This window comes from Camellia sinensis, chromosome 9, assembly GCF_055761805.1.
Source record: "Camellia sinensis isolate YWXY chromosome 9, ASM5576180v1, whole genome shotgun sequence".
In the NCBI taxonomy this organism is placed as follows: domain Eukaryota; kingdom Viridiplantae; phylum Streptophyta; class Magnoliopsida; order Ericales; family Theaceae; genus Camellia; species Camellia sinensis.
Genome location: NC_138969.1, coordinates 57,634,414 through 57,706,502, shown reverse-complemented (window position 1 = coordinate 57,706,502; position 72,089 = coordinate 57,634,414). Strand labels below are relative to the sequence as shown.

The window sequence follows — 72,089 nt, the reverse complement described above, 5'->3', positions numbered from 1 at the left end:
ATACACAAAGGACTTAATCTAGAACTCTCCCAAATGAACCCTACATACAATATCGTTTTCCGGTTAGAATGCGATACAGTGACAATACATGTTCTATGCAAGATAAACAACTGAGATACAATGTTAATTGAAGGCTTGTTCTATGCATGAAACGAGATGCACATTCTATGCATGTTTGGAATGATGCGAGATACGCATGCAACATATGTGAAATGCATATTCCATGCGGCAATACATGTGAGATGCATTTTCTATGCAAGGAAGAGAAATGCATGTTTTATGCAAGAAAGGGAAGCGTAATTTGAAAAAAAAAATGAATTCAATAGCAACTTTTGATTTACCTCTCAGAAGAGTTACAATATGACAATATGTTTAAAAAGGATACACCTCGTTCATGTTGACAAGCGACGAACATCGTGCACCGAAAGCACAGTTTTGAGCTTTCGTAGAGATAATCTGAACCTAACAGTAAACTTTCCTTGCAACCCTTGGGAAACAAAGACACGAAACAACATCAAAACTCAGAGGGAGGTCATCGACCATTGGCTGGCCATAAGTGGAGAATGCCGCCCCCCTGCCGGCCATGGAAGAACCTAGCTAGCCACCAATTAGGCTTGCTGGCCCCTTACCGGCCAACGATGGTAGCTCGAGAGTTTTTCAGTTTTTTCACCCTCGGGTCTTTAAGTATAGGCCATGACTCTTCATTTCCTCACAGCCTCACATCCGAAATTGCTCTCTTTCCCTCTATAGGTACTTTTTTTCTCTAGATCCGAGCTTTTTACACATTTTCCAATGCCCCACGCAAACTTTATTCGCTAAACCTTCTTAGTTCTCTTCACTTTGAACCGATTAGAATTTGATTTTGATGCTTCTTTTCTCATTTTCACCCTTCTAGGCTTGTTCCCCTTGAGTTTCTCTCGAGTTCTATGCACTTTTCTTGACTTTGACTTTTTCTTCCATTTTCTTTCTCCTAGGGTTGACTTTTTCAAGTATACCCTATTTTCTCCATTTTTCTTCATTTTCACCCATTTTTCAGATGGCGGATGGTTCACCACACGACGGGGCCCCTCTAGAGATTTCCCTCGTACTTTCACCTGTTCCCGAGGCGAATGAGACAGTCGTTACTGAAGTGGCTTGAGGAATTGAGGCTGACCTTGAGGCAAAGTTCGAGCCAGAGCCATTACCAGTGAGAGTGCGGCAATTTGATCCAGAGAGGTACCATCCCTGAACACACATCTTGCCAACTGGTGGCATTAGGCTCTTCAGCGAATTCGTTCTGGACATACCAGAGGACCTCCTACTGAAGGAGCTGACTTCTCACCTTTCATCCATCGTAGTTGAGGCACGAACTCTGTTTTCATGCATTCCTGTCTGTCTTCACTTTCATTTCTTACACTGCATTTTCTGACTGTACTTTCATCATTGCTATATCTGATTCATCTGTTCTTTGCTACACGGTGAGTCTCGTGCTTTTAGAGGGTACAGAGCTACTACCGTACGAGACTGGTACGACGAGCTCCCCGTAAGAGTTCGCGACATTGTAGACAAGAAAGGCTTCGGCCTATTCTGCTCCTGCTTGACACGGGTTATTGCGAGTTGCCTCTTTCTGGGTGCACTTGTGAAGAGGTGGTGGGACACCACCAACTCCTTCTACTTTTCTAGTGCCAGGGAGATGACGATGACTCTCTATGACTTCGCCATGATCACGAGCTTAAGAGTAGGGGGCAATCCGATCCCTTTCGATTCAGACATGGGAGAGTGAGAGGCAGCTTGGGTTGAGCTACGGGAAGCGGGTCCACTCATATACCAGACAGGCTTGGTCAGATATACCTAGTTCATCGAGCAGCTCAGAGGGAGCGAGCCCAAGACCATAGAGGAGATGAAGCAGTATGCTAGAGGCTTTCTGATGTTCATCTTCGGTACCACCTTGTTCTCGAACAGGTGGAACACCGTAGACTTATATCTACTGAGCGCCTTGGTGACCCTTTCTCGGGTGCGCTTCTATGACTGGGGTGGTGCCAGTCTTGCCACCCTATATGGATACATGAGCTTGACCTCCCGACTGAGAGGAGACTTGATTAGAGGTTACTGGCAAGCCTGGAACGTAAACATCTCAGTTCTCTCTTTGTACTTTACATTTTCTACTTTACATCTATTCAACATCTGTGCTTTCTGTTTTGCACTTTCTGTATCTGTTCATACATTGTGCTTTCTGCTCTGCACTTTCTTTATCTGTTCATACATTCCTTCTTTCTGCTTTGTACTTTCTGTATCTATTCATACATTGTTGATCAGATATCACTGCAGTTTCTTTGCAGCTATGGATGTACGCTTATTTTTCGACTTTGGCTCCAGAGCCCGTAGAGGAGCTCCCACTGGCAGTCCCATACTCACGGAGGTATGACCTCCGGCTCCAGTGTAGGACTCGCAAGACCTTCACGTTCTTCCGCCATTACTTCGACATTGTGGCTGCTCATGTGGTAACCCAAAACACAGTCATTTTTTCTTTACAACTGTTTTGATTCACATTTAGCAACTGACAACAACTAATAATCTGTACAACTTCTACTTGCAGATTATGTGGAAGCCATGGGCCATGATACTGCCCAGGATTCGGGACCAGTATGCCCGGGCCTGAGCCACCTCCCGCTTTTGTATCCTACTCAAGGGCCCAGTCTGCTGGGCCTGGTTTTTAAGCGAGTGGTTCATACGTCAGACTGTAGGCCTGTCGGACCCTATCATTCCAATGGCGCCGCTAGAGTCCATGCGATCAGTAGATAGCCTATCCATTGATGAGGTCACTCAGTTTATGGTAGGCCAGGATACTGATTACTTCCGAGCAGAGGACGACTATGCGACCTTCATCCAGACATATCTCATGCCACCTTTGACTAGCGCTCGTGGAGGTGAGGAGGCGAGAGTTCCTGCTATGAGAGAGGCGCCTGGAGTGACCAGGGCGACCAGGGCCCATGCTTCCTAGGCAAGGTAGAGGATAGGCTGGCTAGAGCTTCCCACTGCGCTGACATGCTGGCGGCATACTGGGGATGCTTACCAAGTCCCGATTGAGCCCGCAACGGCTAGACACGAGTTTGTCAGGGTTAGAGGCCCGACTAAGGTATGGAGCACACTTTACCACTTGCACTCCACATTTCATTCCAAATATATTCACTGCGAACACTAATCATCCAAATACATTTGCAGGCATCCATCGAGTACACATGGAGCATTCTTGAGCTGATAGCCTCCTTGATAAGTATGATACAGAGGAGGGAGATGTTGCTTGTTCTCCACGGCATCCCGATAAATTTTTAGTTTACACTTCATGTTATCTAATTTCCACTGATGCATTGTCATTTCAATTGTAGTTTGTTCTAAATTGCACTAATACACTGCATTGGCACACTGCACTCACACACTATACTTACACACTATATCTTACTTCTGTATACACTCATTCTGCATTGCACACTCACATCTGATACATACACTACATATTATGCTTGCATCTGATACATACACTGAAACTGATATGTGACAACTGTCTTTTTCAAACCCCAGCTATGACGACTGCTCCAATGCCAGCGGCGGCAGTACCTCCTCCAACAGCAGGGAGGGGAGGTAGAGACAGGAGTTCCTGAGTCCAGAGCAGCCCTCTTGAGCCCATCTTGAGAGACGATGATGTTGAGACCAGTGGCTCAGGAGAGGCAGCGAGTCAGCACTCTGAGTCATCTTAGAGTAGAGATGATGACGTTGGCTTGGGTTCTGAGAGCGGAGGTGATGATGCTGAGGAGGGTTTTGAAGCAGAGAGCAGAGGTGATGCCGGCTCTAGTTCCAGCTCAGAGGCAAATTTAGACAGCAGAGCCGACGGAGATAGTGCCCCAGAGTCTTCCTTGTTTGAGGCTACTGGCGCTAATTTTTGTACTTTTTTGCTTAGTTTCTTTTTTTGTTTGGTAGCATTTGCACATGTATAGCTCTAGATAGGTTTTATTTTGCTTTAAAACTTGTACTCCTCTTTAAAAAAATGCCATGATCGGAATAAAACCTCGCAGTTTTTATGAAAAGTGTGTTATTATTTTTGCATCATAAACACCATATTAGCATGAAATTGACATGGAATTGAAATGGCCAATAGCACTTGATGGAAACAAAATCCTTAATCAGGTAATGAACTGACCAGCAAACAAAATACAAAATGCAATACATAACTCGATAAACAAAATAACAACAACTCAAAAAACAAAACAACTCAAATGCAACTCAATAAACTTATTTAAACCAAGAAGACTCAAAACAAGATCTTAAAACACATAAAGAGCAGAACAAAACACATGTTTTCAACATTGTTTAGCACAAAGATGGACAGCAGGCCTGAGAAAAAGGCTGCCAGCCAGAAGAGGAGTTTGTTAGCCATGTGCTGGCCACAAGAGATGGCCTGTCGGCCACCAATGTGGCTTGCCAGCCACCTGCCAGTCATCAATGTACAGAACCTCCAGATTGTTGACAGCTGGTTTCCACTCACTGCCTTATCTTCTACAAAGGATTGGACTTCGTGAATTCTTTATTTCAGCTGCAAATTCTTCACAAATGGAGCCATTTTTTGCCAAAAGACTCTTGGATTAGATAGAAACTTTAGACGGCTCAAAAAAAAGTAAATTTTTTGGATTTCAGCATAAATGCACTTTTTTCATTGAGCCAAACTCCGCTTTGTTTTCCGTTCCTTCATGCCGAGACGAGATGCTGGAACCTGATTACATATATCTTTAGCTTCGAGGGACAAGAAATGTGCCCGACAATTGAAGAATTTCAGGCGTTAATGGAATCCCAACGCAATGAGAAAATCATGCCTCAGCCCCATTTTGGCCACGCTCAAGCTTTTGGGACGGATGTGTGGGCATACCCTGCACGGGGCTCAATCTCTGGCCCACAATGGAGAGTTAGACATTCCCAGTCTGATTCATCGATTTTTCGATGTTGGTGACCTCACCGACCATCTTTGGCGGGTTTTCAGCAACATGCACTTTGCTTATGTATGTTGGCTCATTTCCTTCTTGTCCCTAGTTTTGGTGGGTCTAGCATTCACCTTATTGATGTGGCCCTGGGCTTAAAAGAAGGCAAGAGTTGTAGTGGTTTGGCGCTGGCCGAGACTTTGAAAGGCTTAAACGCCTTCTATCGGCGAGAGACTACCAAATTCGCAGGGAGCCCACTACTTCTTCAGGTAATGTTTCCCACCATTTCTCATATGTGTTTCTCACATCTCTCGACACTCATACTCTATTTTTTTTTTCTTTTAAAACCCATTTCTCACTTTTCTCGCAATATGCATCTCTCTATTCTTTAATCTCTCTTTTCTTTCATCCCTTCCCAAGTGTGGCTTATGGATAAGCTGAAGGTAGTGGACTCTTACCCTGAATACTAAGCTCGAGGATATTTTTTCCGCCACCAACTAGTGGATTTCCCGAATGAGGGGTGGTGGTGTGAATGGATGTGTAACAGGTCTACTGCTGACATTGTCTGGCACTATCCCTAACTTAATCTGACCGAGATGAGTTACAGCATGGCTCAGCAACCTGGCATTCAGCTGATTGGCCTTACACATTGTGTATTCTACTTTCCTTTCTGGTTTAGACGTCAGTTTGGACATGATCAAATCTGTCCGGAGAAGGGGGTAGAGTACCCAGTTTCATTCCCCTTCTGAGGTTCACACTTGGCTAGGTACCTTACTACTTGGAGGACAAGAGAACTTTTGGCCCCTGCCCCTAGTTTCAGTTGTGCCCTTTCTAGCGAATGTTTGGCTTGGCTTGAGAACGAGGCACAAACCGAGGCCACTTTGGCTTCAGAAGCTTCCACAGGCACGAGTGGAGAATGTAGAAGCACCTGATTCATCTATGCTCCTAGTTTATTGCTTTGACCTTTCTTTTCAAGTTTTTTCAATGTAATACAAGCAACTTTGATTTGTATTACAGAGTTGGAGAACTTTGTATTGAAATCAATGAAATTAAAGTTGTGAGCACTGAAAATTTTCCCATTTGGTCCAAAAATGGTCTAAGTTGTAAAAGGTAAAATTTGAACAAAATCAACTTTCATTAAAACTTTCCAAAACCATTTTTGAAAAGGATCACCACTTGACACGCACGAAATCAATCCACAAGATGTACAACCCTGGATCCAAAGATCACAAATTGCCCCTTGATTAAATACCACTGCTTAGCATTGTAACCAGTTCTTCTCTCAGAGTAGAGATCATAACCAAACCATCAGGTAAAGAACAGACAAAGATGACCTGATTAGACACATGGACAGGACAGTTGATTTAGAGGTGTTTACAGTCGACCTTCAGGATGAAGTTGTCTACGTATCCCGAAGATGGAAATCAGGCCTTACGTAGTTCAGTTCAGGTTCACTTGAGTATTATCTCTCTCCTTTTGTGCTCTAACTTTTGCCAAAGCCGCCTTTTAGGGTTTTCAACCTTGCGAGCTCAATTTTTCTTCATTTCTAATTTTTCATGCTCTAACTTTTGCCTAGGTCGCCATTCTGGGTTTTCGGCCTAGTGAGCCTCTCAGGGATAATATTTCTTGAACTTGTCCATGTTGATTGGTTGAGAAACTTCTAGGCCATCTAGGTCTATGAGAATAATAGCTTCACCCGACCAGATATTTTGATGATGTAAGAACTAGTCCAATTGGGTCTGAACTTGCCCCTAGGGTCATTAGGGTCATGGATGGAAGCTCGGTTGTCTTTCAGCACGAAATCCCCATTTTCGAGATTCCGAGACTTAACTTTCTTGTTAAAAGCCCTAGCAATCCTGCGTTGATAGCCCCTGAATGTGATACAATGCTTTCAGCCTTCTCTCATTGAACAACATCAACTCCTCAAACTTGCTCGGTTGCCAGTCCGCCTTTTCTATCTACCACTCAGCCATAACTCGCAGGGACGAGACTTCTATTTCGATTGGCAGAACAACTTCCATCTCATAGACAAGAGAATAACGAGTTGCCTCTGTAGATGTTTGGATTGAAGTTCTATAGCCACAGAGTGTGAATGGGAATTTATCTGGCCAGTCCATGTAGGTCTCAACCATCTTCTGCACAATATTTTCGATATTCTTGTTGGTGGCCTCAACAGCTCTGTTGGTTTATAGTCGGTACGTAGATGACTTATGAAAAGTCACATTGTATTTCTCCAACAAGTCTATAACATCTTTTTTGAAGTGGGAGCCATTATCTGATATGATCTCATTTGGGACTCCATATGACAAATGATGTTGTTCCGGATGAACTTAGCCACATATGCTGCTTTCAATACTGCATAGGATTTAGCTTCCACTTATTTCGTGAAATAATCAATTGCCACCAGAATGTATTCATGCCCATTCGACCCTTTTGGTGTGACCGCCCCAATGACATCAATGCCTCAGACTAAAAAGGGCCATGGTGAAGTCATGTTGTATAGCTTTTATGGTGGGATGTTCATGCGATTAGCATGAATTTGGCATTTTTGGCATCGCTGGACAAAACCAATACAATCCTTTTCCATAGTAGACCAGTAGTAACCTTGCCTGAGAATCTTCCGGGCTAACATTACTTCGTTCATGTGCGTTCCACACTCCCCTCCATGGATTGCCTCCATCTGGCGCTTTGACTTCTCTTGTTCGACACACAACTTGTGCATTCCCAGATAATCTCTCTTTTACAGTTTACCTCTGTAAATGATAATTTGGACGGCCATTCACCGTATGCCCCTTTTGTCCTTGGCGTATGCCCCTGGTGGATAAATCTCGTTTTCTAAGAAGTTCTAGACATCGGGTTTTGATCTTGCGCTTCGTCTATTACGGTGATAGTCTCATAGACTGGTATGTATCTCTGTTCAATGATGATCGGACACATCTGGACTCCAAGCGAGATGTCTATCATGGATGATAAAGTTGATAAGCGTTAGCAAACCTGTTGTTCTCTCTTAGTAGATGCGTGAAAATTAACTTTTCAAACCTAGGAATCAGAACATATAAGGTCTGGCGATAAACCTTCATTTTTTCTTCTTTGACATTCTAGTCTCCATTTGCTTGGGAAACAACTAAGTTCGAGTCCCTGATAACGTCCAATTTTTTTGCCCCTAGTTCTAGGGTGGCTTCAAAACCAGCGATACACACTTCATATTCCGCTTCGTTATTGGACACCTTGAACCGGAGTTTGAAGGCTAAAGGTACATGGGAATTATTGGGTACTATCAACAACACATCTATACCATAACCATATTGATTGGATGCTCCGTCAAAGTACATTGTCCGAGTCTCCTCCTCTATTTGCAAAATGGTTTCATCTGGGAATAGGTATTCCACCGCTTCATCCCCTTCTACCGGGTGATCTGCCAGGAACACCACTACAGCTCTTCCCTTGACCGACTTACGAGTGGCATACTTGAGATCAAATTCGGAAAAGAGAAGCAACCAACGGGCTAGCCTACCCGTAAGCGTTGGTTTCTTGAAGAGATATTTGACGGGATCTAATCTTGAAACCAAAATTACGGAGTGAGCTAACAAGTAGTGCCTCAACTTCCTGGTAGCCCATACCAAGGCTAGACAAGCTTTCTCCAACAGAGTATAGCTGGTCTCATAATCCAGCATTTTCTTGCTTAAATGGTATCTGGCTTTCTCCACCCTATCCTCAGATTCTTGAGCAAGCATGCATCCCATCGTTATGGCTGTTACTGACAGATACAGAATCAAAGGCTTCCCCGGCTCTAGCGGCGACAACACAGGTGACTTTTGAAGGTACTGCTTAATCTGCTCAATAGCAAATTGACATCAATCATCCCATCAAAACTTTTTTCCTTTCTTTAGGAGACCAAATATTGGTTCACAAGTCAAGATTAATTTGGAAATAAACCGTGCTATGAATTGCACTTTACCTAGAAAGCCTCCCACCTCGTTTTCAGTCCTTAGTGGTGGCATTTCTAGCATGACCTTGATTTTGGAAGGATCTACCTCGATGCCCTCTGTGTGATCAAAAAGCCCAATATTTTCCCTACTGTTACACCGAAAGTACACTTTTGCGGATTCAACCTTAGTTTGTATTCTCTGATCCATTGAAAGAATTTCTTCAAGGCGGTGTAGTGGCCTTCTTTTTCTTTAGATTTGACAATCATGTCATCACGTACACCTCGACCTCTTTGTGGATCATATCATGCAAAATAGTGGTTGCAGCCCATTGAAAGATAGCCCCAGCATTCTTCAGTCCAAACGGCATTATCTTGTAGTAGTAAGTTTCCCACGGTGTAGTGAAGGCGGTTTTCTCTCTGTCCTCAAGGACCATCAGAATCTGGTTATACCCGAAAAATTCATCTATGAAGAAGAGCAATGCATGGCTTGTGGTGAAGTCTACCAACTTATCAATATGTGGCAGGGGAAAATCATCCTTCGGACTTGCCTTATTCAGATCCCTAAAGTCGATGCAGACTCTGATTCTGTCATCCGTCTTTGGGACTAGAACAATATTGGCCAATTACGTTGGATACTCAGACACAAGAAAGAACCCCGCCTCAATCTGTTTGGTAACTTCTTCCTTAATTTTCAAAGCTCAATCCGGACGTATTTTGTGCAACTTCTGCTTGACGGGTCAGGCCTCGGGGTTAAGAGGGATCCGATCCTGTACAATCTCAGGATCGATTCCAAGCATGTCATTGTAGGACCACGCGAAAATATTTTTGAAATCTTTTAATAAAGCAACTAAGCGCTTGCACTCCTCCGAAGACAACGTGAACCCGATTTGGGCCAGACACGGATCCTTCTCAGTACCCACATTAATAGCAATGATTTCATTAGCAAGGGGTTTTGCAAACCTCTCATTATTTCGATTAATCAAATTTTTCAAAATGAAAGGAATTCCTTCCTCTTCATTTTCATTAAAATTTTGAAAATCTTGGTCAATGTAATAAATAAGTGGCATAGAGAAATACTCAGAATCAATAGTGGTATTCTCATTCACAAAGTCCAGCTCATCTAGCTCTCTTCGTTACAACCGACTCCAAAGAAAAAGAAAAGGAAGACCTGGACAAGACCTTGGCATTTGGGTTATCACCCCCAAGAATACCAGACTCAGACTCAAAAGAACCGGAATCTGATTCTTACCCCACAGACTCTGTGGAATTAGATTCTGGTTCACTACCCGACTCAGAATTAGAGAGGTAGCCCTCCTCTAGCTGCCAAAGGAGAAATGGTGCTTTAGATGCATCCAAAATGCTGCTAGATAGGTTCACACCTAGTTGGTCTCCGATCACGAAGATGGTAAGGTTATCCCCCAAGCTCTCTGAGTCAGCTGGAGGATCTGAAAGGAGACATGCTAGTGTTGCCCCTACCCTGAGCTCGCTTTTGTCCAAGTTATTTTCCATGCTCTTTTCAGCTTCAGCAGTTGGTTCGGCCTTTTCCTCAGCATCACTGTCTTGCAACTGCAAGTCGAAGAAGATTTTGAAGCCAAGTATATGTTGATTTGCAGAATTTAACCAGGGCTTAGGAAAGCCGCAAAATGGAAAGTCTTCACCCTCTTGAACAAAGTGGCCATTCAGCGTTCCTCAGATCAGCCTGTGAATGAGCTCATAGTGCTTCCCGGCTTTCTTGGCTCTAGCTCTGCTTGTCATCTCTTCCCTTTTCTGGACCCAATCCTCTTTGGTAGGCGTATAGCCAAGACCAAAGACATGTGGATTATGCAGCACATCGGCCAGTGCTGTGACGCCTTTCCAGCCGCTTCTTCCTAGTCCCATTCCTGGTACGTGTTGGATTTTGTTCATGAAATAAATTGATTAGGCACTGATATACATGCCCTCATTAGCTGCCAAGACATTCTGCACCACTTGGGCCTAGGCCAGAGTAAACCTTGAAAGGAATACATCCTCCTCGCCATGAATGATCTCCAGTATTGGTGTAGTTACCTCTAGCGGAGAATGTATGGACGAATTCCAGAATACAATAGCCACTCCCATCCCATGAGGGTATTTCGGCATTTGGTGGAGGGTAGAAAAGACTGCTTTCACAAGGGACAGCCAGGGCCTTTCTAGTAGTAAATTGAAAGTGGTCGGCACATCCAGGACATAGAACTCAATATCCTGCTACGCTAGGCCCACCTGAACTCGAATTTGTACCGTGCCCATAACCTCCCTAGTTGTATTGTCATATGTCCGGATTACATGGGCTGTGGGAACGAAGTCTACTGGTTTCAGGCAGATGGCATAAGTTGTACGAGATAGACAGGCATTGATAACTGAACCAGTGTCGATCAACACCACTGGTACCCATTTGTCTCTACACTCGACAAATATGTACAGAGATTTGTTGTGTGCTGAGGCTTCGGGCGACAGTTCTTTCTCAAAAAAGGTTAGGGTTGGGCTGGTACCACTTGGGAAAACTAATCCCATAAGCTATTTAGGGGTGGTGTCAAGGGACAGCTTGGCTTTGTGCATTGTTGAGAGCATAGCCTGCTGATGCACTCGGGAGGCCATAAGAAGACCCAGATTGAAATGTCAGCTTGGGTTTTCTTTAGTTACTTCAACACTGCCTCTTCCTCTAATTGCTTCTCTTTTTGTCTTTCAACCTTTCTATCTTTCCCAGAGGCCTCAGCTTGGTCTAAATGTGAGGGCTTGAAATACTGCCCACCCCTCGTCATGTGGTCAATCTCTTCAGCGTACCATGTGTTATCTGGTAGGGCCTCATCCCAGTCCTCGTCGGTGTGAGCCAGAAGTAGATTGTCATCCTCCCACCATACACCTCTGGCAGCTGACAAACAATTGTCCGGCTCTGTTCTGATCACTCTCACGTCATGAGCATCCCCCGTGGGGTGTTGAACCACCATAGCTTTCTGTTTGTCTTCAATCCTTTCTTGTGCAAACTGCTTCAACGCAACTTCTTGTTCTATATCCACTGTACTCGCAGTGCCCAGTTCTTGAGCTGAAATTTTCACACCAGTGCTCTCTACCAATTTCTCATTTTCATCGGCCATTCTGGCCGTTGCAGCAATTCTTGCTTCATTTCTTCTAGTTTTGTTTCAGTTCCTTCCTCCCTGTTAGGTTCATCGCTTAACCACCCAGAGTTGTCCATTGACCCATTCAAATTGAACCAGTCAATTTGCACGTCCCCTTGATCTTGTTCATCGAAGAACTGTAGGTTGTCTAAGTCCTCCTCTAGTTTTGCCAAATCGTCTAATCCTTGACTGGGACCCTCCTCTCTAACCACATTGATCTCTATCACAGTTGGCAACACCAATTTCGGTTTGGCTTGATCGATCGGCACAATGTAGCAGGACGGATCATACTCTCCCTTAGTCAAATCCTCAGAGCACTCAGGTAGCAGACTCGTACTCTCCTCTCAGGCTAGCCTTCCTTCTCCTACCACTATCACCACCACGGGTTTAGGTTGAAGTACGGACGTGTCCATCATGCACAAGTCTATGCTTTTAGGGATAAACACCGTTGGTCTAGGTAGGTGGGAAAGGGTGATATATATGCTAGGGTCGTAAGGGATGGCTAGTGTATGGATTAGGTTTAGATTATGAGGTGGGGGAACCTGGTTATGGGCCGGGAGAGGATTGGTAGTTACATTTAGCTTTTGAGGTGTGCGATCACTTTGTTGTCAATGAGGTCTTGAATCTCATGATGCAACCTGAAGCATTGGTCTATGTCGTGACCGTGCTGCTAGTGAAATGCATAGTACTTGGCTAGGTTATGTTTTGGTGGAAGAGGATCAGGTAATGGGCGAGGCTCTAACGGCTTGAGGTGCCCCTTTTTGATCAACACTCTTGGGGCTTGGGATAAAGGCATGTAGATTGGGGTAAAGGTCCTCTGGGATCGGGCCTGGTTGTTTGAAGTTTGCGGATCTTTATTGGCAAAAGGATTGGCGGTCTTGGTTGCGGTGGTGACAACACTCACATTAGACAGCCGCGTAGCTATGCTTCCCCAAGTGTTTGCATTGGAATTACGCACAAAAGGCCTTTTGTCATGCTCTTTCTCATCAGTTATCAACCCCTATTTGATGCGTCCTCAATCTAAACTCTCATCTCGTAGAACTCGGTAAATGTGAACAAATGTAGGATAATCATTTTCTGCAACAGCTTCCCATGCAGATTATGGACTACCATCATTATTTGATCTCTCTCTAAAGGTTGTATAGTCATCATTGAAGCTTTGGCCCTTCACCTTGTCACGAATTTTGAACAGCCCTCCTTTGGCTCCTGGCACGTTGCTTCAAGATCACGGGTTGTGATCTCGATTTTGGTGTTGTAGGAGTACTGTGCAATAAAAGCCTCAGTCATTTCCTCCAAACTCTACTTCACAGAATCCTCCAACTTTGCATACTATATAGCGGCTTACCAGACAGGGTCCGACCAAAGAGTGAGAGCTTCTGCAATCTGGCCAGGTCCATCGACCGCAGAATGTCTGAAAACAACCGAATATGACCCATGAGGTCTTCGAAACCATCGAATCTATTGATATGTGGCATTTTGAACCGGTTTGGCAATGTCATTGCAGAGTTGGTATACCCATCTTCTATGTCGGGAATAGAGTTCACGCCCTACGCTCTTTTGAAGACCTCCTCCAACTTGTTGACTTTAAGCACGGTGGGGTCAACCTCAAATTCGAATGGAGCCTCAGTTTGATACACAGGTGTTTTGGAGGCTTGTGATGGGATCGGCTCCATCGGGTTGACTTGATTGTCAGCTTGGGCATTAGCAGTATGGACTGTGGCTTTGAGTGCTGGGATACTCGTAAGAGGCGTGTGAGAAGCGGAAGTCGTTACCGGCTGTGGCTGTTGTTGTTGCAGCCTATTGATGACCTCAGCCTAGTGTGCTGTGACCTCGACCTGACGAGCAGCGTCTTGCTGCATGGTTTCAACTGTTTGCTGAAGGTGGTGGATCAGGTCCCCTATGCTGATTGGGGGATATTGTGCCATCAGAATGGGCGAATGATCTCATACTGGACTGGATGTAGAAAACTGAGCCTAACTAGATGCAGGTGATTACTGAACTGGTGAATTATGTCTAACTCTTCTCCGTCTGGTAACCAGGGGGAGCGAAGCAAACACAGGTTGTCCCCTAACAAGATCTCCAAATCGGTAAAGCCTCCTAACACAGGTCCAGAACGCTTGGGGGATATCTGAACTGTCCAAAGCAATGATGTTATACTACCTAGCAAAAAGAAATAAAGTAAAAAGAAAGCAGTAATTAGAAACCGCACAGCACCTCAGCTCAAATGTTAACAACACACATATGTAATCAAAGCTGTAGGACTGCACTCAACATTGAATTTTTCCCCCAAAACTGATACCTAACTTGCAACTGATACGCACGTTCTTGTACAGTTTTACTATAAAGCACATACAGTTAAGTGGGAGCCAAAACATCCCTATGAGGGGGTAAGGTTACCCTATCCTAGTTTCGTCAGGAACTAGGGTTCACTATTCAAACAAAGCGATTTCACACAATCCTGCATTTTGGGTAAGCATCCTGTCCTAGTTTGGAATAGTCTCTACGACTTTTGATATGCAATTAGCCAAATGGTCAGAAGGGTACCTCGATAAGACTACCTAATACACGTCTCCACCTAACACTGAGAAGTGAAAAGGAGGATCAGACAGTATAACAGTAAACCAGATCCAAGGGTTGTGTTCTCATCATGGCAGAGCCCGTGACCAGTCAGCCTTTCGGCAAGCTTTTGGCCGAGCCTCTAGCAGACCGTCCAAGAATAGCAGATGGCAAACACAGTGACTTAAACGCACCAATGCAAATGCAATGTAAAGAAACATATAAGTGTAGATAAAATTTCATATCATGAGTTCGAGTTAAGTTCTCTAACGTCCCTAGCAGAGTCGCCAGAAACTGTAGCTCGCCTTTTTTGCACCCCTTTTCCGAAGTTCGAAAATATAGGCCCTACAGTTCAGACTCCTGCAGTTTTAAATCTAATCTCACAAGTGCAATGTGAAATTGATAAACACCAAAGAGTTCAAATCCAACAAATCTTTTGGAAAATCGATTTTGAATCAAATTGTCAAAATTGGACTACTTTGTTAGATACAGAGTCGCCATCTAAATATTTTTGAAAAATTTAGAAAACCCATGACTCGTGCCAAAGGCCACGTGTCCATCATCACCAAGATTGTCTCGGCTCGGGAACTTAGGTATAAGAGAAGAAGGTCATGAATTGAGTACCACCACTCGCCAGATCAAAGATCGACCTCTACTAATCATGATATGATTTTTATTTACATTATATGCTCTTGTTCCAGTTATTAGGCTAGCATTACTATGTGATGCGCGCACACACAAGTGTAGACTAACTTTGCAAGAATTGGAACATTTCGAGTCATGTTTGTTTTGAAAATCATTTCGAAATATGTACCACTTGAGAAAGTGATCGCATATGAACATTACTCAAATTATTCCAATTCAAGCAAATAGCCTTCATCCACATGCATACAAGCAGTTATAGCATTTAAGTATTTAGCCTCATGGCAAGCATGCTAAACATGGCAACACTAACATACTATACAATATGCTAAAGTGAATAAGGACTCACTTAGTACTCGAAGCCAAAAAAAAGAACAAATTAGAAAAAAATGCATGATTCCTAACTATGCAATATGACTAATGCAACACATATAATATGCAATCTAAATAGGCTCAGCTACTTAATATGCCATGTGAATCAATTTGATAGCATGCGGTCTAAGTACATATTCAAAGAAATATTAAAACGACAGTGCAGTTAGAATGATGAACCGAGACTCGGTGCATGCAATACAAATGGATGCAAATATAGAGAATGCGAATTGAAACGTGATGTCCCTAATCTAAACATCATAAGCTAGTAAATAAAAGGGAGAAAGACGTGGGGTTGGAAGACATACACATTATTACAACATTTCGCTCTCATGAAGGAGAGGCCAAATGAACTAAGCTAATTAACTACCTAATTAAAGCTAAGCTACTTATTACAAAACAAATTAAATTAGCTAAACTACTTAACTAATTATTACAAACCGAATCAATTAACTCACTATTCTAGCTAATCAAATTACAACACTTTACAAAATTAACTAGGTACAACTAATTAATTACAACAAATAGCTAAGCTAAGTATTTAAACTTAAAACAAGATCGGAGTGCAAGGAATGATCATGCATGTGTTTGGTTTCCACCTGAAAAGCCACTATTTTGCTTTTAGAGAGCCTCTGTTGTACAATAGAACTCTAACACTGTTGCCCACTTTGCTCTGCCTTACCAACATACTGCTCAAATTTGCATCAGTGGCGGGCTAGTCAAGGATGAGGGTTGCCGGCCACTAGTGATGGCTGGCCGGCCATCAAAGGTGGTCTGTTGGCCTCTTGCCAGCCACTGCTGCACAGATTCATCTTGCTACAACAGAGGACAAACAGAGCATATATAGGGCATTTCAAAGGTTTGTTTGCACAACTCACTACTCTTTTTCATGAACAAATCAAAGAAGTAGTGAACTTAAACCACCAACTCCAGCAATTTCATTGCATGATGGCATATGAACCAATGTGTGCAATTTTAATGCATGCAAAACAAGACACAAACCTCCTACCTTTCATGAATGATCAAGAGAAGTGGTGACCTTGGAACCTTGAATCATTTCATCACTAGCAAGTATGAAATGGTTCAAGTTTCCATGTGTTCAATTAATGTCCAATTGAGCACGACCAAATTATTATCTCGTACCATTTAATTCCGAGTTACTCCATTTTAGTTTACCAACCATTCTTTAATTCAATTTAGTCCAATGGTAAATTAAGATCCTCTAATGAAAAGAGGGTTCAAACACAAGTTGCTTTTGGTATGAAAGAAGCGTCATATCGTTGGTAATGAACCCCCCAAGGGATTAAACCATTAAGTATGAAACTTTAATTTCATACTTGGGCAAACAAGTGACTTGAAACCACTTTCAAAGAAAAATAAAAAAAAATCCAAGAATGGAGAGAGGTTGCGAAGATTATTAGTGCTGAAATGAAGTATGAAAAACCAAAAATAAGTGCTATCAACTCAAACAAGTGATGTCTAAGACCTAAAACATCAAGCTTATTAGGACTATTACACTAGAAGCATGCAAAACAAAGCACAAATGCAAACAACAACCCAAAATAGTGTTAAAATAGTCTAAAATAAGTCCTAAAATATGCTGAAATTGAGCTTAAAAAGTCTACATTAAAATGCTAAAACATGGCACCAACTAGGCTAGTAAGCAAGACACAATGAGGGGAGGCTAACCCCTCTAAATTTAGACTTGAAAACATGATTTTGGCTATTGAAAAAGCTCTGAAAATCAGTGTTTAAAAGCTTGAAAAAAGATAGTAAAATGGTGGGAAACACAAGGGCAAAGGCCTCCAAGACAAGGCACAAAGAATGGCTATCAACCCCTCAACCTTTAATGGCCTTAAACCCAAGCTTCAACCCAAAAAAAATAAATAAATAAAATAAAACAGAGTTTTGACAGCCCAAAACAGTAGGAATAATAGCAAATAAAACAAATCTACAAGCAAAGTCTTATATCTCTTGAAGAGAATAAGCTATTCCAAGCAACAAAACCAAGTAAACACACCCTCTAGAGCTCAAACCAAGCTCAAAAGTACCTCATCTCAAAGGTGAGAAGATTTGGCTAAGGGCGTGTAGGTAAAGGTTAAGGAATTGTAGGGCAAAATGTAGAAATTTGCTAAAGAAAGAGAGAGGAAAATTTTTGAGCTCAAAAATTTCTAACTTTAAAACATGAGAGAGGGGTCTCCTATATATAGAAAACATGAAATTCCCTCAAGGAGATTTAACCCTACACGTGGGGATAGATGCATGTATCTGTGCAAACAGCTGGCACAACTGGTATAAAATATTTACAAAATACACTGGTGGCTAGCTGGCCATCACTGGTGGCCAGCAAGCCACATCAGTGGCCAACGACCTCTAAAAGTGGCTGGTAGGCCACGAAACGCTGCAGGCATGAAGAACCAATGCTTGGTCCAAAAAATGAGGCAACAAGGGTTTAGGGTTTGAAAGGCTCAAAGTTGTGGCATTCCACTGAGGACTTTGAGCACTTGGCGAACAAATACGTTCATTATCGGGAGTTCATGCAAGGACTTCCAAGTCGTAAGGACCATAAAAAATGGGGTGTCTACAGGGGTGCTACCCCTCAACCTCGCTTGGGTGCTATCCTGTACCTGCCATGGGGCGTTGCCCCCTGGACTCCCGCAAGCTAACTGGGCAGCTAGATCCTCGACATAGTCAGCGAAGTGGCAAATATGAAACAATTATCATCACAAACTTCTCTGCAAGACACAATTCGGGGTTGGATTCGTTTCTAAATACTCATAGTCTCACTAAAATAAATGAACAAATAAAATTATAACTGAAAGGAGTTTTGTCAAATAGAATTGCTAATTACAAAAACCTAACAACATAAATTCTACTTGCATAGCAAATGATCAATTTTATTAATAAGTAAATCATTGAGTAAATTAGCAATTTTTAATGATACGAAAAATATTTTTTAGGTAACCATTTTGTTAATAAATAAATCATTAAGTCAATTAAAAGTTTTTAATGATATGAGATTTTTTTTTAATAAACAATTTTGATAATTTACTATTGTATAGAAGATTTGGGTTTTTTTTTCCTTAAATATTGTGTTAAATGAAAATTTATAACAAATAGTAGTTGTAATTTCTAGTATTATAAGAGCAATTCATATTTTAAACAAACCTTATGGGAGTATTTATAATTTGTTAAAAAAATAAAATATTTATGTTTCATAATTGACCAAGAATGTTTGTGTAATTTCGAAAAAAGCCTGTTTCATGATTGACCAATAATGTTTGCGTAATTACGAAAAATCTTCAATCAACATATAGGCCGTCATTAGTAAATTATTCCAAATGAAAGGGTAAAATCAAAAAGAAAAGACGAACATCAAACAGCTAAACGGTTCTTATATATATATATATATAATATTTGTACAAACAAAAATGAGTAAATATTACTTTGCTTATTGAATTACTACTCAAAATTCAATTCAACTTAAGTTCTTTTAATAGTATCAATTTTACATCTAAATTGTTAGATTTAGAATTAATTTTATCTCCGTCATTAGCTTCGATTTATAATGAAATGAAAATTGATGACATGGTACTGAAATTCCATTTTGCCCTCTAAACTATCTCTAAAATATTAATTAGACTCCCGAACTTCATTTTATTCAGGAATCTAATTTATATTTTAAAAAAGTTTGCGGTAAAATTAAGTTTCAAATGAAATTTGGACACCACATCATCAACTACTATTTGATTATAGACGGTAATTGACGATGAGGATAAAATTGTTGCAAAATCGAATAGTTTACTTATAAAATTAATATCATTAAAAGAATAAGGGTTAAATTAATTTTTGAGTGATAATTTAAGAGATAAAATGATATTTTCTCAACAAAAATTGTTCATCCTCTCATGCATTGTGAATCATATTTTAAGAATTATTATACTCTCATCCATCGTGAATCATGTTCTAATTTGAACTTATGGGAAAAAAAAAATATATATATATATCAATAAATTGAACATCCTAAAATCTTTGACATTATATTTGGATCATGAATTTAAAAATAAAAAGAAAAAAAAGTACAAATATAATATGAATGAAATATAATTATATCTCACTCACCTTTTTTATTTTACTTTTAAATTTTCACTAAAATTTATAATTCAAAAACAAACTATATGTCCTTATAGTTGCTTTGCCGTCCTACTTTGATAGGAAAGCCATAATAAAAATGATGCCCATTTTTTACGGTGTTTGACTAAACCAAACAATCTTAATTAGAGTCTAAAAGGTTGTTGAAATCAAAATTTTAAAATTAGGTCGAAAATCATAAGGTTTTATTTTTTATATAAAATAAAATGAGAAATTATCAATAATAATAATTTATGTTAAATAAATTTAAAATCATTAAAAAAAATCTTAATGTAAGCCGAATTGCTTAATTAAAATTGTAAGATTGTAACTAATAACCATGTTAGCCTCAAAATGATTCAACAATCATGATTTCTGCAATATTAAACTTTATTAAGTAAATTGAATTCGTGGTTTTCTAATTAGTTTGTCTAAGAAAACTTGGACACGAAAAGGCAACAAGTGATTGTTGTTACTTGTGATTATTCAATTGTCAATCCTCATTTAATTTGTACTAATTTATCATCATTCAAATAACATTAAAAATTTTACTTTGACAAATAGTAGAGTCTGTCATTCTTATTGACGTGGTCATAGGACAACATTTTCTTGATCAGCGTGGTGTGAACAAAGCATTAATAATGTTTAGATTCAAAACTGTCTTTACCAAGTCAAGGTGATTGAGGTTTGCTTGTTCATTCACTAACCTATTTCAATTATCAATAATGCTAGGTAGCTCAAAATTTTGTGGCTCAAATGGCTTAAATCACTCAAAACGACGTCGTTTTGACAGATTTTGAGTGTAAAACGACGTCGTTTTGACAAATTTGAGCCATTTGAACCACAAAATTTTGAGCTACCAAACATTTTCCTTCAATTATTTACTACTTTATAGATAGTACTTTATTCATTACATAATCTATTTTTAATTGATGGCGTGTCTTCCCTAACTAGCCACATAATTTATAATTAGGAATATGCGGTCCAGTATTATAATATCTTAAAAACTTGACCGTGTTGTTCACTCTTTCTTACTTTCTTTCTTTTTTTTAATCCTCAAAAAAGTTTTTATTGATGAAACCAATAATAAAGTACAGAATTGGAAACACCAGGATGAAAAGGTATGTTTTTTTCCTGTAGACAAGTTAATTAATCAAAGACTATTAACAATAAATCATATCGAACTTAAATAATTGCATCAAATTTGAGAGAATTTGAAGAGCATGTAAGACTCGTTATGGATTCAGTTGCGATGATGCGAACAGTTTATATCCTCAATAGATATCATTCGCAAAAATAATTAAATCTATTCAATAATTATAATTTTTCTATTTTAACTACATTTGTTTCTAGGAAAAAAAAAATGGACGACATATGTTTTTTCAAATAGACCATTCAATTTTGTAGAGACAAATATTATGATAATAGAATAAATCTAATTCTTTTTCATAAATAATATACACGAACTGTTCTATAAAATAAACAATTCAAATTATTGAAACTAGACCTAAGGTGAAGTCCACGTGCCACTAAAGTTCTCTCAAGCTCATATTTGAATTTGAAAGAAATTCAATCCTAACTATATCTGGGGACATATTTTTTGGGTAGTCCACATAGCTGAGGTGCCACGCGGGCGGACCATAGTGCCGAGATATAGTGCGATAATACCGAAATTTGAGATATTTGGATAAAGGATTAGAATCCTAGATGACATCAAGCTACCTATTTGGATAGAGATGGGACTCTTGAGGAAGTTTATCTTAATCTGAATAGTATAAGTTGTGATAGATGTTATCATTGTAAATGATAAAGTCCCATGAAGTGAGACTTCTAGGAGAAGTTGGACACTTACCATTATAAAAGTGAGGCACCCTCATGGGTCTAAGGGATGCTTTTATTTATGATGCTTTGACTTATGCATTGAGTACTTATTTGATATCTTTGAGAGATAAGTTGACTAACTTGATCGTCGGAGTGCCCTCGGGTGGACGAACTACCGTCGTATTCTCATCTTCTTGTTGGCAGGTGATTGGCTTAATCTATTCTGCTACGTGCTCTCTAGCTAAGTTTCCTGTTTGGTTGTGTGGTCAAAAATCAACACCCACAATTTGGTGCCGTTTTTGGAAACTTAGTTAGAATAGATGGCCATCATCGTGTAAGATCAACGTATCGGGGATGACGAGTTCAACAAAGATCGAGAATGCATCAACATTGCGGGAATGAAGACCCTTCCAGAAGGGATGAATGCAAAGATAAGGGGATATGAGCGCTCCTGAGAAGATGAAGATGGCCTTCAAGTAGAAAAGACATTGGCCTAGGTAGAGTAGATCCAAGATGGAAGAGCATGGCCTAAGTAGAGCAGATCCCAGATGGAAAAACATAGCCTAGGTGAAGCAGATCCAAGATGGAAGAGCAAGACGTAGGTAGAGAAAATCCCAGATGGAAGAGCATGGCCTAGGTGAAGCAGATCTAAGATGGAAGAGCAAGGCCTAGGTAGAGCAGATCCAAGATGGAAGAGCATGGCCTAGGTGAAGTAAATCACAGATTCCAGAGAACAAGATCTCGGCCTAGATAATTAGGTCTGAAAAGACAAGAGCTCAGCCTAAGTGAGCAAATTCCAGATCCCAAATGATTAGCTCCAAGAAAACAAGAGCTCAGCTAAGTGAGTAGATCCCAGATCCCAGAAAAAAAGATCTCGGCCTAGATGAATAGGTTTGAGAACACAAGAGCTCAACCTAAGTGAGCAGATCCCAGATCCAGAAGATAAGATCTCGGCCTAGATAATTAGGTTCAAGAAGACAAGACCTCAACCGTGAGCAAATCCCAATTCCCAAAAGACAAGATTTCAGCCTAGATGAATAGGTCGGAGAACACAAGAGTTCAACCTAAGTGAGCAGATCCCATATATTAGAAGACAAGATCTTAGCCTAGATGATTAGGTCCGAGAAGACAAGAGCTCAACCTTAGTGAGCAGATTCCCGATCCCAGAAGACAAGATCTCGACCTAGATGATTAGATTTGAGAAGACAAGTGCTCAACCTAAGTGAGTAGATCCTAGTTCCCAAAAGACAAGATCTCGGCCTAGATGAATAGGTTGGAGAACACAAGAGCTCAACCTAAGTGAGCAGATCCCAGATCCAGAACACATGATCTCGGCCTAGATGACTAGGTCCGAGAAGACAAGAGCTTAGCCTAAGTGAGCAGATCCTAGATCTCAGAAGACCAGTTCTCGGCCTGGATGAGTAGGTCGGAGAAGACAAAAGCTTAACCTAAAGTGAGCAGATCTCAGATCTAGAAGACAAGATCTCGACCTAGATGATTAGGTCCGAGAAGACAAGAGCTCAGCCTAAATGAGCAGATCCCAGATCCAAAAGGCAAGATTTCAGCCTAGATGATTAGGTCGGAAAAGACAAAAGCTCAGCCTAAGTGAGCAGATCCTAGATCCAAAAAGACAAGATCTCGGCCTAAATAATTAAGTCCAAGAAGACAAGAGCCCAGCCTAAGTAAGCAGATCCTAGATTCCAGAAGACAAAATCTCAGTCTAGATGAGTAGGTTTGAGAAGATAAGATCTCAGCCTAAGTGAGTAGATCCTAGATCCTAGAAGACAAGATCTTGGCCTAGATGAGTAGGTCTAAGAAGACAGGAGTTCAACCTAGGATAACAATTTTGAAAAGATCAAAACTTACCAGAGTCGAACATAGTTGAACTAAGTTTGCGATATTTCGGTATGAAACATGACAAATAACTTAGACTTGCCATGATGGTAGAGTTGAACTAAGTTTGCGATGTTTCGGCTTGAAACATGACGAATAACTTAGACTTGCTATGATAGTAAAGTTGAACTAAGTCTGCGATGTTTCAATATGAAACATAATAATTAACTTAGACTTACCATGGTGGTAGAGTTGAACAAAGTTTGCTATGTTTTGGTATGAAACACGACAAATAACTTAACTTGTCACAATGATATAGTTGAACTAAATTTGCAATGTTTCGGCATGAAACATGACGAATAACTTAGACTTGCCACGATAGTGAAGTTGAATTAAGTTTGCGATGTTTCGGCATAAAACTTGACGATTAACTTAGACTTGCCATGATGGCAGAGTTGAACTAAGTCTGCGATATTTCAGCATGAAACATAACGATTAGCTTAGACTTGCCATGACAGTAGAGTCAGCAATGTTTCAACATGAAACACGATGATTAACTTAGACATGTCATGACGGCATAGTTGAACTAAGTCTGTAATGTTTCAGCATGAAACATGATGATTAATTTAGACTTGCCATGACGATAGAGTTGAATTAAGTTTGCGATGTTTTGTCATGAAACAAGGCAAAGCTGGCCATGCCTTGGTCAATTTGTAAAAAAAATTGAGGTAGTTAGTACTCTTGGTGCACTAAGGTTAAGACTAAAGTGCTTCGTTTAGGCGAGCCAAACATAATGATCTCGGTTAAGATGACGAGCTTGGTTGAGATGTTGATCTTGGTTGACATGATGATCTTGGTTGAGATGTTGATCTTCGTTGAGATAATGATTTCAGTTGAGATGTTGATCTTGGTTGACATGATGATCTCGGTTGAGATATTGATCTTGGTTAAGATGATGATTTCAGTTGAGATGTTGGTCTTGTTTGACATGATGATCTCAGTTGACATTTGTTCTTGGTTCCTGATGAGTTGATACTAGGATTTTGATGTTCTTGAACTAGCAAGTCATGATGTCTGCTAGTAGTGCGATCTTTGTCGAGATGTTGGACTTGGATGAGATAGAACATGATGGTTCTTGGTTCTTGATTCTTCATTTTTGACGAGTGGACATTTGAGTCCTTGTTTCTTTACATTGGTGAGTCACGATTTTGGTAGAAAAGTATATCTAGTATGTTGTTTAGCCGACATGTTGAAAGATGCAACGATGTAGGTTCCATCACCCCAGGTTGTCGAGGTAATAGAACCTAGGGGGCAGTTGTTGAGACATATTTTTCGTGTAGTCCACGTAGCCGAGGTTGTTAGCTGAGGTACCACATGGGCATACCATGGTGCCAAGATATGGTGCGGTAATACCGAAATTCGAGATATTGGGATAAAGGACTAGAGTCCTAGATGACATCAAGCTACCTATTTGGATAGAGATGAGACTCTTCAGAAAGTTCATCTTAATCTGAATAGTGTGAGTTATGATAGATATTATCCTTGTAAAGGATAAAGTCCCATGAAGTGAGACTTCTAGGAGAAGTTGGATACTTACCATTATAAAAGTGAGGCACCTCCATGAGTCTAAGGGATGCTCTTATTTGTGATGCTTTGACTTTTGCATTGAGTACTTATTTAATATTTTTGAGAGATAAATTGATTGACTTGATTGTCGGAGTGCTCCCGAGTAGATGAACCACCGCGGTATTCTCATCTTCTTGTTAGTAGGTAGTTGGCTTAATCTATTCTACTACGTGCTCTCCAGCTAAGTTTCCTATTTAGTTACATGGTCAAAAATCAACACACACTATATTTGGATGACAAGTAACTTAAAAGAAAAATGGTAATGTAATTTTGAATTTTCGTAATTATATATATATATATATCATTTCTTATTTTTCTATCCACCTATAATAACTTACTCTTTAATTGTTTTATAATATCCAATATCATAACATTTGATTTAAAATTCACATCTATCTAAATGGAGTCCGAATGTAATTCCAGATCATCATATTCCAATCTTTGAAACAAAATATAATATTCTTGATTCCCTACTTCACCAAAAATTTCATTTTAAAACTAACCATGATTGGGAGGCAACTCCTCTCCAGTTTACTTCTCAAATTGGATGATACTGTTTAGGTCAAAGAAGAGCACAATGGGCTTTATCTCAATGATTCGAACCGTTTATTTTTTAAAATTATAACGTATAAATCATCTATGAAAAAATCAATTGATCTAATATTCGTATACAAATTAGTTTGTAGTATTTAGTTGAAAAAAAATAAAAAAATGACAAATATTATTTAAAAATTAAACCATTTATATTTTAAAAAATAAATATAATAAAACTAACGTATCTATAAGAAATTGAGAGAGATTGAGAGAGCAAATATTAGCTCTATGTTTTTTATGTATATTGCAACCAAATGGAACCTCCATTATATAGGAGATGTTTTACAAGAGAAAATGATGAACAAAGGAAATATACCAATGAAAGGCCACCGAAAGATAGCTGAAAGCAAAAGGAAAAGAAGGCGTCTATCTGTGCTAGGCTAGCAACAACTATCTATACAGATATTTAATATAATCTATTAAATATACTATCTACTATTAGCAGCTGTAGATCTATACAGATTAATATAGTATTAACTTATAACATATTATAGGTATAGTATTAACATCCCCCCTCAAACTCAAGGAGGACAAGCATCAACCAACTTGAGTTTGGAGACAAGGTCAACGAAGCGGCCAGGAGAATGAGCTTTGGTGAAGATATCAGCAGGTTGATCAACAGAAGAGATCGGATGGAGATGGACAGTACCATGAGTAACGTGTTGCCGAATAAAATGGCAGTCAATCTCAATGTGCTTGGTGCGATCATGAAAAACATCATTGTGAGCAATTTGAAGAGCACTGTGATTGTCACAAAAGAGGGCAGTAGCGCCAGAGGGAGTAACACCCATGTCAGCAAGAAGCCAACGAAGCCAGAGAAGCTCCTGAGTAGTATTAGCAAGGGCACGGTATTCGGCTTCGGTACTAGAACGAGCAGTAAGAGATTGTTTCTTACTGCGCCAAGAAATAAGAGAATCACCCAGAAAAAAGCAAAACCCAGTAGTAGAGCGGCGGTCAGTAGGATCGCCAGCCCAATCAGCATCAGAGAAAGCACGAAGCTGGAGAGAGGAGCGGGCGGAATAATGAAGACCATGAAACATGGTGCCTTTGAGATAGCGAATGATACGAATTAATGCAGCATAATGTGTGGTACGAGGAGCCGACATAAACTGGCTGACAATATGGACGGCATAGGCAATATCAGGACGAGTAACAGTGAGATAGACAAGACTGCCAACCAGCTGACGATATAGAGTAGCATCAGAGAGAAGAGTGCCATCAAGAGGTGTAAGACGACTCTGAGGCTCCAGGGGAGTTGAGGCAGTCTTGCAATCGGTAAGACCAGCACGGGTGAGAAGATCGGATGTGTACTTAGCCTGAGAGAGAAAAGAACCCGTGGAATCATGGAAGATTTCAAGGCCCAAGAAATAGCTGAGAGGACCAAGGTCTTTCATCTCGAAATGATGGCTAAGAAATTGTTTAAGATGAAGAATACCATTGACATCATCACCTGTGATAATCATATCATCCACATAAAGAAGAAGCAAGGTGGTCCCTTGAGCAGTTTTGCGGATAAAAAGTGCAGTATCATAAGAGCTGGAGGTGAAACCACAGTCATGAATAGTAGAGCTGAACTTGGCAAACCAAGCACGGGGAGCTTGTTTGAGACCATATAAAGCACGTTGAAGTTTGCGGACTTTATGAGGTGGATAAGTAGACCCAGGGGGAGTTTGCATGTAGACCTCCTCAAGAAGAACACCATTAAGAAAGGCATTTTTCACATCCATTTGATAAAGATCCTAGTGTCGGGTAGTAGCAACTGCAATGAGGCTGCGAACAGAGGTGAGACTAGCAACAGGAGCAAAGGTCTCCTCATAGTCAATACCATATTCTTGATTGAAGCCTTTAGCAACAAGGCGAGCTTTATAGCGCTCAATAGAGCCATCAGAACAGGTTTTGATTTTGTATACCCATTTACAGCCAATGGCAGTCTTGCCAGGAGGAAGATCAACAATGTCCCAAGTGTGAGTTTTGTCTAAAGCCTGTAATTCATCAGTCATAGCTTGCTGCCAAAGAGGATTAGAACGAGCCTCCCGATAGGAGGTGGGTTCATAAGTAGAAAAAGCAGTAGAACCAACAATAAAGTCACGAAGACAAGTAGAAGGTTGGATTACCCGGTGTGGTCGAGCAGGAGGAGGAGGAGCCAGAGGAAGAGACTCAACAGGGGGTGAGGAGTCCGAGGGAGCAAGATCAGGACCATCAGAGCTGGCAGGTGCTTGAGAAAGACCAGTAGGCAAGGCAGTCTCAAGAGAGTCAGGCATGGGCAGTGGAGGAAGCTCATCAGAAAACAGATCTGCAGAAGGGTTAGTAAAACACAGAGAGGGTGAGGGAACGGATAAACGGAATTGAGAGAGGGAGGAAAACATTGTGTGTTCCCAAAAGACCACATGACGAGAGATACGGAGACGCTGGGAGAGAGGATCCCAACAGCGATACCCTTTATGTTCAATACCATACCCCAAGGAGCAACAAAGGCGAGAACGAGGTGAAAGTTTGGTACGTTCATGAGGTTGGAGAAGAACAAAACAGGCAGAGCCAAAAACCCTAAGGGTGTCGTAAGGGGGACGGGTGCCATGTAAACGCTCATATGGAGTGTGATTATGAATGACCGGTGTAGGGATACAATTGATAGTGTAAACAGCAGTGAGAGCGGCTTCACCCGAAAAATTTTCTGGACAAGAGGAAGAGAGAAGGAGTGCTCGAGTAGTGTCAAGTAGATGCCGATGTTTTCGTTCAGCACGGCCATTTTGTTGGGACGTACCTGGACAGGAACGATGAGGTTGAGTACCATGACTCCTAAGGAAGGAAAGAAAGTCAAAATCTTTATATTCCATGGCATTGTCGGAGCGAAAAATCTTGATAGTTTTAGAAAATTAGGTTTTAACCATTGTAGAAAATTGTAATAAAGTTGTTTGAGTTCAGAGCGATTTTTCATAAGAAATAACCATGTAAAACGAGAAAAATCATCTATAAAAACAACAAAATAACGTGCGCCTCCCATAGTAGGAGTATGAGAGGGTCCCCAAATATCAGAATGAATGAGATCAAATGGCGCAAGAGAAACAGAATCACTTTTATTAAACGACAAAGCAGGTTGTTTTGCAAGTTGACAAGACACACAATTGAAAGCATCAGAACTTACAGTACCCAAATGACCACTAGAAATTAAAGACTTCAAACGACCAACAGAAAGATGGCCCAAACGATAGTGCCAAAGCTGAAAATGAGATAAAGGAGGAGCAGTGGTAGCAGTGGTAGGAGCAGTGATTTGAGAGGAATCCGGAACATGAAGATGGATAAGTTCGTAGAGACGTCCTTGCTTACGGCCTATCCCAAGAGTTTGCCTGGTCCGAGGGTCCTACACCAAACAACCAGTATGGGAAAAGGTAACAGTTAGACCATGCTCACATAATTGACTAATGGAGATAAGATTTAAAGTGAGAGCAGGCATAAGATATACATGGGATAAAGATAAGTGAGAGGTGGAAACAGACCCAACATGACTTACAGACAGAAGAGACCCATCAGCAGTATGGATAGAAGGAACATGAGGAGTCGAAGAGAGAGGAGTAAAAATAGTAGGATCAAAGGTCATGTGATTACAACAAGCGGAGTCAAAGTACCAGGAAGTGTTACCTGCGGTGGTAGACAAAGCAGTAGATGGAGGAGTACCGGAATGCTGCCAAAAATGTTGAAACATGGCTTCAACATCGGTATGAGAGAAGACCGGAGTGGAAGGATCTACAGGGACAGAAGAAGGTGAATCTTCGGAGGCGGCAGCAGCAGTGCGTGGAGCAGGCATGTTTTTAAATGGAGTCCCAGAACGGTGAGAGTTGCTGCGGGAAAAATTCCCGGTGGAAGAACCATGGCGAGAGGCACGGGTAGGATTGCGGAAGCAATCTTGTTGGAGATGACCGGGGCCAGTCTTGTTGCAAAATCGACAAAGACGAACGGGACAATGAACCAGAAGATGAGTCGATGGAAGATTGCGGTTGTGACAATAGTTGCAGGTAGTGGACCGCTGTGGTGAAGGAGAACTCCGAATCTGGGGAGTAGCAAGAACAGAGTCCACAGGGTGTGGATGGAGAGTACCAAACCTGGTTTCCTCGGACAGGAGTTCAGAAACAGCTTGCTCAAGAGTGGGTAAAGGAGTGCGATGTAGGAGAGATGAGCGGACGGGCTCAAAACGAGGAGTGAGAGCCATGAGAAACTAAACCAAGCGCTGTTGGTCACGGTAGGTAGTAAACAAGGCAGCATCCTCAGTATGAGGCCATGGAGGCTCAGAAAGAGCGAGTTGATCCCAAACATAATACATTTGGGAGAGGAAATCATTAATGGTCTGAGTGTTTTCTTGGCGCATACGGTGAAGATGACTCAGAAGCTGATATTGGTGAGCAAGACCGGTAGTCTGATAGCGTTCTTGCAAAAAATCCCAGATGGCCTTGGCTGGAGAGGAAGCAGACTCAAGTTGGAACCTACCAAACTGAAGGCTGATGGATGTAATAGAAGTATTGCGAAGCCAGGTGATGATCTGATAGTTTTTACTATCCCAATCTTCTAGTCGGTCGATATATTTGGCAGCGGAGTCCGTGGCAGCGGATTCTGTGGTTGCTGGGACTGGTTTGCACATATCCCCAGTAATGATACGCCAAAGTTTCTTGCCTTTGAGGAAGCCAGACATGGCTTGTGCCCAAAGGACATAATTAGTCCCGTCAAGAATAACAGAAATAGGGTGATTAGAGGAATCCGGGCGATCCATGAGGGAAAAATAGCACAATGGAGGTAGAATCTGAAAAAACCGTGGTTACTAGTGAATTCAGAAGGCCGAATTAGTGGGAAAATGAGTGAAACGACCCAAAATATGACCACAGAGGCATAGAAATGAGAGGCAAAGGACGCGGCGCACGTTAGCAAGAAAGGGCGCGGCGCACGTTAGCAAAACAGGCCAGGCAGTGCACGGTAGCAGAGAGGGCTGACGTGTGCTGACGTCAGAAACACGCGGCGCACGTTAGCAAGGTAGTGCGCGGTGCACGTTAGCACGGGACAGTGTGGAGGACGCGTGGAGCGCGTGTGAGGCGGAAGGCGGAGGCAAGCGACGCGCCGTTCACAGAAGTGGCGCGTGAGAGCGCGTGTAACGTCGTATTGGGCTGAAATTGGTGGCGTTGGAATCGTCCGGAGGAGACGAAGGCTCTGGTGTGGTGAAAACTGTATTTCAGAGATGGACGAAAAAGGGATACAGATGAAATGCAATCTGCAGAAAAAATATGTTGGAAGAAGAGGCTAGGCAGAAAACCTGTGCTCTGATACCATATAAGAAATTGAGAGAGATTGAGAGAGCAAATATTAGCTCTATGTTTTTTATGTATATTGCAACCAAATGGAACCTCCATTATATAGGAGATGTTTTACAAGACAAAATGATGAACAAAGGAAATATACAAATGAAAGGTCACCGAAAGATAGTTGAAAGCAAAAGGAAAAGAAGGCGTCTATCTGTGCTAGGCTAGCAACAACTATCTATACAGATATTTAATATAATCTATTAAATATACTATCTACTATTAGCAGCTGTAGATCTATACAGATTAATATAGTATTAACTTATAACATATTATAGGTATAGTATTAACAGTATCAACTTAAGTTAATATTTTTTTTATAAATGATTTACATATAGTAATTTAAAAAATTCATCAAGATAAGACTCGTTCAGCAAGTTTGTCACTTCCATAGCTTATAGTACGGAGATAAGAAATCCAACTCAACGACCCAAACAGCACCCGTGAAGAGCTGCCACGTCTTTTGCTTATATAGTTTTAAAAACCAAAGCAACTTTGTACTCAATCCTCTAGTTCATAAATCTTCACCAGAATTGTGCTACTGTGAGCCCTCTACCATATTGTGTGTATACACTGAAAAATGGGTTCTGGAAGTCAGCTCGTCTTCCTTTCTCTCATTCTCACATATCTTGTTGGTCTCACCATTGCCCAGCCTGTCTTGTTCAACTATTGTACTGAAACCAGTAATTACACGAGTAATAGCACATACCAGACCAACCTCAACGCCCTCCTCTCCTCTCTATCATCCAACACCGATAAATACGGGTTTTACAGTTCCTCAGTTGGCGAAAACTCTGACAGAGTTAACGCGATTGTGCTTTGCAGAGGAGACGTTCAGCTCGAGACCTGTCGTAGTTGTATCAATAACGCGACTAGTAAGCTCGTACAACTTTGTCCTAACCAAAAGGAGGCCATTGGATGGTCCGAGCTTTGTATGCTGCGATACTCAAACAACTACATAAATGGCACTGTGGCAGACCTTCCCCTTTTGTCCCTGCCGAATCCAAATTATGTAACAAATACAAGCTTGGACCAATTCAATAATGATCTGAGAACCTTGTTGGATAGGCTTCGAAGCCAGGCTTCGTCAGGAGACCATCGTCGCAAGTTTGCGGCTGGAAACACAACTGCTCCGGAGTTCAAAACACTCTATGGTCTTGAGCAGTGCACCCCTGATTTATCTCAGCAGCAATGCCGTGATTGTCTAACTAAGGCTATTGAAGCTATTCCAAGCTTTTTTGCTGGGAAACAAGGAGGGAGATTGTCTACACCAAGTTGTAATTTTCGGTTTGAGACATACAGTTTCTTTAATGAGATTCCAGCTGATTCACCACCACCATTATCACCACCAGCAGAGACGGCTCAACCACAAGTGAGGCCTCAAGCGAAAAATCAAAGTGAGACTTTTTAATATTTTTTTTGGTCGTGAACATATTGAAATAGTAAATCATATTTTTTTTTGTATGCAGAGTTTCAAACAACATAGATGATGCACAATTTATTTGAACACAAGAAAAAATCACCCTGTTTGTCCTTCGTGCACGGAAAAAAATAACAGTGTCCTGTTATTTTTCTCCTTATTTTCTTGACAAAATTCACCCTGTTTGTCCTGCTATTTGAGCTTTGTATGCTGCGAAAAAAATCACCCTGTTTGTCTCATCAAATCTTCCTTATTTTCTTGACAATTTAAGCTTTTTGGTACAATTAGTGATGTAATATGGGATTAGAGCTCAAATCGTCGGAGGTCATACATTCAAGTTTCCTCGACCAAATTTCTTACCAAATTTGCATTGTGCTCCTGTTACATGCTTGAATGTAGGCATCACCACATGTGAGATAAAATAGCACAAAGGAGAGAGGATTAGAGACTATGATGAATTGAACCATTTTACTTAATTATTTAGGGCAAATTACATATACACCCCTCGAGGTTTGGCTAAATTACAAATACCCCCCTGAGGTTTGAGAAATTACAAATTCCCCCCTGAATGCTATATTTACATAAGAAATTAGGGGGTAATTTGTTATGAAATATAAACCTCAGGGGGTAAATTGTTATGAAAATACAAACCTCAGGGGGCGGGATGTAATTTCCGAAACCTCAGGGGGTATCTGTAATTTTACCAAACCTCGAGGGGTGTATATGTAATTTGCCCTAATATTTAAGTAGTTTTGTGATATGGCTTGACAGTGCTTTACTCCCATGTCTTTTAAAAATATCCAAATGCCCCTTATGTGATTTTAGACTAAAATGTAACCGTTGACTAATATATGTGAAATGACTATAATACCGTCAAATCTTATTTTTTTTGGTTATTTTCTTTCTCTCTCAACTCTCATGTACATTATTTATAATATCTAGTATTAATTCAATTAAATCACAATTAATTATAATTTCTTAATTATTTATTGTAATTCCTAAATTTTTATTCTAGTTTTAATTTAATTATATTTTAGATCACAATTAATCCTAAATATTTAACTAGTTATTGTAATTGCTAACTTTTTAATCTAATTTTAATTTAAAATTTAAGAAGTCCTGTGGTATGGCCTGAGAGTTTATGTACATAATATAGTGAAAAACGTTTTGTAACCACCATTGATTCCATGGAATGGCGCACATTGCACCACCTTTCATCAACTCTTTGCCTTCATAAATCAAGTAACCAATTGCATCCATGGAAGGGTACAAATTGCAGCCACCACCAGAGATCAATTCCATACCTTTAGAAGTCAAGTAACCCTGCCATCAATGAAGCACAATGTAAGTATTACCAAGGATAGGGTAACACAAACCACATGGCAACACTAGGATTTGACATTCAGTATATGGGCTCTCACAATATTCTGTTACAGCTTCCTTAGCCTGCATGTAAAGAGATATTATATATTTAAATATTAGTACACCAGTCTTATAGGGGATAAATTCACTTAACCCACAGTACTTAAGCTCATAACTCTCAGTATACATCATATAAATGCGTGGCTCAAATCACTTGTTAAATATAATATATATTCTCTTCATATTTATGTCCATATTGTATTAATTTCCATATTTAGGATTATCATATCTAACTCTATCTTCTCCTATATAAAGGAGTCTTATATTTATTGTTTATTCACTATTGAATCATATAGAGTTTCTCTTTTTTTTCTCTCTCTCTCTCTCTCTCTCTCTCTCTCTAATATTATAGAATAATGCTATATGCACAAATTGGTATACCAATTAATGTACTAACGGATGATATGGCATAATTTTAGAAATTTTTTATATTTGTAATTTGTATAATGGGTGGAGTCATAGCTTTGAAATGACAATGTCATAACATATGTTGGTGCATTAATTGATATACCAATTGGTACATGCAACACCACCGAATATTATAACATGGTATCAGAGCTTAGGTTTTTCTCCTAGACTCCTCATTTATTCTTCCACAGCATTATCACGTTGCTTCTATCATCATCAAACCATTAGATCATACTGTTTACGCGTATCACTATTGTTTTAACCATTTGACTACACTAGACTATTTGTCTTCTCAAGATGAAGTCAACCCAACCAGAAACATCTTTACTGGACCTCAGACGCGCCCTCACAAACACCACCTCATCGCTACGCTCTTTATGTGTATTCATGGATGCTCTTTTAGCACTCCGTGTTGTTGATGTAAGCCCTAGCTATGGCTCTGTGCCTTCATTGCTAACATCATCGTACATCAGCCCTATTTGACGTCAGCTTCCGTGCTTCTGTGCATGTCATCGCTGATGTCTACCTCAGTGCTCTTGTGTCTCTGCTACTATTGTGCGCCGCGCACCTCCTCTACTATTTTGCGACATGCCTCAGCCTTAGCACCCCTGTCGCTATCGTGTGCCACGCCTTCCTTTATTATTGTGTGCCGTGTATTTCTCTTCTATTGTGCGCCGCACCTTATCCTTGGCCTATTTTTGCACCTGGACATCTATTTTTGGGTCGATTCAGCTAGTACCAACAATTTTTGACCCTCTCGATTCACTAGTACACTTTGTTTTACCCAGTTCTACTCTGATACCACTGGTCCCTCTTTGTGACTCCTATTTTGCTCATTTCATGGATCAATTAGATAGCTCTTCTTAGCACGATGGCTCTTCTAGACCACTTACGCCTCACAGTCAGTATCACTCTTCAGCTCACTTTGCTTCCACTGTTACTAATCCCCAGCCACATGCTCAACAGTTTCTAGTTGGCTCTTCTGCTACACCTACCTTCATCAACCTCCACTTGTCATGATATTAAAGCCATAGTGAAAAAGGTTCTTTCTACCTCTAGTTCTAGTACACCCTCTACTGCTCTTTCAGTCACTTCAAGTACTTTTTCTTGGTATTTCGATTCAGCTTGCTACAACCATATGACCTCTAACCCTGCACTTTTCTCATCCACTACATCTTCTTCTACCTTACTTGTTATTCACATTGCTGAGGGTTCCCAAATGCATGTTAGTCATATAGGTCATATTTCCACTTCTAATGTCTCTTCCTCACACTTATCTAATCCCAAACCTCACCCTTAATCTTATTTCTGTTGGTCAACTTTATGATCTTGGTCTCACTGTTCTCTTTTCTCTAATTGGTTGTGTTGTGCAAGATTTGAAGACAAAACAGACTCTTGGGATAGGTCGTAGAAATAGACGTTTGTATGAGCTTATCCATCTTCGCATTCCCTCATCCAGTCCTTCTTCTGTCCAGAATGCTGCTCCTACTACTACTAGTTCTCCTCTAGGTTATGGCATTCTCAGTGAGGTCATGTATCCTTTGGTCGTTTACAATCTCTAGTTTTGAGTAGTCAGTTAGGTCTTGTTTTAAATAATAAAGTAGATTGTCTATGTTGTCAATTTGTAAAACAACCTGCTTTACCATTTGATATCAGTACTTCTATGTCTTATGCACCTTTTGATCTCATACATTCTGATGTTTGGGGGCCATCACCTCAAGCCACCATGGAGGATCTAAATACTTTGTTGTATTTGTTGATGATTTCACTCATTTTACTAGGTTATTTCTTATGAAATCTCACTTTGAGTTACAACAAATATATTATGATTTTCACAAATGGTCAAAACTCAATTTTCTTCCACCACCAAAACGTTTCGCGCTCATAATGCCCATGAATACAAAGAAACTCATTTTTTGATATTCTTTCGTCAAAATGGCACTCTTTCTCACTATTGTTGTCCTGGTACCTCCTAACAAAATGGTTGTGTTAAGTGCAAACATCGCCATATCTTAGACACTTTTTGTGCCCTTTTAATGTCTTCTTCTTGTCTTGAACGTTTTTGGGGAGAAGCTGCTCTCACAGTCGTCTATACTATCAACCATGTCTCTTTCCCTACCATCAAAAATCAAACCCCATATGAGCATTTGTATGGCACACCTCCTATTTATACTAGTCTTTGTGTGTTTGGATGTGCTTGTTTTGTTCTTCTTCAATCACATGAGCGTACCAAAATAAAAACCTTGCGCCCATTTGTGTTGCTTCTTGGGGTATGGGATTGAACATAAAGGTTATCGTTGTTAGGATCCTCTTTCTCATCGTCTCCATGTCTCTCGTCATGTGGTATTTTGGGAACGCAAGATGTTATCCTCTATATCTAAGTTTTATTTGTCTGCTCCTCTCACTGCATCATTCTTTATAGATCTTTTTTTTTTTTTTTTTTTTTAATGTTTGATGAGCTTGATACAAACGCCACTTCTGACATGATGACTCCTGCTGCACCACTACATGATCTTGAGCATACTCCTGCTCCTATCCCTACCTTTGTTCCTGCTTTTGCTTCTGCTCCTACCCCTACCCCTACTATTGTTCCTGCTCTTGCTCCTGTTTCTGCTCCTGCTCTTGTTCCTACTCCTGATCTTGATCCATCTCCTAATCTTGTCCTCATTCTCTCTCCCTGTGAGCTTCATGCATCCATTGATTTCACCATATCATCTTTTGCACCAGAGGTACCTTTTTGTCATTCTACTCGGGTAACACAACCTTTTGTACTTTTTCATGATTTCATTGTTGGTCCCACTATTTTTTCTTCTCATGAACCTACTTCTTATTAGGAGATTTGTTGTAATCCTTCTTGGCAGCAAGCTAGGACTGATGAACTGCAAGCTTTTGATAAAACTCATAGGAGAAGACTATGGGGGGCCATGGCCCCCCTGTTTCTGTGAAAATTATTATTTGTCATAGCACTTTAAAAATATGATATATATATATATCTTATTATTCTCGTATCTTGTCTTCTTTTTCTATTTTGCACTAAAAAACCTTTTTCATCCTATTGGAGATTGTTTCTATGGTATTATTATTATTATTATTATTATTATTATTATTATTATTATTATTATTATACCATATTATAGATACATGTGATTGATCAGTGGGATGTGATTGATCTTTCTCCGATAATGAAATCCTGGTTTCATCAGTGGGATGTGATTGATCTTCCTCTTGGCAAAAGTGTTGTTAGTTGCAAATAGGTTTACAAGATTAAGATCCATTTTGACGGTTCTATTGAGCGTTACATAGCTCATCTTGTTGCCCGGGGTTCACTCAAGAATATAGGATTCACTATGAGGAGACTTTTCCCCTCTTGCTCGTCTTACTTCCATTTGCATCTTACTTGTAGTTGCTGCTACTTGCCACTGGAGTCTTTGTCAGATGCTGCTTGCCACTAGAGTCTTTGTCAAATGGATGTTAAGAATGCTTTTCTCAATGGTGGTCTCACTGAGGAAGTTTACATGCGACCTCCTCCTAGTTCTTTTGTTCTGTCATCTGAAGTTTGCAAACTTCGTCGTGCTTTGTATGGTTTGAAACAAGCTCATCGGGCTTAGTTTGCCAAGTTTAGTTCTACCATTCATGACATTGGGTTCTTCTCTAGTTCTTATGATTCTGCCCTATTTATTCGTTAGACAAAGTATAGTACTATTCTTCTTCTTTTTTTCTATGTGGATGATATGATCATCACTAGGGATGACGCAGTGGGTATCTTTAGCCTTAAACAATTCCTCAATCATCACTTTGAGATGAAGGATTTGGGTTTGCTTAACTACTTCCTCGGATTGAAAATCTCTCATGGATATTTTATCTCCTAGGCCAAGTATACCTATGATCTATTGGCTCGTATTGGTCTCACCGATTTCAAGATTACCTCTACTCTAGTTGATCCTCAGGCTCATCTCACATCTCTTGACGGTCATGTGTTGTTTGATGCTACTTTATATCATCAGCTTGTTGGCAGTCTTATTTATCTCACGGTTATTCATTCAAACATTGCTTATGTTGTTCACATTGTCAGTCAGTTTATGGCTGTTCCTCGTTCTCTGCACTTTGATGCTTTGGTTCATATTTTGCGCTTTCTCAAAGACATTATGTTTCATGGTCTTCACTACTCCGCTCACTTTTTCCTATGGTTACATACATTTTCTGATACATATTGGGTAGGGGATTCTACTGACCGCCGCTCTACTACAGGGTTTGGCTTCTTCTTGGGTGACTCTCTCATTGCTTAGTGTAGCAAGAAGCAAACCCTTACTTCCCGTTTTAGTACAAAGGCTGAGTATTGTACTCTTGCTGACACTACTCAGGAGCTTGTATGGTTTCGTTAGCTTCTTTCTGATATGAGATTTTTTCATCCTGCTGACACTAATCTCTATTGTAACAATCAGAGTGCCATTCAAATTGCACATAATAATGTCTTCCATGATCGCATTAAACATATTTATAGATTGTCACTCCATACGGCAACATGTTACTGGTGACACTGTTCATCTTCTCTTTGTTATCTCTGCCAATTAGACAGCTGATACCTTTACCAAGGCTTATCCTCTAAGATGCTACTTTGACTTGCTTGCCAAGCTCAAGTTGATATCTGCCTTACCACCTTGAGCTTAAGGAGGGAAGGGGTGTTAAATACAGTATATATATATATATTCTTCATATTTATCTCTATATTATATTCATTAATTTACTTAGGATTACCATACCTAACTCTCTCCTCCTATATAGAGAAGTCTTGTATTCATTGTTTATTCATTAATGATTAATACGGAGTTTCTCTTTTCTCTCACTCTCTTCCTCTCTCCCTCTCTCTTTCTCTCTCTCTCTAATATTATAACATCACTCAACCTTCAAAAGACTCCATTTAGCTCTATGTAAAATACAACTACACAAACAACAAATAATTAGGGAAAGCACACTCAATTTATGTTCTCCTTCACTCAACTTTCCTTTAGTGAAACTCACATCACTCTGCACAAAGGAGATAGAATTAGAGACTATGATGAATTGAACCATTTTACTTAAAATTTAAGTCCTGTGGTATGTCTTGATAGTGCTTTACTCCCCTGTCTTTTAAAAATAGCCAAATGCGTCAATATGATTTTGAACTAAAATACAACTATTAACACCATTAACTATAGATGTGAAATAACTATGATACCGTCAAATCCTATTTTTTTGGTTATTTTCTTTCTCTCTCACCTCTCATATACATAATTTATAATGTCTAATATTAATTCAATTAAATCACAGTTAATTGTAAATTCTTAATTATTTATTGTAATTCTTAAATTTTTATTCTAATTTTAATTTAATTATATTTTAGATCACAATTAATCCTAAATATTTAATTATTTAGTGTAATTGCTAACTTTTTAATATAATTTTAATGTAAAATTTAAGAAGTCTTGTGGTATGGCTTTATATTACTTCAGTCTAAAATTACATGGAGACTTTCTAGCTATAATTGAATGATATGGGGGGAAATGCTCTAGCCCTAAATCAGAAAGACAAAAATGAATTTAACCCAAATTTAAGTTAGTAGGAGAATTAGTAATTAAACTTGGATAATTCTTGAAAATTGTTCCAAAAGACATTAAATACATGTCGTGGTTATGCGTGTTTTTCTTTTTGGTTGCAATTCATGGATCTCGACTACTATATATCCCTATTTACTTAGATCTGCATCAAAAATTTAATAGCCATAGTTATAGCATGATTTAATGAGAGGGAATTTCTTTATTTGCAGGAAAGGATGATAATACAACTCAAACAGTCATCATTATTGTTGTTTCGGTTATTTCTTTTGTGATAGTACTTATTGTATGCATTTGCATCTTCTTAAGAAAGAGAAAGCAGAGGAAGCCAAAGAAGAATGTTGAAAGTAAGTTTAAGAAAGTTTTATTTAGACCTCTATGTGGACTTTAATATGATTTTGTTTCAATTGAAACCATTAACAAATCAAAAAAAGAAAGTAGAACGACTCTAAATGATGTCAATTATCTCAATATGTTCTTGCAAAAAAATAAGGGGTTGTTTGGGATGACCTAAATAAGTGCACTTTTTGTCTTTTTACAAAAAGATGTACAGAAAAGTAGAGAGATGATGTGATGAAAAAAGATAAAAAGATAAAAAGTATGTACTTATTTAGGATAGCCAAACTTAGCTTAAATCTTGGAAAGGAAATTAAAAAAATACCTTATTAACATGCCTGTGGAGAATTTTAGGAAGCCAATTTGGTAAACCATATAAGATGGCTAACTTTATGATTTAAAGGAAATCAACAATATTACTGAAAGATCTATATTTTCATTTATAATTGTTATTGACATAATTATTAACTTTCAGTTTGCAAGGATATGGATGAAATTAGCACTGAAGAATCCTTGCAATATGACTTTCATACTATCAGTGTTGCAACAAATAACTTCTCTGATGCTAATAAGCTCGGACAAGGTGGATTTGGTGTTGTTTACCGGGTAATTAAATATTCAATTACGAATGGGATGGATACTTCGTGTTTAAAATTAAATTTTATATTTGCTAAAAATAGTTTAATTTGTTTAATATCAATTTTGTTCATCTTCAGGGTAGGCTTCCAAACGGACGAGAAATAGCTGTGAAAAGGCTATCTAGTGATTCTAGACAAGGAGAACTAGAATTTAAGAATGAGGTTATGCTAGTTGCCAAGCTTCAACACAGGAATTTGGTTAGACTTCTGGGATTTTGCCTTGAAGGAATAGAAAGAATTCTTATTTATGAGTTCGTGGCCAACTTGAGCCTCAATAACTTCATATTCGGTATGATTGTTTTGTTGTTTTCCTATACATTGCATTATTATCAACTTCATATTGACATTGCATTGTTATCAACTTCATACACTGGAGCCATTGCATTGCATTGCTTTCCTATATATCTTGATCCACATATCATTTTATCATATGATAAACCCTAAAACTACAATCCTTGAAGTACATTGTTAGATGATTTAATCCATTTTGAGTTTTGGTTCAACCTTTTACATGGATATACTTGTAGATCCCATTAATCGTGCACAATTGAATTGGGATATGCGTCACAACATCATAAGAGGCATTTCTCGTGGACTTCTATATCTTCATGAAGATTCACGACTTCGAATTATTCATCGTGATCTCAAAGCTAGCAATGTTTTGTTAGATGCACAGATGAACCCCAAAATTTCAGATTTTGGCATGGCAAGATTGTTTATATTAGATGAAACTCACGGGAATACAAGCAGAATCGTGGGAACCTAGTGAGTGCTAAATTTTTCCCCACATTATATGATTAAAATCAACATTCTATAATTGTTCATTTCCAAATGGCTTTGGTTCATATGCCGATAATTGTTTTTATATACACAATATGCTTTGAATAAGAAAAAAAATTAACAAACCATTTTTGTTGTAATCATTAAGAATTCGTAACTATCGACGTAAGGTCATAAAAAAGAGATGGTTTCAATCAATACAATAATGATATGTCATTTGATATACATCTTTTGATATAAAAATTTAGTCATTGCAATATTACTCTAATCTTTTACTGCCACTAATAGATTAAACATTACAGCGGATATATGGCTCCAGAGTATGCAATGCATGGCCAATTTTCAATCAAGTCAGATGTGTTTAGCTTCGGTGTCTTAGTTTTGGAAATTGTAAATGGTCAGAAGAATAATTGTTTCCAAAATTGGGATAATGTAGAGGACCTCTTAAGTTATGTAAGTATGAATTAATATCAATGACAACTTACAAGTCCCATGAAATTTTATGGCCTCTAAAAGCTTATTGCACATATTGATTCTTGTAGGCTTGGAAAACTTGGCGGGAAGGAACAATTTCAAATTTAATAGACCCTGCATTGAGGGATGGCTCAGGTTCAATAAGTGAAATAATGAGATGCATTCATATTGGGTTGTTATGTGTACAAGAAAATGTAGTTGTAAGACCAACCATGGCTTCAGTTGTTGTCATGCTTAATAGCCTCTCTCTTACTCTTTCATTACCTTTAGAACCAACATCTTTTCCACTTAGTACCATCAATTCAGAGATGCCATTACTCCAGGAGAATAATTATGTGTTATCTGAGTTCAGTCAATCAAAAAGTAAATCCACCCATATGTCAGTCAATGAAGCTTCGATTACTGAGTTATATCCTCGATAGATTTTGAGGTTAAGATTGAACCGATAAATATATAAGTATGATTTTTTGTTTTCTATTCTTTCTCTTTTGAAATTCTTTATTTTAATGGAATATTGTTTGAGTTAAGGACATTACATAGGGTTGTACTTTTGTCGTTACAGGGGTAGGATTGGGACGAGTTACCTCGTAAAAAGCATGTTATCTATTCTTTAAGATATTGGATATGGTGATCCCATTCTAATTCCAACTGTAAGAATTTTGATTTGTTCTACAAATAGAAAATTGAATTATTCAAACCACCATAATTCCATATTTATCACATTTTGGTTGTGAAGATGATAAGCAATGAAGTAACATTTAATGACTAATATTAGATCTAATATGTTGTGCAGCGATTGTTTTTCCCAATAGTTTTCCATGTATATTGTTGTGTTTTTGTGTTTTACTTGATTATTGCAATATTGTGTAGATGATATATGCAAGATTGAGTTATTAGATTTGGCAAACTCAATAGGTAAATTGAATTAAGTTTTTGGCTCAATCACCTCCTTTGTGCACAAACATGGTTTTCAAGTGTGATCTTTTATTATTATTGTAGTAGTGATAATTGGGTATCATGTTTTTGTTTTTATTTTATTTATTTTTTTATTTTTATGTGAGTGTACATGACTATGTATAAATTTGCACTTCAACCCTACACTTTCTCCTTTTGAGGGGGAGTAGTCGTAGATAAAATTAAAAAACTAAATTGTTTTATCAATTTCAGAATTATTACCTAGACAATCAATATTCAATATTAGAGTAGAATTTCTTTTAAGATTATTTGATTAACATCATCATAAATACATGTTGTAAGATTTCTTTTTCCCAATTCACAAATGGTTTAGACTTAGGTGTGTTTGATAAAAATGAAAACAAAAAAATGAAAATTAATTATTGAAAATTGAATATTGAATTTTTTAACTTGAAAAATTATCTAATAAAAATTTAAATGTTGAACTAAAATTAAGTTGTTTGATATGCATAAGATCAAATTTAAAATTTCTTATTTTCAAATTGTATATTTTATTTTTTGTACTGGAATGGTAGTGGTGATGGTATGATGGTGGTGGTGGTGGTGGTGGTGGTGGTGGTGCTAGTAGTAGCAATAATAATGGTAGTAAAATGATAGTGGTGTTTGTGGAAATAATGACAACAGTGATTAAGTTGGTGTTAGTAGTGATAATGGCACGATAGTGATAGTAGTAGTGGTAATGAAGGTGATGGTAACAGTAATGATGGTAATGATTGTAAAATAATGGTGATAATTATGAAAACAATAACAATGGTGATGAAGATGGTGATAATAGTAGTGTAGATACCCTATTTTGACTGGCCCTAAGACTTAGACACATCTTTTTGATCACCCGATGAAGAAAACAAAAAGGTGTTTCTCACAGAATCCTCAATAAGAAAACTTAGAATTTGAGCCCTGTTTCCAACCCTAAACAGCCACAAATTACCTTTCCAATGGAATATTCTGACCTCACGGTTGTGTTTAGAATAGTTCGTTTAGCTACGATCAACCTTCGCTTCACTTGTGGGGGCCTTACTGAAAAATTCTCCCGAAATATGAGTTACAGTACAAATATTTGAAACTTCTGGGCCAAATTGTAATTATCAAAAGTCAAGAAATATTCTGTTATGTGAGGGAATATTCTATTAAGTCAAGGGATATTCCGTCCATACGGAGAATATTCCGTCAAATGTTGACTGTGACGCTGATATGACGGTCTTGCTGACATGACATGACTGGATTGGTCCCTGCTAATGGTGTGGCACTGACATGTCTTTACCCAAAAAAATATAAATTTGAGGAATGCTTGGAAAGAGATTTGAACACTCAACCTATTACTTAACACCCAACGCGTTAACCACTTTACCAAAGCTTTGCCTTGTATTATATTTCCCGTAAAATAATATTTGACCATTTCAAACCAGCAGACAGAAAATGTGTATTTTTGTATTTTTTTTCTTCTGTGTGGGACATTCCTCTATCCCATTGGTTGACCTATATATCACCAAATACAAACCTAATCATCCTCCATTGTCAAAAAGTGGTTTTGTTTGCATCCATAAAGGAGAATCCATGCAACCACTTCGAAAATTTTGCCCTCCAATCACATTCTTGTCTTCTACCTTCTTTTTCACCTTCTTTTTTACCTTAACTCAGAGAGAGAGAGAGAGAGAGAGAGAGAGAGAGAGAGCGCGAGAGAGAGAGAGAGGACCATGAAATTGAATAGAAAAGAGTAAGAAAAGAGTGAAAAAATAGAGAAAAGTTGAGTTTTTGAGCTAAAAACACTCTCATCTTCTATATATACCCCATACCTTCCATACAAATTGAAATTCCATCTTTTCTACAATCAAAACTCCTCCAAAAATTCTAAAATACTTGAATTTCAGTAGCTTTGTTCAAGAGGAAGAGTGTGTGTTGGTAAAAATGAACAAAAACAAGAGAGTGATGCAAAGGAATAATTCCAAGCTTTCAAATTGAGGACATAATTTATACACTTAAGGGTGATGAAAAGGAAGTTTGAAAATCATGAAGTTCATCCTTTCTTGAAAAGGTGAATTTTCAAATTTTTTTTTTCATTTTCTTGCATGATCTATCTTATATTTGTTTTTTTGTGTTAGTTTCATATTAGTTTTTGCATGTTATACTCTTGCATAACATGTTATTCTCTTTCATATTAGTTTTTGTTATACTCTTGCAGGTTCTATCTTATAGTTGTTTTCTTATTTTAGTTTCATATTAGTGTTGTAATCTTGCATGTTCTATCTTATATTTGTTCTTATTTTAATTTCATATTAGTTTTGTTGTAATCTTGCATGTTCTACCTCATATTTGCTTTCTTGTTTTAGGTTCATGTTAGTTTTGTTGTAATCTTGCATGTTCTATCTTATATTTATTTTCTTGTTTTAGTTTCATAGTAATTGTGTTGTAATCTTGAATTTTTTAGCTCATATTTTTCTTGTATTAGTCTCATATTAGTTTTGTTGTAATCTTGCATGTTCTATCTTATATTTGTTTTTTTTGTTTTAAGTTTATGTTAGTTTTGTTATAAGTTTGCACTTTTTATTTTATACTTGTTTTCTTGTTGTTAATCTAACCGGTAGTGGTTAGTTGAGCCACCTACATATTTCTTGTTTGTTCATTTTCTTGGTTTTGCAATAAGACATGTTTTGCTAGGCCTAGTTGGTCGGCCAACCTATTTGGCCGGCCAGTTAGCTTCTTTTGGACAAGACGGCGTTATCTTCCGATGTTAACCAACTTCTAGTGGTTTCCAAGGAACATGAAACTTTTATTTTGTTTATTTTTATTTTGAGTGTTTTATGAGGTTTTGTTTTATTTTATTGTAATATTCCCTTATCTCTCTCTCTCTCTCTCTCTCTCTCTCTCTCTCTCTCTCACATTTGGTTTGTAATAATTTATTCAAAGTGTTGTAATAATTTTCCACCCCACTTCTTTCTATCCCATTCTTTTACTTGCTTTCGTTATTTGTGGATATGCATCATTTTTTTTAAGTATATCCTTGCTATACATCCATGTTTCATGCATCTAGATTCGGCTAATTTTGCATTTGTAGATTTAATCAATTCTTATGTGATTATGTGCACTACCTTATGTTCTTGAGATGATTCACATGCCATATCTTAGAAGCCGAATCTTTAGTTGCATCTTATGTGTGAATTGCATTAGGATTTTGTATATAAGATCATGCATTTTTGCTAACTTTGTTTTGTAACTGTTCACAGGACGCCGGTGATTTTCCAAAATAATATTGGAATAATATTGATTTTCATGATTGTAAACTCAATTTATTTGAGTTGTACATTTCAAAACTCTTTCAAAACTACATGAAATCAAGTTGTTCCAAAGTGGGTGACATAGTCTATACTTGTATACTTCACATAATAATTTTTCGGATTTATTAAATAATCAAAATATAAACATATAAAGTAAATAAAATTCATATCATGGTTTAGTAAAGGTCGATCTTTTGATCGGGTGAGCGAGGGTGCTCAATTAATAACCTTCCCCTCTCATACCTAAGGTTCCGAACCGAAACAACTTTGGTTATGACAAACAGTGGCCTTGGCACGAGTCATGGTTTTTCTAATTTTCCAAAATATTAGGTGGCGACTCTGAGATCTAATGACGCAGTCCATTTCTGGCAAAAGGTTTTGCAATAAAATGGATTTTCTAAAAATTGCCAAATCTGGACTCTCCATTTATGTTTCACATTGCACTAGTGAGACTAGATCAAAGAGACCAGATCAAAGAGATCGAAGGTCCGAATTGTTTAGCACGTACGGATACTCTCCGGACATGTTACAAGTAATAGTAGCATGATAGGTGTGGTAGTAGTGACGGCGGTGGCATGGTAGTGGTGTGGAGATGGTAGTAGTGGTAGTGAGTTTATAATAGTGTATATTGATACTTATGTTTAATATTTATAAATTCAATCAAAATTACGTAAGTTTCATATAACTTCAAATTTTCTTTTAACTTATATTTTTGGGTACTTAGGCCGTAAATCCATTTTTAAATCTTTTGGGACATTATGCTCAAGCTTTAATCTCTTTCAGCCAAAAGGACACAATTTGTCCAAAATAACAACTATCTGTTCAAATTAACCTATCTGTCTATCTCTTAAAATCACCCAATTTGTCTATCTGTTAAAATTCACCAATATTATTTTTCTATCTGTTGAAGTTCACCAAACTAACTATCTGTTGAAATGTGATACATGTCACTCATTCAACTCCCACTGATGAATATCACATATTTCTCTATCTTACCACCACCACCTGCTGCCGCCGTTACTTGCAACTTTTCCTGTGATTTTTCCCACTAATTTTGCTGGTGACTTTTCTGACATGTCTTTATCAGCAAATAATATTTTATCATAGATCCAACGCCCTATACCCTCTTTAAAATGGACTTTTCACCAATTTTCTCTACATTTTAAGAGACACTTAAATTTTTAAGTGATATCAATTTTGATTATTAAATGGATTTAATTGATTATCATTTAATGCATTCAGTTTTAAGTGTTGAATCAAATCATCAAATACTTCCTTTGTGTAGTGTAGATTAGAGTAATGATATACAAACAAAAAATTTATATATTATTTCTATACATAATAATGTAACTCAATGTAGACCATTCACTTTAATTCAAAACACCCCCAAAGATTACATTTATTTATTAAAATAGTATCACCACATCATTCTTGTGATACTTTTTAAATGAATTTTATGTATGGATAATATTTTCCTTTACATTGGCCTCTTGTACTTAGTCACTTTCAATTCAAGTGTAATCTAGTAGTTTATTAATAAAATTTACCTTTCTATTGCTCTCCTGTCATATTTCTTTCTTCTTCTAAAGTTTCAAAGAAGTCTATAAATCTATCAAAGCATTAAAAACCACACACAAATGCCTAATAATTGTTTATGTTGTAAAATTGGATCAAGATCTATCAATCCACATCCTAACAAAAAATTAAGTATTATTGGGTTTGATTAGATAGATAATGGGCGGAACAATCAACATTACATGAGTGAGATTGATATATAGGAATCGTATTGTATGGTATCGTAGTTGTTCATAAATGAAAAGTGCATTGGTGGATACTTTTTCCAAATTTCATTTTGTAGTAAAACTAGAGTAAACTTTCACTCACTGCTGGAAATTAGGCTTTTAGCGGCGTTTAAAAAACGCCGCTATAGGTACCAAAAACGTCGCCAATACTTTTTGTGACGTTTAATACTAAACGCCGATGACGCGGCCGTCGCTATAACTTTATGGCGTTTGGAAAACGTCGCTGTATTAGTATAGGCGGCGTTTTTAAAAACGCCGCCAAATGCCCTGCCCTAACAATACTGTGACGTCAGCATGCTTTTAGCGACGTTTTTAAAACGCCTTCATAGGTTTTTTTAATTTTAAAAATTCCAACCGTTATAGTGGCATTTGAAAAACGCCGTCTTATCTTCTTTTTTTTTTGGTTTTGAAATTGTGCTAATTTTATGTGATTGAACTAAAAGAACACCAATAATAAAACTAAATAACACTAATATGAAATAATAACTCCCATTCAAATAACAAATATAGTATTAATTCACTTTCCGATTCAATTTAATATAGCATTAATTTTTCCACAAAATAACATATCCAAAAATTGAATTCACAATTCTCAATCAAAAAATTACTACCTTATATACAAAGCCACAAAAGTTAAATCCAATTGAAACATAAAACCAATAAGTACCTTAAAAATGTCTTGGCTTCGAATTTTGGAAGATACATTACAGGGATTTAAAATTATTAGAGAAACTTACTAGAAAAGGCTTATGCCGATGACTATGAATGGCAATATATTAGCTAGAACAAACACAACTAGCTGAGTCCTACTTAATGAATTAGTAATCATTTAGATTATCTAAAGCAATGGCAAATCATTCGCATGCTTATATTAATGTTTCTCCTACGTAAAACATTTTCGGAAAGTGTTAAAAAAAGAATAAAGAACAGGAAATAAACTCGGCCGAAGTTCTGGGTTTTCTCCGCAGCATGCTTTTGATGAGGGCCTGACTGGAAAACAAAAATAGAGTAAGGATTAGATTAAGACACTAATTAAAGGCCACAATATACAAATAAGAACACAATTCCTCACGAGGAAAAATCTAAATTTTCATAGGCATCAAAAATATGCCAAGTTGCAACTTGCATTCATGATTGCATTATAACTTATATATGTATTTATGTGACATTTGTGTATACACTTACCCAAGGACCAAATGTCTGACTTAGAGCCATAAGGTATGTCAGCAAGAAGCTCAGGGCACATATAACTTGGAGTTTCTACAACCTGAGTTACGAAAAAGAAATCTTGAACAATAAAACTAATGCAAATGTTGAAACTTGAAAAATGAACCAGTTAACCACAAGACTTACAGAGGATGCAAGATCATCTGATGGCAACATCTTAGCAAGTCCAAAATCACCTGCAACAGGATTAATCAATGGTGATTCAGCAAAATACTGACACCTCTCAAGACTATTAAAGAAAGAAAACATATCACTTACCAAGACGTATGTCTTGATCTTTTGCCAAGAATATATTTGAACACCGCAAGAACAAGACTGTCAGTAACATGCAATTTCAGAAATTTCAGAAGGATAATTCATAAATCCTCTAGTATACAGATAGATGCAACTTACCTTAACATCTTTTGGGATACCGATAATCCCAGCCCGTCTCAAGTTTCCTCCATAAAAAACCAGCACTCCAATGTCAAAGTGGCTCTGAACTTAGGAGGAGACAGTGTGGGAGATTCCAAAGCCTATTTCAGTCCCACCTCAGTAGATTCATGGGTTTCCAATTCCATCGCTTCACTCACACAAATCATCAAACAGTACAACTTAGGATGGACTTATATAATTTGGTAATACTCATAACCAATAAAACTATAATAAAGGACAAAAAATGTTAATTAATATTGAGTATGTTTCAAGTGCACAATGAAAAGAGTAACAAACCTTGATTCATCAGCACAGAAGAAAGTCTTCAACTTGCCCTCAGCTCCTTTGGCAACATAGAAGTAAATGGGAGTCTGCTCAGAAAGGCTCTCATCTGCAAGAACCAACAAACCAAACGGTCCAAGAGCACCCTGGTTTGCTGCTCCACCAGCAGTGCTGTAACTGAACATCTCCATCTCAGTTACTACACATTGCTATTTTAAAGTAAGGCTATAATTTGAGTGTGATTATCAAAATAAAGAGAACACAACATAGAAGATTGCTTACAAGCTTTTAAGCACAAACAAACAATTTACCAACGAAAATTTTGTTTTCAGAGTCATAAGGTCTAGGAACTGATCATCCTCAATCTTCTTCATTAAAATTTTGTTTGCCTAATACAATGAGAAGAGCTTGAGCATTTGAGTACATGAACGATAAGTTTTCACAAAAACAAATAAAAATATACCTCTATGAGTTCCTTCTCATGTTTCTTATACCTCTATGAGTTCCTTCTCATTAAAATTTCACAAAAACAAATAAAAATATACCTCTATGAGTTCCTTCTCATGTTTCTTATACCTCTATGAGTTCCTTCTCATTAAAATTTCACAAAAACAAATAAAAATATACCTCTATGAGTTCCTTCTCATGTTTCTTATAGAGTTCTGCAACTCTTCTCTTGGCTTTAGCATAATCTTGAGCATTTGAGTACATGAACGATAAGTTTTCAAGTTCAGACTGCCAGAAGGTATTAGTAGATTAGCAAAATAGTGGGTGCAAAGAAACATAACTGCAATGATAGTGTAAAATAAAATCACACATAACAGGAGCATAGTTACAAAAATGACAGAAAAATGACTGTGAAATAAAGCATCTCAGAGTACATATATATGATTTTTTTACAACTACTGCCACCAAAGAACCACCTAAGAATAACTCTACCATTTGAATGAATGGAATTCCCAAAACCACACCAGTTAAATATAGTTAAGGATAAGAAGATTACCACAATAAACAGCATCCCTATGTCCCCTTAGTCTCTTTATGTTTTGCACCATTGTTAAGGGTTTAGCAATGAAGAGATGGAGCACGATGGTGTTGTGGAAAACCACCTCCGATTTCTCTCAAACTTAGTCCACGCACCTGATCAGCCTGCATGTGAGGCTGCTAAGATACATACATACCCAGCTGCAGCAACCACAGATTCACAGCTAGAGGCAGAGCCATCACTGCAGAAGAAGTCAGCATTGATATCTTGTTCATCACAGTTTTGTTTTCCTAAATGCTCTTCAGAAAATATCTGTAACAAACATAGCTACAGTTGTAATGTTTGTTGGATGGTTAGAGTGTTTGTTAGCTAAGTTAGTTACTGCATTAGTTACTGAGTTGGTTAGTTAGTTACTGAGTTAGTTAGATATTTTCCTATATAATATCTTGTACAGTGTATATGTGATTCATTGAATAAAAAGAAAAGTTAGAAAAGTCTTTCATTCTTTTCAGAGGCCAACGCAAGTATGCAGGCACAGGATTGACTTGCTTGTTTTCTTCATTCCTGTCAGCTGCATCATATAATAACAATACTAATAAGAAAAGAGCAAACAAAGCTTATCCAAAGCTATACATTTGCATGAGATTTCCACAACTACATTATGGCCGTTATGAGCTCTATATATGTGCAAAACAGTTACTGCAGACGGAAATCCACCCCTGGGACACTACTAAACAAAGTTTATTACTCTACGCAGAACAAGGCAATCCAATGGTGATGAATGCAACACTATCTCTATAATCGTGAATCTTTTTTTTATTTATAGGTAATATGTAATTATGAGCATATAATTAAAAGTATACACTCCAAAGTTTAGAGAAAATTGGACACTAAAAACATACTCCCTTGTTATAAAAAGTTTACAACAGATACAGAACCAGAAGCAATCCAGGGTTCCATTTGTCCATGCTTTGAAGGCACACATCATCATGAAATTAATTGAAACACATAATTAACTTCAAATATGTTCCAGCCCAGCTGCACCTCCCCCTCTCACATACGAGAGATTGGGGAATTTGATCCTTGCTAGAGGCAAGATTGGGCAACACTAACACCAACCCAATGCAACTGCCTTACTCCCTTAAGTCTAAGTTAGATATATAAACTATATTTATAAAAAAAAAAAAAAAAATCTATAATCTTCAAACAAAATAGCAGAAAATATCAAGATGTAGTGATAATAAGCAATGATACATCCATTATTGTCAAAAGAACGTGAGGGAATGTTTTAGTACAGAGGAACCCCATCGGATTGCTTCCCCTGGGTTCCCAACATGAACATCAAGGCTTACATAAACTACATGACCAATCAAAAAAGGAGTAAAGAGACTTCAAAATGGACATCACAAGGTACAAATTCACCCACAACAAAAACAAAGTTATCAGAGGGATGTGATATCTCACTTCTTAGCAAGCAGCTTTTTTGGAAGCTTCTCCAAAGGTGTGGTTTTGAGAAGGAAGAGCCTGGCAGCACGCTCTTGCAATGTACCCCCGCATTTCAACCCACGTGATTGCAGCTCCGATTTTAACCTTTCCATACCAAGAACCTAAAAGATCATACCAGAAAAATTTGAAATGTTAGTTGCTGTCAACGCTGCAAAAGTAGACGGCCTGTGTCAGCTTTATAATGGACTACAATAAGACATCATAAATATAAAACTGGCAAGATAATTTTACAAGTGCAATGTGAAATTTTGCAAATTATAACTTTATGCTGTTTCTTTCCCTCTCTATAGGACATTATGAAATCAGAGAGACACGTTATTCAATAAACACGGTTCAAGAACAGACACAGTTTCAACTAACAGGCTATTATCTTCTTCTTTTGCAGAATGCATTGCAGTTGACAACTTCATGGAAGAGACCATCAGTCCCTTGATTGTTTTAAGAAAAAATTTCCCAGTTTAATCCGAAAGCAAGGCAATCAAAACCAATTTACTTCACACATATAAACAGAAAGAAAAGTTGGTCATAATACCTCCAACTCTGCTGCTGAATTAAATTCATCGAAGTTCAGTGGCTTCACCGTATCTGAAACATCAGTGCTCATCACCACAGTTTCTTCATGAACTACAGGTTTGGATTCGGAATCAATGTTGACTTCTGCATCATTTGTTCCACATTCAAAATCTTCGCCCTTTCCAGAGCTAGAAACACTTGGGTGCTGACCCTCTGTTCCCTCCAGATTACCAGACTCAATTTCCCCAAATTCTTGCTTCTCATTCTCAAAGGCTTCTGCCCCCCTGGAGAAAGATATTGCTCCATTCTGTACTATCCTTTCTTCAAGAATTTCCATTGCTGGAGAAAGATATTATTTCACCATTTAACTCAACTTCTTCCTTCTAGTCATCAAATTTAGTTATTGTTAAGTGATTATGCATATTCTCGATAATCCAATATATGAAGGGTTCTAGTCAGATGAACCATTTTCTTTTTCTCTGTTCTTTTTATCTATCTTTCTGAGACACCATTTGCAGACTCTGTAACTTCTCTCTCACAGCCCTACACATGAAAGACTTCAGAGCATAGACGAAAGTGTGGAAGAACTAGAGAAAATTACCTAAAACAGTACCTGTACCTGTACCTTCTCAACAACATCCAACAAATTACCTAAAAAATACAAACAGTAAGGTAAACTTCCTCTTAAAACAAAATGACTGCATTACCTTCAAGATGTTTACGCCATTCAACTTATTTGAAATGACAATGCTTGAAACTGGACCAACATTTATTGTGAAGTTGCCAGCACCAACAACATTTGATAAGACTATAATGATCTAAGAAAATTTCACATCTAAAGTGAACCACGAAGAGAAAACAAAATTAAGGGAAAATTTGATCAAAGAAGCAACCACTGAATAATGAAGCCAAGGTCCTATTTATCTTCGTGACAGTGTCATGATTTTTTATTTATTTATTTTTAAATCATCTTGATGGTGTTGTATTTGTGCTCCATATTTGTATTCTTGCATAATCTATTTTCCAAAACAAATAAAAACAAAGAAACAATACAAACACAAACAAACAAGATAAATAATAGCACTATTATGATGCTACTAAGAGAAAGGGAAGGAGGAACCTGGTTCTAGGTCAACATTTTATTATGTAATTCCTTTTCAATCAATAAATCAATGGCAAACCTGTTCCAGCCAAACCCAGCTTTGGCTGATGACCTTCAATACAATATTGTGAAAAATTATAACCAAAGATAGATGAGTGATAGAAAAAAAAAAAAATCAAATTTAAGTCAATACCCAAATTAACCAATAAACAGACTGCTAATCACTACTGAGTTCTCCAATTAATGTTTATCATCTAAATAAACCAAAATATATTTTGATACATAGAAATTGACATAAACCAATGTATCCTCATATTTAGAAGCATTATAGACAAAAGAATATAGCTCCAGAAAAGTAAGAGAAACCAAATTCAAGTAGATTCTCATCAGTGTATTGAGTAAACAAATCTAAATAGAGTTGTTCAATACAAATCTAAACAAGATCAAAAACAGAACAAACATGTAAACAAATATATTAGAACTTACCTCCAATGAGAAAGTTAGGGTTTCTTTTCTCACAGGAGTTGATTTTTTCCGTCACTGCCGATCAACGATTGGATCATTCGAGAGCCTGAAAACAAAATAAGGATGATTATTCAATTAATACATAGAGATACATATAAAAATTCGTATATATACTTGTATAGAGAGTTTTTTAGGACAAAAAAATTATCCAAAAAAAAGTACAGATAATGTATACACAGAGAACGAGACTGTGCGAGAGAGAACGAGATCGAGAGAGAGGGAGACAGAGACAGGCAGAGATCGAGAGAGAGAGAGAGAAGAATCGACGAAACTGAGATTGGATTGAAATCAAAATCGTGCAGATGGTTAGTAGACGATGCAGATGCAGATGGGGGTGGCGGTGGCGGTGATTGTGGAGCTTCGAAATCAAAATCATTCTGAGATTGGATCGACCAAATGATGAATCACCGAGCGAAGAAGGTTGAATTGAGTTGAAGGAGCTGAAGGGTTTAGAGAGAGAGAGAGAGAGAGAGAGAACGAGTGAGAGATTTGAGGGATCGGTTTCTCTAAGACTCTAGGGTTTCTCAGATTCAAATACGTTGGTGAGAGATTGGAGGGTTTGAAGAGAGAGAGAAACACATTTGGAGGCGCTTTTTAAACGACTTGGATTAATTAAACGGTACCGTTTTAATTAAAATAAAATATGACGTTTATAAAACGTCGTTAAATGTTAAAAATAGTGACGTTTAAAAAAACGCCGTTAAATAAACGCCGTAAAATCATATATTTCCTGTAGTGACTATATGACAGACTTTATTTTTATTTAACTAATGGAGTTGAATTTTTAAAAATAGTTTTATATTTTGAATTTTTAAAAATAGTTTTATATGCAGTTAGACACATACGAATAAATTTAATGATTTTTGTGGCAAGTTTATTTTTTATATTAAAATTTCTCATTTTTATAGCAGTCAATTTAAAATTAAAACAAGTAAAATCTCTCTCTCTCACCCATATAAACACATGCAAACTCAGAACTTTTGCAATATGGAGAAGTTTCAAAATTTTGAATTGTGAAATTTCTTAGTTCACCAAAATGAGACCTTTTAATTAATGTAATATTCAATTGAAAACTAAAAGAAAAGAAATCTCTTTCTCTGCTAAACACACCCATACAAATTAACATAATTTCACAAACACTTAAGGTCTATTATATTAAAATGGAAAATTTTCTCAATTTCACAAAACTAATAAATTTATCAGTTTCACCATATATATATAGATAATTTCTCAATTTCTTATTATTCATGTAACAAACAAATGAAAATAAATAAATAAATAAATAAAAATGATAGGAATTCATCTAAGAGAACTTTGAAACTAGGAATTTAAGAAAATCTATCTGGGAAGCCATTCCTTTGGCAGTTTTGCGGACCATTTGGATAGCACAAAACGAAAAGAACTTCAATTCTAAGGCACCCAACTGGACTGGCAGTTTCGGTAAAGCATTCATTTAACCTGATTGACTACTCAATCCATGATTTTGTGCACTGTTTGGATGGGATTAATAGTTATAAAGTTAAGATCAAGGGTTGATAGTTGTATTATGCCTGTATTCTTTGTTGCAACTCTTTAATTGAGTTCTCATCAACTCCTTTCCTTTGGCTTTGGTTAGCACATGATTGCCTTCTTATATGGGTGCCAACCTAATTGGGATGCATATTTGAACTATGATGCTTTTCAGCCAAGCCTTCATCTTATACTGTTTTCATTTGTAATAAAATTTATTTTGTTGATCAAAAAAAAAAAAAAACTGACACTTAAAATAATTGAAATATCTGTCTTAATAAAAATGTATCGGTTTTGTAAAATTAAGAAATTTATCAATTTTTGAAAAACTAAGAATTTTCTCAAATTTGAGAAACCGAGAAATTCCACAAATTTCTAAGTTTATTTTTTTATATGCATAATTTCATATTTAATATGAACATTGCTTCTAAAAAAATATAAAATTTCATCCCAAATTTCTAAATTTTAGGAAAGCTCAAATTTCATCCAAAACATAAGAATTTTAGATATGGAGATGAACCCCAAAATTTCATATTTTGGTATGATGATATTGTTTCTATTTGATGAAACACAAGGAAATGCAAGCAAAATAGTGGGAACCTAGTAAGTTTTAACTCTATCCAAATCATATGGTTATAAATAAAATTTCTTTTTGTTCATTTCCAAATGGTTTTGGTTCATATGACAATCAAGAATTGCAATAATAATAATAATAATAATAATAATAATAATAATAATAATAATAATAATTGCTTTGATTAAGAAACAAAAAATAAAATCATGTTTTGTAATCATAAATGTGAGTTGGTTTGAGTCTCACTAACATAGTGATAATAAATCATGTATTCAACTTTTAATATAGAAAGTTTGTCATTACATCATTATTGTAGCTTTGTCATTGAAACTTATATATTAAACAGTGTGGTGGATATATGGTTCCAAAGTATACAATGCATGAAAAATCGTCCAGATTTGAAAATCTCTCTCTCTCTAAAAAATCTCTCTCTCTAAAAACCTCCCTCCCCGGCCTCTGTTTGGGCTGGCCGGTCGCCGCCTTTGGCTATGGCAGTCGACTGGCCTAACTCGCTTTCGGTGTTTGCCTGTTTGTTTTTTTCTTTTAATAAACTTGAATCCCTCATTTTCCCCACCTAGGCATGTTTTATATTGCTGCGGGGGTCGTCCAGGTTTTTCATCAGGGGCCATTGGGTTTGCGATTCAACATTGCCGTTACTGCTGATGCATCAGGGGTCGTTCAAGACTTTCATTCGAGCGCTTTCTGGTGAGTAGGAGCTTGAGGGGTGCTCTCTGGTTCAGATTGGTGGAGAAGTATCGAAGCTCTGTTTGGGTGGAAACATGACTGTCGTAGGCGATCCAGTTCTGTCCGGTTGTCACTCAAGCGCTCCTTCTCGTGTGAGAGTTTGAGGGGTGAACTTCATTTGTATGGAGGTGTCCTAGCGGGTGGTCGGTGCTCGGTGGGTGTGTGGATCCACGATGTGAGATAGAAGATCTGTCCAAAGATTTTCTGTCAGCCTCAGCCGTTAGGACGTTATCCGGGAGTGGAGCTGCAGCAGCATAGGCGTGGGTTGCAGCAGAGGCTTAGGCGTGGTTATTGGGTGTGAGTAGTTCGGGTGTGAGCAAGAAGAAGACCTGGTGGGCGATGATCAGTGGGTGCTGTTCTGTCTTCAGCAGGGGAGTTGCCGCAGCATCGGGTCTCCCGGTGGTGGCTATGGAGTATTCTCGGCAGTGTGGGCATTGGGAGGTGGGAGTTGCAGCAGCTAGGGATGGCGTGGACAGCAGCTCAGGAGTGGTTATAGCAGTAGAGGCATGGGCTGTTGGTGCAGCAGAGACGTGAGGGCTTTGGGAGTTGTGTAGCTGAGGAGTGGGCCTTGGCAGAGGGGTGGTTTGTTGATTAGATGTTGTTTTGGTTTGGTTCGTGCTGCTTTGGGTGTTTTGGTTTAATTTATTTATTAGTTTGGTTTGGGTGTTTTAGTGGGTTGATTATGTGTGGTTTCATATATTTTAATTTTCTAGTTAAGTTCTTCTTAACTTTTTTGTTTAAAAAATTGAGAGGCTTAGGAGTTGGTTGTATGGATGCGTATAGCAGTAGTAGGGGTATTTTTATACTTCTGAACCTCTTTCAATGCATGTCATCTTCCTGTACTTTAATTTCATACTGTTTAATGAAATTTTTCTTTGCTGATCAAAAAAAAAAAAAGTATACAATGCAAGATCAATTCTCAATCAAGTCAAATGTGTTTAGTTTTGGTGTCTTAATTTTGAAAATTGTGAGTGGCCAAAAGAACCATTGTTTTCACAATGGGGAGAATGTGGAGGACCTTTTATGTTATGTAAGTATCCATATTCATGATAACTTGCCAACACCATGAAATTTGTTAGGCCGTGAAAGCTTATTCCACATATTAAATTGTTACAGGCTTCCAAAAGTTGGCAAGAAGGAATAACTTCAAATAAAGTTGATCCCACATCGAGGGACGGTTCGCGTTCGCAGCATGAAATGATCAAATGCATTCATAATGGCACTACAAAAAAATTGACTTTTTGCGACGGTAAAATACCGTCGCTAATACTCCTAATGCCGTCGCTAATACTTTTTGCGACGGCAAAATGACTTTTTGCGACGGCAAAGAGGGGGTCGCAACTGCAGGGGTTGCAAAAGAGTTTTTGCGACGGTAAGTGCCGTCGCTAATGTTTTGCGACGGCATTTTTTACCTTTTTGCGACGGCACCGTGCAGTCGCTAATAACGTTTGAAATTTCTTGACTTTTTTGCGACGGCCCTATTTTACCGTCGCTAAAAATGTTATTTGAGACGGCAAAAAACACCGTCGCTAATAATCTTTTTCTTTAAAAAAAAACACTGTTTTTGCGACGGTGTGTGCCGTCGCAAAAAGTATAAAAAATATAAAATTTTCTATTTTTTGCGATAGTGTAATGCCGTCGCAAAAAATATTAAAAAATAATAAAATTTTTATTTTAAATAATAAAATTTCTATTTTTTGCGACAATATAATGTCGTCGCAAAAAGTAAAACCTATAACAAAATTAATAAAAATATTAAAAATTTCTATTTTTTCCGACGGTGAAAAGAGCTGATTATTTACATTCCATTCACAAAAACATCATAACAGAAAATAAAAATAAAAATTGATCAAACCATCAAATTCAATATTTTACAAAGAATAATTAACCTGTACATGTTCATAAAAGCATATTTAAATTATAAAATTCACCCAAATCCTAAAAAAAATAAAATAATAAAATAAAAATTCACCCAAATACGATTACTTATTGTGTAATGATATTCAAATAACAAATTCTTGTGTACAAACATCACACTTCTCAATTGCAACCATTGTGTAGGCTAATTCTACACAAAATAAACATTCACTAAACTGAATAAAAAACTAGAATAAACCATACACTATCTGGGATTATATATCAACCTCACCTAATTTTCGTCCATGGAATTATATATCCCCTGATTCATCAGCTCCCACATTGTAATGCCTGCAGAGGCTTTGGTAACAGTGGTCTGTGAACAAGAAACACTCAAGACACCTGTAGCATTGTAGGCTGAGATCTCGGATTGGGACTTAAGCATGCCATTGCCATTGTTGCTAAGAGAACCAAATTTTGAGCAATCAGTTGATTGACAGCAGACAAGAAGCAGGGATCTAATAGGTCCTTCAGCAGACTATTTTGAGCAGATGATGATGACACTGAACAGAGTAGTTCGCTTGGATACCTTCCCATTATTGTTTCTAGAACCACCACCCCAAAGCTATAAACATCCCACTGCTCAGTCACGGCCATGGTGTACGCAAGCTCTGCACCAATAAGAGGAGTTCAGAAATTTTGTTTTCTACCCTGCCTTCACTGGCATAAACTAGATTTTGTGATTACATTGCATAACATATTTAATAATACCATAGAAAATACTATATCAGCTGCATTTTCTTACATAATTCTTTTCCCACTCTTGCAGCTAAGGAAATGCAGAGTGGGGCGAGTGTCTAGCGGGTACAAAGCCTCGTGAATAAACTCAAACTCTGAATACGCATAATAACCTGCAAATCACACGAGCTTGAATTTTTTCGCACCCATTGAGAATCTAACATGAGACTTTCAAAATTATCCTATAATGAAGCTTCTATGTATCTAACATGAGACTTTCAAAAATTATCCTATAATGAAGCTTCTATGTTCAGCCCTTACGCTGTGTTTAGGTCATGGATTTTGGGGAGGGATTTAGAAATGAAAAGAGAAAATGTGTGCAAAACTATGTTATTTCACCTATATTTTCCCTTTTCCTTTCCTTTTCCTTTTTCCAAATCCCTCCACAAATTCTTACAAAGTTTGTATACAAAATAATGCGACTACCTTTCACTTTGAAACAAAATGCAAATGAAGATTTTTTTTTTTTTTACAGGAATATCATTCTTCTCATAATTTCTTGTACAATTTTTATATATGAATAGAGTTTTCTTTTTTCTTTTTTTATTTATTTACTAATATGAACACCTTTGGATCTAGTAGAGACCATACGCAAATGATTTTTTCACTAGTTTTATAAAAAATTGTAAACCAGCTTTACCTACATACAAGGTCAAGATATTGGGATTTTTTTTCTTTAAAAACAACTCATTTTTTAAGAAACACCATGAGCCTTTAGGATAAATTTATAAGAAAAAAGAAACGATATGGAAACATAAGATAGTTTTGAAAATTTCATTACTTCTTGTTTCTGAAAACATAAAAACAAAACAAAACAAACCACCAAACATCCCAAATGAATTATACAATTGAAACAATATGATGTTCCAAAATCGGATTCGAAGTTGTGGACATGTTTTTTAAAGTGAAAATAGGATAAGAATGAAAGAAAATCTTCCCAACTTATTAAAAACCACATCAAGCGATACAGACTGATGATGCAAAGGACGTTGAATAAAATAGGAGTTTAAATGAATCCAGCTTTAAACCACTCCTAACGTATACGTGTTATAAAGACACTGTGTCTATATGTCCCAGTAACAAGATGGTGACTAAATAGACCATACGATGGAAAAGCAACCCAATTCAATAATAATAAAAATAAATAAAATTAAAGCCTTTTGTGGAGAACAATTAGCAAACTGTTTTGACATTTTTATGGATGAATAGTCTATGGTAGTTTATACAAGTCCCAAGTGAACCCTGCGTGAAATTGTAGAACATACCCATTAAGCTAGATTTTATGGTGAGTTAAATAGCACCCCTACCTACCCGATTTTAGACCACATAAAAATATCAAAAACAAAAACATATGCCTGTCAGTTTCACCCCTACATAAATAATTTGAGTATTTTCTTTGATTTTATTTTTATTTTTTACTCTTTTTTTTTCATCTCACACAAACTATGTTGAGAATTACTAACGATTAATACTACCAACAACGAGACTGGACATATGCCAACAGACTATGCTAACAGACTAAACTAAAGCGGGTTAATATTGAGTAAACATCAAACGTGCAACACTTTTTTCTACAGGATACAAGGCATGATTTATCAAAATTAAAATAGAATAATTTATTTTATTGAAAAAAAATTCTATCTAATGACACATTCAAAAGTAGAAAAGTGTATTCAATAGAACTGCCAGAAATCATTTCAGAGCAGGGATTGGAAAAGGGAAAATGAAGATAATAAGTGAGAAGGGAAGGCCTCAAAATGAGAGAAAATAGCAGACAATATAGTTAACAACCATGCAACAAGAAAGAGAGGTCTTCCCTGATACTTGAACTTCATTACTGGGACATAAGCATCTGGAACTGGTTGAAGCTCAGTAATTTCTTCCATTTCAGCCAGCATATCATGCAATATAATAAAGAAATCTTCCTGCAGACAAACATCATATCAACCTTTAAATATAAAGCTTCTGGATTTGCAAAACCTAACAAGAAAGAATGACCCAAACTATAACCAACCTCTCTATTTACGTAAGATGGTCCGACACACAAGGTATCCATGTCAGCCCCAGGCCCATGAACCTGTCAACATAAAATATTTTTGCCACATCCCCTTGTAATCTAAATACACTCACTAACCAAGGATGACATTCAAAAAAGGAAAAAAAAAATTAACAAAATATTTCTTACAAACAACAGAAGTCAGAAATTCGTGTACAGTTTTTGCTCATTGAATTGCTGCAGGGACTATGTAGAGACTTCTGAGTGAACGGATATATATGGGAGTTTTAGATGTTTTGTTTTACTTTTCTTGTAGTGTATGTGGGTGCCCCCTTGCTCATTGAATTGCTGCAGACAAGTCTGTCAAGCCCAATCAAACTCTTGAACATGGATAATATGACTTACTGTTCTCTAAGACAACCTGGAATTCCAAATGTCAATGCCACATCCAGCACATAAGCTCCTATTCAACGTATCATACAGATCTTTGACAAGACTAGCTCAGTGATTACTCTCAACCACCAACTGACAGAACCATGCCCTCAGAGATGAACGAAGAGCAATTTCATTCTACATAAAATTTATCTTTATCATTTTCATCTAAGTTATTCCAGAAACTCTTGCAAATTTTGGCAACATGAATGAGCCAAAATTCCAAACCATTGTAAGGTCCACTGAAGAAATATATAGGGAAGACAGAATGCTCCTACACCATACAAAGAACATACTGCAATCCTATACTTACCCCCAGCCGGTATGAGTAGAAATTGAATTACTCTCCAATTGCTTCTAAAAGAGGCTGGTATGAGTAGCAGTACTAGGCAGATCTGTATGGGAAAAACAGATCAAAAAAAAAAAAACAGATCATATATATATATGTAACAGATCAAAAACCCCCCTATATACACTCACAGATGTATATATATATATATATGTGTGTGTGTGTGTGTGTGTGTGTATGAAAACCCCCTATATCCGAAATCCCGACACAGAGAGAGAGAGAGAGAGATACCCTTTGAAATCGGCGGTGAGGGAAGATCGCCAGTGAGGGAGGAGTGGCGGTGAGAGGCGAGCAACCGTCAACGTCGTTTGTGAGAGAGAGAGAGAGAGAGGGAGGCAGCAGCGGCGGTAAGGGAGGAGGATCGACAGTGAGGTACGAGCGACGGTGAGGGAGGATCGGGAGTGAGGGAGGATCGGCGGTGACGGATGATCGGCGCCGTCGTTGTGTGAAAGAGAGAGAGGAAGGCGAAACCCTAGATGGAGAGAGAGAGAGAGAGAGAGAGAGCGAGCAGGAGGAGATGAGAGGAGATGAGAGGAGACGGCTCTGTGGTGTTTGTTTTGTGTGTGTTCTCAAACAAAACCCTACACATCAAACAAAACCCTACACACCCACAAATGTTATAGTTAATGTATTTTTTATTAAAATAAAAAATTATTAAAATAATTTTTATAGTTGATAAATTTTTTTTTTATTTGGTAAAATTAAAAATATTATTTTAATGAAAAATAAATTAAAAATATTATTTTAGTTACGAAGATTGAAAATTTATTTGTTTCATTTTTATTTTAATGAAAAAAAATATTATTTTTTTTGATTTGGTAGAAGTAGGGGCAATATTTTAATGAAAAATATTTTAATGAAAAAAAAGTGAAAAAGAGATGGTGGTGGTGGTGGTGATAGCGAAAGAAATTAGTGGTGAAGTTGTGGTAGTGGTAGTGTAAATGGAGTGGCAGGGGTGAAAGAGAGGTAATGGTAGTAGTAGTGGCAGTAGTGGTAGTGGTGGTAGTGGAGTGGTGGCAATGGTAGTAGTAATGGTAGTCGTAGAGGTGAAGTTGGTAAAAGAGATGAGTAGTGAGAGAGAGAGAGAGAGATGAGTGAGAGACAGATAGAGGAGAGAAAGCGAGAGAGAGAGACAGAAACAGAGTGATGAGCGAGAGAGAGACAAAGTGGTCGCTAAAAGTGCATTTTCTTGTAGTGGAGAGCTCAGTAAATAGAGAAGCGATGAGGGAGAGAGTGAGTAATGTGAACACAATGGGGAAGAGAGACAAACAGACAGACAGACACATAGAGAGAAAGAGAGAGAAACAAAAGAGTGAGAGACAAACAAACAGACACAGAGAGAGAAAGAAAGAGAGAAAAGTGATAAGTGAGAGAGAGATAAAGAGAGAAAGAGATATAGAGAGACAGAGAGACAAAGAGAGAAAGAGATAGAGAGAGACATATAGAAAAATAGAGAGAAACAAGAGATGAGAGAGACATATAGAAAGAAAGCGAAAAGAGATGAACGAGAGAGAGAATAGAAAAATAGAGAGATAGAGAGAAGAGAGATGAGCGAGAGAAACAGAGAGAGAAAAAAGAGATGAGCGAGAGAGACAGAGAGAAAAGAGATGAGAGAGATAGAGAGAAGAGAGATGAGCGAAAGAGACATAGAGAGAAGACAAATGAGAGAGATAGAAAGAAGAAAGATGAACGAAAGACACACAGACAGACAGACAAACAGACAGATAGACAAACAGACAAAGAAAGAAGAGTGATGAGTGAAAGAGAGAAAGAGAAGAGTGGTGGTAGTTAAATGGCATTTGCAGTAGTGGTAAATGTGGTAGAGAAGATGGGTGGTGAGAAAGAGAGATGAGTGAGAGACGAATAGAGAAAAGAGATAGAGAGACAGAGAAAGAGACAGAATGATGAGCGAGAAAGAGACAAAGTGGTCGCTAAAAATACATTTTCTTGTAGTGGATCGATAAATCGAAAGGGAGCTCAATAAATAAAGAAGACAGATAATTCAAAACTCTTTTCAAAACTTAATTCAAATCAATTTTTTAAATATTTTAAAAATATTTTAATTTTGTGAGAGACAGATAAAGAAGAGAGATAGAGAGAGAGACAGAGACAGAGATAGAGTGATGAGCGAGAGAGAGAGAGATAGACAAAGTGGTTGCTAAAAGTGTATTTTCTTATAGTGGATCGATAAATCGAGAAGGAGCTCGATAAATAGAGAAGATGAGAGTAAGAGAGTGAACAAGGCGAACATAGTGAGGGAGAAATAGACAAATAGACAAGTAGACAGAGAGAGAGTGAGAGAAGAGTGATGAGTGAGAGAGAGACAGGAAGAGAGAGATAGACAGAAAAAGAGATAGAGAGAGAGAGAGAGAGATGGAGAGATAGAAAAAGAGAGAGAAACAAGAGATAAGCGAGAGATAGACAAAAAGAAAGAGAAATAGAGCGAAAAGAGATGAACGAGAGAGAGAGACAGAAAAAGAGAGAGACAGAAAGAGAAGAGAAATGAGCGAGAGAGATAGAGAGAGAGAGAAAGATAAGAGAGAGAGAGAGAGAGAGAAAAAAAAAAAAAGAAATGAGAGAGATAGAGAGAAGAGAGATAGGCGAGAGACACAGAGAGAATGAGAGAGAGAAACAGACAGACATAAAAAGAAGAGTGATAAGTGAAAGAGATAAAGAGAAGAGAGAGAGAGATAGAGACAGAGAGACGAGAAGATGAAAAAATGAATGAAAAGAGAAATGGTATATCAAAAGAGTAAGACGACATTGTTTCTTTTTATTTTTTTTTTGTGACAGAAAAATACCGTTGAATTTATTCAAACCATTTTGTGACTGTATATATATGAAGCTATCTCAAAACCACAATCACTATGCTAGGTTAGAGTTTTTCAAAAACTCTTTTGAGAAAATTAAACTTTATTGTTTTCCGTGTTATATTGTTTTTACTGAATTTTTTTACATATTTTAAGTATTTTTTAAAATTTTTAGACACACCTAACATAAATACACTTAAAAATTAAAAAAATTGTAAAAAAAATCTTTTAAAAATTCACTAAATACCAAAAATACAATAATTCAATACATTTTTTTGTATTTATTAATTTTTAAAAATATTTTTTCATAATTTTTTTATTTTGTAGATACATCTAAGTAAGGTATATCTAAAAAAAATATTTAAAATTTTAAAAATATTCACTAAAAAAAAACACGAAAGTCACTTTTTGCGACGGCAGAAAATGCCGTCTCAAAAAAGTAGAGTATTTGCGACGGCACCATTTACCGTCTCAAAAAAGCAGAGCATTTGCGACGACACTATTTGCCGTCTCAAAAAATGAGAGTATTTGCGACGGTATTTAGTGCCGTCGCAAATGCTCTGCTTTTTTGAGACGGCAAATTGTGCCGTCGCAAATACTCTGCTTTTTTGAGACGGCATTTTCTGCCGTCGCAAAAAGTGACTTTTTGAGACGGCAAGTGTGCCGTCGCAAAAAGTTCCGTCTCATATACCCAGTTTTCTTGTAGTGTGGGCTGCTTTGTGTACAGGAAAACGTGGTTGCAAGACCAACCATGGCTGCGGTTGTTCTTATGCTTAATACCTTCTCTCTCACCCTTTCCCTACCTTCAGAACCAGCATTTTTTGTGCGTAGTAACATCCGTCTAGAGTTATTGTTAGGATTTTATCCTAAAGATCTTGTTATTTTGGCAAATTCCTTTCTTGACAAAACACATTGACTATTGATTCATTTTGATTAATGATTTACTATTTTTGAAATATCTATCTTGAAGTAGTCAATTTGAGATTTGAACTTTTGATGTCTGGGCTGAAGTATGTTGTTGTAGGGCTAAAAATTAGGGAACTTACATAGATAATGTGGCAAGTTGTCTACTGCAAAATAAAGGAAACAGAGGACTGATTGACTAGTCTTGATTGGCTAAAAGCATGGGTCAATATTTGATCGAAATAAGCTAAAAGAAGGCTAAAAGTGGATATTTGCCAAGTAATTGTTTTTGTGGGGCATGAGTTAAAGAAATGAAGGAAATCCGAGCAAAAGTCTGCAAATTCGGCTGAGCAATCATGTTTATTGTGCCCGCAAATTTGACTATCATGCCTGTGAACATGCCGCGATAAAAACATATTCGCGACACTTTTTCTCTGCATCCCGCGAAGGTGGTTTGCTCCTGCGCGTGACACAGTCGCATCCGCGACCATCACAACTGTGCCCGTGATGGTACTCTCCCTTAGGTCTATTTATAGGACCTTTGCTGAATTGTTTTGGCATCTCTTCTGGATCACTCCACTTCTCTCCATAACTACTTTTTTTTTTTCTTCTTCATATTGCTTTACTTAGAGAGAGAGATTTTTAAGAGAGAGGTTTTTTAGAAAGAATTTTGTAATGAGGAAATTGTGTCCGTCCCAAAATAATAATTCCTTTTAGAGAATTTAACTTTTTTTCATTGTACAATTATTGTAATTTAAAAATATTAACTTTCAAAATTACCCTTTAATAGTACGTTTTTTTTGGAGAATATCAATTGTCATAATTATATTTTTTGTGTTGTTAATGAATTTAAAAGAAAGGCAAAATAGGAAATTCATATTATTTTAGTCCTTAATTTTTGAAAATGGACTAACATTTTGGGATAATAAAAAATGAAATAAGGGAATAATATTTTGGGACAGAGGGAGTAGTATTCTCTCCTATTGTCTTGATGATACATTAGTTCTTAAGTGCTTCAAGTTCATCATCAAGTTATAAAATTTCTTCACATCTTTCAAAAGTGATATTGATTATGGATTTAATCCAAGGGAATAATGGTTCACATAAACCTCCTTTGCTTAACGAAACCAATTATAGTTTTTGGAAAGCTTGAATAAGAGCATAGTTAAAATCTATTAATGAACGAGTTTAGCAATCCGTCATTAAAGGATGGAGTGAACCCATGATCACTGTAGGAGTGAGTATTCCAAAACCTATGGATAAGTGTGGTACTGATGATTATTCTAATGCAAACTATAATAGTAAGACTATTAATGCTATTTTTGGTTTTGTCACCGAATAAGAATTTCATCGGTTTTGTACTTGTGAAATTGCCAAAGAAGCATGAAATAATATTGAAACAGTTCACGACACTAATGCTGTAAAATGTAGCAAACTTCAAAGGCTCGCATGTAGTTTTGAAATTCTTTTAATGAAAGATGATGAGACCTTTTGTTGGTCCATTTTAATATCTTTTATTTATTTATTGATATATCTTGTTCATGAATGGAGTTTACTTTGGTAGCTTCTTATCTTGTTCATGAATAGAGTTTCATTACTTTGGTAACCTTTTATCTTGTTCATGAATGGAGAGTAATTAGAATTCATAAACTTGGTGGTGAGTTAGTTTTTGGAGTTACTCCATTTTCTCTAGTTTAATGATCATCTTTATTTTTGGTGTAACTTGTAAGGTCCTAGTGGCCTATAAATAGTCCCTCTCATTTTCTCTTTTCTACACCAACACATGCCAACTATTTTCTATATAAAGAGAGATTACTAGCAAAGAATGGTGTTTTTCTTGGAGGAGCTTTGGGTTCACCATCTTGTGCAGAGTTGGCCTGAACCATATGACAAGTGGTCGGGCTGTTGTATTTTGGAGAGGACAAGTCATAGTTTTGTGACTGCTGCATCGGTATTTGGGTTCTTCCTACCACAGTAGGCTTGATCTCCTTAAAGAAAACGAGATATCCGTGCCTCAGCCTGATCTATTTGTATCTCATTTTCTTTGCATTATTTATCAATAAAATATAATTTTTTCTGGTATTGTCACCAACAATTTTAAGGAGATCAACTATGGAACGAACAAGTGCTAGAAAAAACCAATGATGGAATTTGAGATCTCAAGAAGCCTTTCAAGTTCAAGGGAGTTCATTTTAAGAGGTGGAAAGGAAAAGTTCTTTTTTACCTCAGCCTTTTGAAAGTTGCATATGTTCTTATCGAGAAGAATCTAAACAAAATCCTAACCGAGGAGATGAATGATGAAGACTACGAGACACATGAAACAAAAGTGACTTCCTATAATACAAATGAGTATAAATGTCGCTTTTATCTCTTAAATTGCCTTGCTGATCAATTTTATGATTACTATGACACCACTTACACTTTGTCTTCTATTAATTTTTGGCGTGCTCGCTTGTGTCATATTAACAGTAAATATGTGGGAATCATGAGTAGTTTAGGATTAATTCCTAAAGTGATAAAAAAAATTGAGAAATGTGAAGTTTGCAGTAAAGTAAAAATTACCAAGAGGCCTCATAAAAGTGTTGAAAAAAATACCGAATTGCTAGAATTATTTCATAATTGATTTGTGTGAATTTCAAGGAATTTTAACTTGAGGTGGTAACCCATATTTTATCACTTTTATTGATGATTTTTCAAAATATACAAACGTATCTTTATTAAAAAATAAAAGTGATACTTTTGAGAAATTTAAAGAATTCTTTCTTGAAGTAGAAAATCAATTCGGTAAAAAGATTAAAAGAATTAGAAGTGATAGAGGCTAGGAGTATGAATCTCTAGGATTCAACTCTTTTGTTCAGTGATTGGGAATTATTCATAAGACTACTCCACCATATTCACCTTCATCTAATGGCATAGCTGAAAGAAAAAATAGAACGTTAATTGACTTGACGAATGCTATGCTTGTTGATTCAGGTGCTCCCTCAAATCCTTGGAGCGAAGCTATTTTGACAGCTTGCCATGTGATAAATAGAGTGCCACACAAAAAGACTAAAATTGTACCTTATGAGTTGTGGCGGGGGCATAAACCAAATCTAGGTTATTTGAAGGCTTGAGATTGTTTAGCTTTTGTGAGACTTGCAGATCCTAAAAAACCTAAATTGGGTGAACGAGCTACCACCTATGCTTTTCTAGGGTATGTGTTGCATAGTACAGCTTATAGATTTTGTGATATGGAAAATAATATTATTTTTGAATCAGGTGATGCTATTTTTCATGAAAATAAATTTCCTTTCAAATCTAGAAATAGTAGGGGTCAAATAATTTCTAAAAATATTTTATCCATGCCTAACTCTTCTACTCCTTTTCAAGTTTTTCAAGAACAAGAAAATTCTTAAATCCAACCAAGGAGGAGTAAACGAGCTAGAGTTGAAAAAGATTTTGACCCTGACTATTATCTTTAAAATGTAGAAAAAATTCCTCTTACGGTACAAGAAGCTTTATCATCACCTGATGCTATTTTCTAGAGAGAGGCTGTAAATGATGAGATAGATTCACTACTTTCAAATAAAACATGAAAGTTAGTGGATTTACCTCCAGGTTATTGGGTGTAAATGGGTCCTTCGTAAAAAACTTAAACCGGATGGAACTATAGATAAATATAAAGCAAAGCTTGTCGCTAAATGTTTTAAGCAAGAAGTTGATCTTGATTTCTTTAATATTTTTTCTCTGGTTACTAGAGTTACATCCATTAGACTGTTGATGCAGTGGCTGCAATTTATGATTTAAAAATTCATCAAATGGATGTAAAAACAGCATTTTTAAATGGAGATCTAGATGAGGAGATTTACATGGACCAACCCGAAGGCTTTGTGGAGCCTGGCCAAGAAAGCAAGGTGTATAAGCTAACTAAATCCATTTATGGTTTAAAACAAGCTCCTAAACAGTGGCATGAGAAATTTGATTCATGCATGCTTGAGAATGGCTATAAGACTAATGAATGTGATAAGTACATATATTATAAAACTTAAGAGAATGCACAGGTGATTATTAGCATATATGTGAATGATCTATTTATCTTTGTCTCTAATTTACATATCATAAATGAGACTAAAAATATGCTTAATAGCCAATTTGATATAAAAGATCTTGGTGAAGCCTATTTTATTTTGAGAATTAAAATTACCAAGACTAAGGATGGCATTTTTCTTGATCAGTTGCATTATGTTGAGAAAGTTTTAAAGAAATATAACTTTCTAGACTGTAAACATGTTGCTACTCCTTTTGATGCAAGCATACATTTATCTATGATAACAAATGAAAAAGAAGTGATTAATCAAAAGGAATATGTTAGCATGATTGGTAGTTTGAGATATGCTACTGACTGTACTAGACCTGACATTGCATATGCTGTTGGAGTACTTAGCAGGTTTACTAGCAAACCAAGTCAAGATCATTGGCTAGCCACTACAAGAAGTTGGGTCTTGAATGACGAATTTTTTTTGTCTCCAAAGAGCTAATTTCGTCACTATAGATATTTGTGAGGAAATATTTTCGTCACCAACTTCGTCATTGAATGTTTGTCACCAAAAAGCATTGTGATGAAATATAATTTCGTCACCAATGAAATTACTTCAATGACGAAATTTTTTGTCACCAATAAAACAACATTTTGTCACCAAAAATTCTCATTTTCGTCACCAAATAGTTATTCAATGCCACATTTATAAATTTAGTTGACGAATAAATTTGTCACACATGTTGATCATTGATGAGGAAATAATTTCGTCACAGTAAGATGTAAAGTTGACGAAATTTTTCGTCTCCAAACGTCATACATGGGTGACGAAATATATTTTGTGACAAAAATATATACGTGACGAAATTTTTAGTCACCAAACAACAAAATCAATAAAATTTTTCATATATAAACTACAATAAATTTTGTCATAAAAAATATTTATTAGCGACAAATAATCACTTTGTCATTATAAAAAGTACAAATGACAAAAAAAAAAATCGTCTCTAAACTTGTTTCATATTTTATATTTCAATTTAAATTATTATTTCACAAATATCCCTATTCATATCCCAATAGCCTTTTAAATGTACTAAGAAATCCACTAGCTATTATACACCACTCGACAAAAAAATTCAGTAAACAATTTATATTATAGACGAAAATATATCCATCAAAACAAATTTCATAATAAAAAAAAAACCATCATAGCAAATTCCAAAATGAACTAACGTGAAGTCCACAAAAAAATAAAAATAAAATAACACTCAACTAGGTTTAAAACTAGAACTAAGTATTAGTTCAGGAAAAAAAAATTCAACACTTGATCTTTGATCTGCAAGTCTACTTCCAAACGTCATCAAAAGCCAATCTACAAAGAAAATAAACAAGGAAAACATTAATCTATTATGAATTACATCTAAACTCATATAAATAATTTTATTTTATAAACTAATTTAGTAAAAATGCATATAACGATCCAAAACTTCAAAGAGTTGAGGTGATCCTTG

General features: G+C 37.2%; 3 protein-coding genes and 1 long non-coding RNA gene across 4 annotated transcripts; 1 reads left to right on the top strand and 3 right to left on the bottom strand.

Moving 5' to 3' along the window:
* Positions 1–31,276: 31,276 nt before the first annotated feature.
* Positions 31,277–42,410, top strand: LOC145799449 (cysteine-rich receptor-like protein kinase 7). The gene is made up of 10 exons (XM_082889035.1): positions 31,277–32,316; positions 35,544–35,698; positions 36,629–36,898; positions 38,039–38,435; positions 39,973–40,107; positions 40,572–40,702; positions 40,813–41,023; positions 41,262–41,499; positions 41,817–41,967; positions 42,057–42,410. The coding sequence occupies exons 1-10, from the start codon at positions 31,500–31,502 to the stop codon at positions 42,408–42,410; spliced, it is 2,859 nt and encodes a 952-aa protein (XP_082745161.1). The 5' UTR covers positions 31,277–31,499.
* A 6,256-nt stretch (positions 42,411–48,666) lies between these two features.
* Positions 48,667–49,676, bottom strand: LOC114293924 (serine/threonine-protein kinase Nek3-like). The gene is made up of 4 exons (XM_082886849.1): positions 49,523–49,676; positions 49,391–49,440; positions 49,223–49,304; positions 48,667–49,027 (listed from the first exon to the last, which is right to left on the bottom strand). The coding sequence occupies exons 1-4, from the start codon at positions 49,590–49,592 to the stop codon at positions 48,921–48,923; spliced, it is 309 nt and encodes a 102-aa protein (XP_082742975.1). The 5' UTR covers positions 49,593–49,676; the 3' UTR covers positions 48,667–48,920.
* Positions 49,677–52,176: 2,500 nt separating this feature from the next.
* LOC114323121 (uncharacterized) lies at positions 52,177–53,301 on the bottom strand. Its single transcript, XM_082886848.1, has 2 exons — positions 52,984–53,301; positions 52,177–52,552 (listed from the first exon to the last, which is right to left on the bottom strand). Exons 1-2 carry the CDS (start codon positions 53,299–53,301, stop codon positions 52,406–52,408), a joined length of 465 nt encoding a protein of 154 aa, XP_082742974.1. The 3' UTR covers positions 52,177–52,405.
* Positions 53,302–60,934: 7,633 nt separating this feature from the next.
* LOC145798606 (uncharacterized) lies at positions 60,935–63,424 on the bottom strand. Its single transcript, XR_014339701.1, has 4 exons — positions 63,082–63,424; positions 62,815–62,896; positions 62,088–62,150; positions 60,935–61,998 (listed from the first exon to the last, which is right to left on the bottom strand). It is a non-coding gene; the product is annotated as an uncharacterized LOC145798606 (long non-coding RNA).
* Positions 63,425–72,089: the final 8,665 nt, after the last annotated feature.

Coding starts and splice junctions, on each gene's coding strand:
- LOC145799449 (XM_082889035.1), top strand. CDS start 31,500: ATGGGTTCTGGAAGTCAGCTCGTCTTCCTTTCTCTCATTCTCACATAT. Junction 36,899..38,038: donor TATCATCTTTTGCACCAGAG/GTACCTTTTTGT, acceptor TTTATCTCCTAG/GCCAAGTATACCTATGATCT. Junction 40,108..40,571: donor GCCAAAGAAGAATGTTGAAA/GTAAGTTTAAGA, acceptor ATTAACTTTCAG/TTTGCAAGGATATGGATGAA.
- LOC114293924 (XM_082886849.1), bottom strand. CDS start 49,592: ATGTTACTGACAGTCTTGTTCTTGCGGTGTTCAAATATATTCTTGGCA. Junction 49,441..49,522: donor AGATCAAGACATACGTCTTG/GTAAGTGATATG, acceptor ATCCTGTTGCAG/GTGATTTTGGACTTGCTAAG. Junction 49,305..49,390: donor CAGATGATCTTGCATCCTCT/GTAAGTCTTGTG, acceptor TTCGTAACTCAG/GTTGTAGAAACTCCAAGTTA.
- LOC114323121 (XM_082886848.1), bottom strand. CDS start 53,301: ATGGAAATTCTTGAAGAAAGGATAGTACAGAATGGAGCAATATCTTTC. Junction 52,553..52,983: donor ATTCAGCAGCAGAGTTGGAG/GTATTATGACCA, acceptor ATGATCTTTTAG/GTTCTTGGTATGGAAAGGTT.